The sequence below is a fragment of the Eucalyptus grandis genome, chromosome 2, assembly GCF_016545825.1.
Source record: "Eucalyptus grandis isolate ANBG69807.140 chromosome 2, ASM1654582v1, whole genome shotgun sequence".
Lineage (NCBI taxonomy): Eukaryota > Viridiplantae > Streptophyta > Magnoliopsida > Myrtales > Myrtaceae > Eucalyptus > Eucalyptus grandis.
In genome coordinates, this window is record NC_052613.1 from 7,481,612 (window position 1) to 7,551,075 (window position 69,464).

At 39.2% G+C, this 69,464-nt stretch overlaps 7 protein-coding genes, 6 non-coding genes and 1 pseudogene across 13 annotated transcripts in view; 10 read left to right on the plus strand and 4 right to left on the minus strand.

Annotated features, from left to right (window-relative positions):
- Positions 1–720: 720 nt before the first annotated feature.
- Positions 721–3,748, minus strand: LOC104420557 (glycine-rich RNA-binding protein 2). The gene is made up of 5 exons (XM_010032380.3): positions 3,651–3,748; positions 2,629–2,773; positions 2,476–2,544; positions 1,981–2,087; positions 721–1,445 (listed from the first exon to the last, which is right to left on the minus strand). Exons 2-5 carry the CDS (start codon positions 2,762–2,764, stop codon positions 918–920), a joined length of 840 nt encoding a protein of 279 aa, XP_010030682.2. The 5' UTR covers positions 2,765–2,773; positions 3,651–3,748; the 3' UTR covers positions 721–917.
- A 2,982-nt stretch (positions 3,749–6,730) lies between these two features.
- LOC104420568 (presenilin-like protein At2g29900) lies at positions 6,731–8,418 on the plus strand. The gene has a single exon (XM_010032386.3). The coding sequence runs from the start codon at positions 6,952–6,954 to the stop codon at positions 8,305–8,307; it is 1,356 nt and encodes a 451-aa protein (XP_010030688.2). The 5' UTR covers positions 6,731–6,951; the 3' UTR covers positions 8,308–8,418.
- Positions 8,419–17,153: 8,735 nt separating this feature from the next.
- Positions 17,154–20,617, minus strand: LOC104420579 (exocyst complex component EXO70E2). Its single transcript, XM_010032393.3, has 2 exons — positions 20,164–20,617; positions 17,154–20,132 (listed from the first exon to the last, which is right to left on the minus strand). Exon 2 carries the CDS (start codon positions 19,315–19,317, stop codon positions 17,383–17,385), a length of 1,935 nt encoding a protein of 644 aa, XP_010030695.2. The 5' UTR covers positions 19,318–20,132; positions 20,164–20,617; the 3' UTR covers positions 17,154–17,382.
- Positions 20,618–21,696: 1,079 nt separating this feature from the next.
- LOC120291039 lies at positions 21,697–21,807 on the plus strand (annotated as a pseudogene).
- Positions 21,808–24,972: 3,165 nt separating this feature from the next.
- On the plus strand, positions 24,973–25,075 carry LOC120291025. Its single transcript, XR_005548833.1, has one exon. It is a non-coding gene; the product is annotated as a U6 spliceosomal RNA (small nuclear RNA).
- A 1,632-nt stretch (positions 25,076–26,707) lies between these two features.
- Positions 26,708–26,810, plus strand: LOC120291021. Its single transcript, XR_005548829.1, has one exon. It is a non-coding gene; the product is annotated as a U6 spliceosomal RNA (small nuclear RNA).
- A 4,095-nt stretch (positions 26,811–30,905) lies between these two features.
- Positions 30,906–31,008, plus strand: LOC120291023. Its single transcript, XR_005548831.1, has one exon. It is a non-coding gene; the product is annotated as a U6 spliceosomal RNA (small nuclear RNA).
- Positions 31,009–32,427: 1,419 nt separating this feature from the next.
- On the plus strand, positions 32,428–32,530 carry LOC120291026. Its single transcript, XR_005548834.1, has one exon. It is a non-coding gene; the product is annotated as a U6 spliceosomal RNA (small nuclear RNA).
- Positions 32,531–34,434: 1,904 nt separating this feature from the next.
- LOC120291034 lies at positions 34,435–34,540 on the plus strand. The gene has a single exon (XR_005548841.1). It is a non-coding gene; the product is annotated as a U6 spliceosomal RNA (small nuclear RNA).
- Positions 34,541–36,558: 2,018 nt separating this feature from the next.
- Positions 36,559–36,661, plus strand: LOC120291024. The gene has a single exon (XR_005548832.1). It is a non-coding gene; the product is annotated as a U6 spliceosomal RNA (small nuclear RNA).
- Positions 36,662–40,346: 3,685 nt separating this feature from the next.
- Positions 40,347–42,059, plus strand: LOC120290165. Its single transcript, XM_039305877.1, has 2 exons — positions 40,347–41,211; positions 41,587–42,059. Exons 1-2 carry the CDS (start codon positions 40,370–40,372, stop codon positions 41,795–41,797), a joined length of 1,053 nt encoding a protein of 350 aa, XP_039161811.1. The 5' UTR covers positions 40,347–40,369; the 3' UTR covers positions 41,798–42,059.
- A 2,984-nt stretch (positions 42,060–45,043) lies between these two features.
- Positions 45,044–49,136, plus strand: LOC104420611 (replication protein A 70 kDa DNA-binding subunit B). The gene is made up of 13 exons (XM_039307313.1): positions 45,044–45,243; positions 45,946–46,092; positions 46,199–46,265; positions 46,334–46,479; positions 46,604–46,781; positions 46,903–47,173; positions 47,260–47,362; positions 47,439–47,563; positions 47,877–47,955; positions 48,045–48,189; positions 48,288–48,448; positions 48,581–48,701; positions 48,793–49,136. The coding sequence occupies exons 1-13, from the start codon at positions 45,110–45,112 to the stop codon at positions 48,991–48,993; spliced, it is 1,878 nt and encodes a 625-aa protein (XP_039163247.1). The 5' UTR covers positions 45,044–45,109; the 3' UTR covers positions 48,994–49,136.
- Positions 49,137–49,591: 455 nt separating this feature from the next.
- LOC104420589 (glycerophosphodiester phosphodiesterase GDPD6) lies at positions 49,592–54,152 on the minus strand. Its single transcript, XM_010032402.3, has 8 exons — positions 53,970–54,152; positions 52,999–53,177; positions 52,475–52,658; positions 52,316–52,390; positions 51,757–51,866; positions 51,090–51,308; positions 50,572–50,727; positions 49,592–50,218 (listed from the first exon to the last, which is right to left on the minus strand). Exons 1-8 carry the CDS (start codon positions 53,980–53,982, stop codon positions 49,979–49,981), a joined length of 1,176 nt encoding a protein of 391 aa, XP_010030704.2. The 5' UTR covers positions 53,983–54,152; the 3' UTR covers positions 49,592–49,978.
- A 15,054-nt stretch (positions 54,153–69,206) lies between these two features.
- LOC104434362 (wiskott-Aldrich syndrome protein homolog 1-like) overlaps positions 69,207–69,464 on the minus strand; it is a 2,167-nt gene continuing 1,909 nt past the window's right edge. The window contains exon 2 of the mRNA XM_010047299.2: positions 69,207–69,464. This exon is cut by the window's right edge and continues 200 nt beyond it. Within this exon, the coding sequence (XP_010045601.2) occupies positions 69,207–69,464 (258 nt within the window).

A 69,464-nucleotide genomic window follows, 5' to 3' on the forward strand; every position in this document is an offset into this window, starting at 1 on the left:
ACTTTATTTTGAGAAAAAAAAAGTCTTTACTTCATATCTTTATCTGAAATTTTTCCTAATTAATACGGATTCGTATCTTTATTTGAAATTTTCCCTAATTAATACGGATAGTGAAAGAAAGAATAGAGAAAGCAGAAGATTTTTTTCCAATTTTGATGATGTTTTTTCTATTTACGGAAAATGTTTTCCTTAATTAGCTCATAATCCGTAAAACAAACTAAAAAATTATTTTCTTAAATCGTAAAGCCTAAATACAAAATGATGCATATGTATAAGAGGTGTAAACTTTAAGCCGACGCAAATTTCCTTGGTCCTCAGAAAAATCATAATATACAGAAATATTTTCCATAAAAATCATTTTTCAATAAAAAAGGATTATGAAAAAGATTTTCTTATTGTCCAAAGAAAATTTCATTTTCCTAAATCTTGAAAAAACACTTTCCATAAAACAATTAATTTTCCTTCATCCAAATATGAAAAGTTCAAAAACAATTTTCCTTTAAACAAAAGAACCTTAAACCCGGACATTAAGATCGTAATTTACGATTTTAAAAAAGTATTCCATGAGCCCAACTCTTATATATTACCTCATGATTAAAGAAAAAGTGGCTCAAAAATCATAATTTACTCAAAGTGAGTCTCGTTCACGGAAAGAACAATCGAAGGTAGTTGAGGACGATGGGAGAAGCCCACCCACCCCATTTTTCTACGACAGAGAAATCTCACCAACGCCATGGGCTTGGACTCGAAAAATATTGGAAGTCCGGGCAGAGTCGATATGGTTTTACTTAACAACAATGATGTCAAAATCCAGAGAGATAAAAAGAGGTCGAATGGAGGTTCTTGAAACTACACAGCAACCAAGAGCTAAAATTATCAAAGAAAGCACAATCCGGTTTACTCCAACATCAGCGTACTCAGGCTCTTTTGGCGTAGTCATTGTCGGGTTCCTCGTCTTCGTCCCGGGAATTACCTTCCAAAGGAACATTATCACCAAAGTCTCCGGCTGTATTCTCCGTTCCATCGCCTTGGCTACTGTCGACTTGATCGCCGCCGCCAAATCCTCCTGCACCAGTCCCATATCCAGCACCAGGAAAGCTGCTTTGCCCGCCTGCGCCAAAATAGTTGTCACTGCTGCCGCCGCCGCCACCTGCAACCGAAGAATCACCACCACTACCATACGCTCCGCCACTCCCATATGCTCCACCGCCACCTCCACTCCCATAGCTACCACCACCATAACTGCCTCCTCCATAACCACCGCCACCGCTGCCACCGTAGCCACCGCCGCCGCCGCCACTGTAGCCACCACCGCCATAGCCGCCGCCACCGTAGCCGCCGCCACCATAGCCGCCACCCTCATTTCCTCCACCATAGCCAGAGCTATACCTTGGTGGCTGCCTATCAGCAGCATAATTCACCCTTATTCTTCGACCGTGGAGATCCTGGGGAAAAGGTACAAGATAAATATCAAAGGAAGTCTGCAGCAGAAGGCTTTTGACCAATGAACTATATGGTTTTTGTTTTTGGGGAGGATAAATCAACTATGTCTGATACAAAACTTCAGGATTGAAAAAGGAAGATGAGATTCCAACTTTGGGAGGGAAAAGGTATAACAAAACTAGTTTCAGTTGTGACCTCCGAATTTCAAGAGTATTTCCATCAAGATTAACCCTAACAATGTCACTTGAATATGGCACAATCATGCAGATGAGAAATTGAGGGGCAGCAGGACTTTTGACAAAGTGGAACCAAAGTGGAACCAAAGATGATGTTTTCTTATCATGGGGCTAGAGAGAAAACATAGATTATCCACTAAAAATGTATCTGTAGATAACATTATTGTACTCTCAGCGCTGTGCAATAATCTAACTCTTCCACAAACATCCAAATTCACCTATATATGCATGTGAAACCTATAAGATCCCGTTTCCGTGACAGAATAAGACATGATAAAAAGCAACAAATCAGCTATCATACCTGCCCATCCAAGGCCTGGATGGCACTAGAGGCCTCTTCAGATGAGGTAAAAGTGATAAAGCCAAATCCTCTTGACCTACCAGTTTCACGATCCATGATCACTCTTGCTGCAATGATGACCATCTTAATCAGTACAAACTATATTTTCCATCCGTAAGCACAGACATTCATATGTATCCAAAACTTAAACATGATACACCAACTTCCCTACAATTCCGTTACCAGGAAAATGATCTATTTTTTTCCCCAGGCCAGAGAAGATGATCTGGTTTCACTCTATATTAATGCTACTATCATTATTACAGCCCAGGCACCTGAGACATTTCCATTTCACAAGCTTCTAATGCAGAGTTTACTTCATGGAGCATACAGAGAATTTAACCAAGCTCTGCGTACACGCACCTCATGCTCAGAAAGCACATATAGTGCGCTCAGAAATGCAAATTTAAAGCCTGTGGCTCTATGTAACTTAACTAAAGTACAAAAATACGCTACCTTCAATGACTTCCCCATACTTCGCAAATGCTTCCGTCAAACCTTGCTGATCAGTTCCATATGACAGTCCTGCACATGAACACCCAAAAAACTCAATATTGAAGGGCAAAATCAATTCTGAAATTGTTAACTCGAAGAGAAGACGGGATCCACCTCCAACGAAAATCTTAGAAGATGACATGCATCTTATGGTCTGGTATATAAATGATTTTGTTGCAGAAAACTCTGTGTTTACTTGCTTGCTTGCAGACTGCCTAAGGATATTGCCGACTTTACCCAAGAAGGCCATGATGATGACCTGCAGTTAAGACAAAAAGGAGAGTTTCTGTCGTATGTAAAAGTGGTCATATGCAGATCCAAGCATCAAGATAATTGAGAATCTACTGCAAACTACCAAATAAAAACATGATTATCCAAGGGACAGCACACAAATAATCAACTCAGACGTCAGCTTGGCACATGTCGCCCATGCAAATTCAAACCAGTGAGCAGCAACATATAACAAACAGCTCAATTCTGCAGATATTTCCTTCGAGGACTCTCACAACAAAGAAAGGCAAAGAATAAGACAGTAAAGGAAACGAAATGAGGTAAAACGACAACAACTAACATATCTTTTAGAAAAGACTCATGTCAACAGCTCAAAACCATCAGGAAATCCCACCATCCAACGTGAAAAAACTATCAATCCGGACTCCGACCCTATATCTGACCATGTCCTGCATAACAGCTCGAGAGACGCGACACACGAAAGCAAGCACCGGCCGACGTGTATCGCTTCTCCCTCTAGGAAGACACCGGCGGTCCTTTCAACCACTCACTCGCACAAAAAAGCCATCGCACCCCCATCATTTCCACAGGAATCAATCGACAGACGCTCAAATCATTCGCACGCGACCAACACAGGAAGCAACTTTCACGCGCGCCGCCTCCTCGGCAGCGACAAATCGAGCTCAGAAATGGACGCTCATCGAACGCTCACAAAGCAAGACGCAGCAAACCATCACGCCAAATCGCGACGCAAACCAAAAACACAAACGAACGAACGAACGAACGGAAGCCGGCGCCGCCGATGCATCAGATCAAGCGCCGGCGCCGACGGAACAAGCCGGAACGAGAAGACTTGCCGGCGATCGGCCGGCGAAGCAATCGAAGCGAATCGAAGGGAGACGAACCTTTGCGAACGGCTTCCTCTGCTAAAACCCTATTTCGATTTCGGGAGGGGAAGGGTTTAAGGTGGAAATGATCTTCTCGGGGGCGTTTATATTGGGGAAGCAGGCGGGTTGCTCACCGTTGGATGGGCGTGCGGGCTCGCGAGAGGCGTCGGATGAGGGCGCGGCGGTGAGGGGAGCGGGTCCCGTGCCGGGTGGGTACGTGGTCGGTTTTGGTTGGCCTGTCGCCCTCGCTTCTGTGACCGGCAGTGTAGACCGGCTAAATATCTGTCGAATCTAGTAAAGGACTCCCTCTTGCCCTTTATTTATGCCTTTGGTTGACCTTTCAAGGATTTTTTTGCACCCCTCGACCCAAAATGTTTACAGAGGTCATCAAAAAAATAAAATAAAATAACTTTTTAAAATGTTTTCGTAAAAAAAAAAAAATTATAGATCATTCGTTGGGTGACTGCTATGTATTTTGCTTAAGAGCTTTTGGAAATAGAAAATACCACCTTAAAACCTAATTGTCGATACATATACATCAAATTGTCTTTCAATTTATAAAAACCCGAAACTCAAAACACTTCCGTCCAAATTGAGTATTAAACATCCAACGTGTAATCCATCGCACAAATGTAATTCTATGTCAGCAAAAATTTGGAATTTTTTTAAACACCCTCGATGTGTAAAGAGAAAACAATATTATTTCTTTCGTAATTTGGGTTAAAGGTTTAGAGAATATGTGGCCGCTTTTTCTTTTTTTTTTCAAATGGGAAAATGATTCATTTGAAGCAAATTCGGGGCAACCTAGGGTTTTTTTGGGACATGTGCTTTACAAATCCTAAAATTTATTATAAAAGTACAATTAAATAATAAAACTTTTATAAAATACAATCAAATCGAAAACTTATCAAATTTATGCAATCGAGCCCTTTATTAACAACATTAATTTGTTTGATGAAAAATGCTAACAAGACAATTTAAAATTAATTCCTCTCTCCTACGTGACATTTTTAATTTTCCTTCCAATCTTATTCAACAATTATTAAAAACTAAAATAATTAAAACAACAAAACAAAACTAGAAAAAAGAAAGGAAAAAAAGGACAAAAACCCCTGAGGGTGCTGCTACGTGTCGCCCATTGTTGGAAGGGCTGGCTGGGGTCACTGACCCTAGATGACAGTTGAGGGAGGGGGAAAGGGGCAGTGGTGGCCCTTGTCGCCCTGGGCAAGGTGTCACCCAAACTAGGTTGAGGGCGCTCAGGTCTAGGCAACATTGTCTCTCCTAAGGTGGGTGACCATCACTCGCCTTGGGCAAGGCCTCACTAGCCCCAAGCAAGGGCTGATTAGGCCTTGCCCAAGCCAACGACACTCACTAGGCTTGAGCAAGAGCTAGCACCACCCAAATCTAGGTGAGCCTTGCTAGGCTTAATGAGGTTTGTTGGCCCTCACCTAGGGACGATGATGAGTGACGGTGGTGGCCATCGGTCAATCCTTGTCATTTTCTTTTACTTTTTCTAGTTTTTTTTAAAATTATTTTAGCCTTTTTTTTTAGTTTTTTTAAAATTTATTTAAATAATATTTAAAGGAGCATTTAATTGAAAATACCACGTATGAGAGAGAAATTAATTTTAAAATGACATCATTATTTTTCATTAGATAGATTAAAGATGTTAATGAAATAACTCAATTGTATTAATTTAGTAAGTTTAAAAAATTGATTGCACTTTTTAAAAGTTTTAAGATCTATTTGTAATTTTACAACAAGTTTTAAGACGTTTTTTTTTTTTTTTGGGGTAAGGTAAGTATTATAATGATTTTCACCAACAAATATATAAAAAGGACAAGGCACCAAATACGGGTGGAAAGGTGCCCAAAAAAGGAGAAAAAACCTCCTCAAAGCTTACAGCAAAGAAAGCAGCAGCAAGGCAAACAGAGACAAAGAAAGAGACACAGCCCCGAGGGAGCAACAAGCCACTACATGACAAGCAAAAACGACAACCAAATACCAAGGTCAACGCAGGAAGGAGATTCAGGGTCCCAGGAACGAGCAGAAAATAAACTCAGAGAATAAAAAAATCTCCTCAAAGATTGAAGGGTGTAACAGCAAAGAAAGCAGCAGCAAGGCAAACCGCAAAGGCAACGAAAGAGACAACTTCTGTTTCTAGGAGTGTCTGGCACATGATGGAAGGTTAACGCTTTATCCTTAATGGCTTTATGAAGATAATTCTTCAATGCTGGAAGATAAAGAGATTAGTTGCGGAAGATAATGTTATTCATTTCTTTCCAAATGATATAACTAACGGCCCCAAAGGAAAAATGAGCCATTTCTTTTAAGACTTGTAATGCATATATCCCAACTTTTTTTAAAAGGAAAATCGAAGCTTTGCTAAATATCATCTTACAAGCTCATTAGGTTGGAGGTTATGCAATTTATGTTCGATTACCTCGATCAAAACCTCACATCGAATCTCATCAATACCTAAGTCATAAGTAAGAGTGTACAATCAAATATGTTCTACGTGGCAATCATACTAGACTGTCCGTAAAACAAGTTCAAGAATCCTTGGAATGGGTCAAAGAACAAGTTCTAAATTTTTATAACCAATTCGGGAGTAGGTTGAAAGTGAATATCCATCCAATAATTGAATCAGACTGCATTATTTTTGAAATGGTTTTAGAACCAGTTTTGTAAGCCAAAAGCCAAAATCTTAATTTCTTTCCCCTAAATTCAACCCTCAGCACTCCCTCATCTTTTATTCCTCTTTGGAACTCCTCGCCAATCTTTCCTAATCCCCTAAATTTTTATGCATGAATGGGAAATGGAGTTTTATAAATTATGTTTTACGTCGCGTATTTGAATTTTTTAACATTTATAATTGTAGGCAACTACATTTTTATCCTTATAGATTTTGGACATTTATCTTTTACTTTGAATTTTTTTGTTACTTATAGTCTCTTATAATTTTGCTATAAAAAAATAAACAAAAAATGAATTTTAATTAATTAATTATATTTAAAAAATTAAAAAAATTAATTTAAAAAAAAAAAAAAAAAAAAAAGTGTGGTTTTCGGGTAGAGGCAGCTTCGGTTTTGGCTTGGAGCTCGGCGACGACCACGACCCCGCAGCTTTTCTACAGCTGCAACAACGACGGGCGATGGCTCCGATGCCCCCCTCCTCAGTCCTCACCCGATAGTCAAACCCACCCGAAAAGGCCGACCCAATTTCCTCCTCCTTCCCAAAATCGCCGATCGAATCCCCGACCGACCATCGATCGGAGCGGCGCGAAAGGAGCGAAATTGATCGCAGTTTCGGGCACCCAATGGCCCAAACCTCCAGACCCACCAGCGTCCTCGATTCCCTGGGCGAGGAGATCGTCCGGATCATCACCCCCGTCTCGATTTGCATGTTCTTGGTGGTGATCTTGGTCTCCGTGCTGGACTCTTCTTCTTCATCGCCCACCTCGGTCTCCTCCATGGCCACCATCGCCTACTCCGAGGCCGACTCCGACTCCGACTGGGACAAGTTCGTGGGCGCGCTCTGGAACTCCCTCGCGTTCGTGGCCGTCGTGACGGCCGTGACCTTCGTGCTGGTGCTCTTGTTCTACCTGAGGTGCACCCGGTTCTTGAAGCTCTACATGGGTTTCTCGGCTTTCGTCGTGTTGGGGTTCTTGGGAGGTGAAATTTCTCTGTTCCTGATTCAAGATTTCAGCATCCCGATCGATTGCGTCACGTTTTTCGTGGTCTTGTTCAATTTTGCGGTCGTGGGTGTCTTGGCCGTGTTCGTGTCCAAGATGGCGATTTTCGTGACGCAGGGGTATTTGGTAGTTATTGGGATGTTGGTTGCTTATTGGTTTACCATGCTGCCCGAATGGACGACTTGGGTTCTGTTGGTTGCTATGGCGCTGTATGATCTTGCTGCTGTTCTGTTGCCCATGGGGCCGCTGAGGCTCCTGGTGGAGCTCGCGATATCGAGGGATGAGGATATCCCTGCTCTGGTTTACGAGGCGAGGCCGGTGACTCATGGCGATTCAGGTCATGAGGGTGGTGTAGTTCAGAGAAGAGTGTGGAGAGAGAGGCGTAATTCTGCTCACGATCCGACTGAGGTTCCTAATGTAAATTCGATGGTTAATCCTGCATTGCATGGAAATTCAAACAATGACCCAACCTCCTATGCCAATACCACGTCCGTTGCAAATGGAAACACTAGCCCTGGTAGTTTATCTGTTAATAGTGTCCATAATGTCACAAATTCAGTTGCAGCCCAAGAGAGGCTGTCACAAGACTCTGAAGAAAAAAGCCAGCTTTCTGCCCCACTGATTGATCATAGAATAAACGTTGGTTCTCAGGGGCATGGAGACACCATACCGAGTGAGAATTTGGTGCTAGAGGGTATGGGCCTTGGTTCTTCTGGTGCTATAAAGCTCGGTCTAGGTGACTTCATCTTCTACAGTGTTTTAGTGGGTAGAGCAGCAATGTATGATTTCATGACAGTGTATGCCTGTTATCTTGCCATTATAGCTGGACTAGGTATTACATTGATGCTGCTGGCATTTTATCAGAAGGCACTCCCGGCTCTTCCAGTGTCAGTATTGCTAGGGGTTGTGTTCTATATATTGACCAGGCTCTTACTTGAAATATTTGTTGTACAATTAGCCTCAAACCTCTTGATGTTCTAGAATTCAATTTATCCCCAATTGTGTATCATTGGTACCAAATTGGTTGACAAAAATGTGTACTTTGTAATGATTACGTACTAATGGGCAATTATAATGCATTCTATTCTCAAACATGTCTGTGCATATTTGTCTGGTCTAGTCTGCAACGAAACATGAGAACACAAATGTTTCGAAGTTACAAAATGATGTTTTCAAGTTGGCCTCAGCTCTTCCTCCTTTTTTAAGTGTTGCTGTGTTCGGGTGTGCTTATACTTTTAGGCTGTAGCAATTAATTTGTAAGATAAGAGGGCCTCCAAGTGAAAAGGTCTGCATGTTGTGAAAGATAAGCAGTTCACTAACAGAAACTAAAGACGAGTTTCAAGCAAATGGGCAGAGTAAGAAACCATGGCGCATGAGAATGAGCTACAGATCCAGCCAGCTGGGTTGTAGGTAAGTGCCCTTAAGAATCTTGCTTTTCTTACTTGCCTAGTGACACTCAGCAAATTCCCTCATAAGTTGGCTCAGCAGCTTTTACTTGTGGACAGTGGGGGTCTTTCTGAATCAGCTTATTAGTACATATAAGCAATAGTTACAACACCTTCGTTGGCACATTCTCTTTTGTCTTTACCTTTTCTTTTTTTTCCTTTCTCAGAGGCTCTCCAATATAGTTTGGTTTGTTATGATAGATTCTATACTTCTAATCACCTGCAAGGCTGATGAATGGACTGTGAGATTGTATCTTGTGATTATCTGATGTGATCTGATCACCCTCTTGCATGAAAACATGGTTAAGATATTCAAGAATGCTTAGAATCTAGAAAAAGTTGGACGACACTGTGGCTATCTGTCTTCTAGTAGTTTAATTGACATGTTCACTTTTCAGCAAATAAGTTGTTGTAACTCTAGTTATGGTTAGTTCTGAATTGGGCCAGAGAAGGAATTTGGGTGGACCAGAAAAAGTCTATTAGAAAAGAAAAAGGGAGAAAATAGAAAAAAGAGAGTTCTGCTTCTGGGATTCAGAGTAATTAAGAAATTCGGAGGAGAGTCTTCACACAGAAAAAGAATTTGCAGTTTAAGTAACACAGTGGATGCATGTGGATAGGTAGACACAAAAAAGTTTTTCGAACTTTTCAGTGACATTTTTAATGTTTCTACCAATGTTGTTAGATACTCAGGAGGCACATAGAAGTTGGCTTATACAAATGAGGAAAACTTTCGATTGAGCACCTTCGGATTTTGACAAGTACCTGGCTTGATTCATATTATTGCACAGGGACAAGAAAGTTTCATTGGTTGTTTCGCATCACGAGATTTTTTTCAGAGTTGTTTTGTTTCTGACAGACGTTGCACATAAAAATCGAGTGGAGTGAGGCCCTCTTGTTTGTTGCTGGTGGGTGGCATCTGATATCTCGTAGCATGCCACTTTTGCATTTACATTGTGTCATCTTTGGCTTCAGCTGCATCGTGAGAAAGCAGTGTATGATTCAAATAGAGAGCAAAGCGGGAGTTTCCGTATGGCTCTTTTTCATGAAGAATTTCTAGACCTCTGCCTTGCAGCATATGGACCCCCCCTGCCCTGTCCTATGTAATATCTTACTCCTGTCTACACGACAGTCTTGCCAGACGACTAGTTCGCTGAATGTTGAGGCATTTTAGGATTTTCCAGGTATTGAGGATCTTTGGAGTGTGAAACTTAGTGTTCAGGAAGAGAATGGCTGAAGCTCACATTAAGCTTAGCCAGCAGCAAGCAACAGAAAAGGAAATGTATCATCTGTACACTCGAGTCATTCTGTCTTGTTTTCCCTTTCCTTCTGCATCAGAAGCAGCTTCCTTTTTGTTTTTCTGCTCAGCTGCTAGGATTGCTTATCATCCTGTTCCATGAATGTGAGACGCGTGCCGAACTTCGAATCTGTCATTGGGTGGAATGTTATGCTGCCTGCTGTGTCGCCTATCGCCCGAAGCGACTTCCTTGTAACATCGACAATCTTGCATTAATTGCACTGCTATGCTGGAGGGACGGCATGGAAAAAAACATCTTGTAGAGCTCATCGGAGTTCAGGCCTGAACTGGGAAACTGTCGAAGGATTCGAAGATGGAAATTGCTTCACTGGAGGGCGATGTGTTCTGCCTCGGGCTCTCAGCTCAGCTTTTTTAAAGGCTTAAAGCCCATCCATTTTCAAGAACAATGTTCAAATAGCACTGAAATTTTGCATACGAGTTTTCTTGCTGAGGCAGCTTTGGCCTGGTGGCCTGTTGTATGCAGAGCCAAGCCTGTGCAAATGATCGGCATTGGGCAGGCCTAGTTAGCTTCGTGTTGCGGAAAATGTTTCCGTGGTAGGCCAGTTTTGAGACTATAATTTGGAACTTACTGGTTTCAAATTGAAACTGGGACCTGAATGGCGTATACTTGGAATTGGCTTGAAATCAAACCGATCAATTCTAGGTTGGTTCTCGATTTGGAAAGAGTGTTAATTTAGTTATAAGCTTTTTAATTGGATCAATTCAATCCTAACTTTTTTCACATTGGTACTAATTAGTCCATCAGCGGTCCAATGTGAACATTGGCAGTTACATTGGCAGTTATTCGTGGCACGGTTGTTGGTCAATGCTGATGTTAACATTTTTAATACTTAAACCAAAATAAAAGGTAAAAAAGGAAGAAAAATAATTATAAAATAAAATAAAATAATGAAAACATTATTAAAATTGTCCCTGTCAGTATTGACGTATGCTACAGAACTACTTGTGTTCATGTCAACAATTTTCAACCTAAATTGACGGATGGGCTAAATTGATATCAATGTAAAAATGTTTAAGACTAAATTAGTTTAATTGAAATATTTATGACTAAATTAGTATAGATGCAATTGCTTTAAAACTTTTATGGTACTTTTCCACTCTCGATTATATTTGAGATGTGGGTTCGTTTTGTAAAAATCACATAATTGATATTAGATGCTATTTTTTTGAGCTTATTAGTAAAGTCTTGTTAGTGGAGTGGTCGTGTACCTATTTCAAGCTAAAAGCTGCGAATTTAGTTGGATCTCATCGCATTTTATTTGAAATAAGATGTATAAGACTGGTTTGGTTTTGGAAAAATCCTGCCTAGTCAATTTCGTAATTAAACCGGCGGTTTTGATATGAGAATTGAGAATTGGATCGGCTTTCCCTGTGACCGACTTGGAATAGATCAAATATGGCCAGTTCAATCCAATTTCCGAATTTGAATTAGCTTGGGGGCTCACCCATAGGTGAAACAATCATTTTTAAATTTATTGCAAAGAATGTAATCGGATCTTAAACCTTTTAATTGGATCGATTTAGCCGTAAACCTCAAGTGCAATCAACCTTACAATCTTGCTCAGCTGATTCTATGGTCAAAGTAGCATTTTTGATATAAGAATTGAGAACTGGACTAGCTCTTCTGGAATCATCCGAAAATAGATCGATCGAGGCTGATTTAGCCCATTTCTTGAGTAGAACCCGCTTGAGTGCTTACTCCTAGGGAAAATTGCACAATCAATTCTCAATTTATTATATAAAATACAATTGAGTTCTAAATCTTTTAATTAAATCACTTTACTCATAAACGTCAAGTGCACTCGATTGCTTTCCACCAAGTCTCGCTTGATTTATCTCATATGACAATCCAGGCCACCGACCTTCCTAGTGTAAGGCAATGGCATGAGGTGGACTATTGTCCTTAATTTTTTACTAAACACAAGGAAAAAAGGTATAAAGTCTTCACCATGGAAATGTATAACTTTTATTGTGATCCCTCCAAAACTTGTTTTCTTTTTATAGTCTATTTGAATTGGTTCCATCGCATAATGTGTTGGTTGTCCCCCACTGAAAAGATTCCATATTTCCTATTGCCATAAAGTTGGCATGAACAATAAATCAGCATCGGTCCGTACTTTCCACGGTAGAAATTTAGTCCATCACGTACTGCTTGACCATGTGAGGGGGGAGATGAATTTGGAATAAGTAGCTATCAATATAATTCGCTATCACGGCCTCATGAGAGATGTTAAGAATGGGATAAAACATAAATTTTAATCTATATTTCAACAAATCTAAAATGTCTCTAAGGATGTGTTTGTTTCACCGAAAACGTAATGTTTTTAAAAATGTTTTTCGGGAAACCATTTTCCAGGAATACAGTTAGTTTTCCTTAGTTAGTTTTCCTTTGTTTGGTGATACATGACTGAAAATATTTTATGGTGTTTGGATTGCATTTAAAAAATGATTGAAAGTGTAGAAGATGTCAATGAAGAGGAAGAGGAGGGAGTGAAGCCAACAAGAGCGTAGGAGGGGCTAGGGTTGGAGGAGGCGGCGGTGGTGATGAAAGGGGGGGCGAAGGAGAAGGAGAGAGGGGAGGAGGAGTTAGGATTTACGTTCACAGGCAAAGAAAGAAAACAAGAAAAAGAAAGAAGAAAGAAAAGAAAAGATATAATAATAACAAATTCAAAATTTTTAATTATAAATTCTTTTTAATAATAATTTTTTTATTAAGCAAGGACCTTAAAACATTTTGAAAACGTTTTCCGGTTCTTTCAAAGGGAAATCGTTTTCCTGAATTTAAGCTTTTGAAGGAAAACATTTTCCGTTGACTAGGAAAACATATTCCGTTGACTCATTTTCCTAAATGAACCAAACGCTGAAAAATGAGGAAAACGTTTTCCTGGAAATTGTTTTTCGCAAAATAAACACGCCCTAAATGAAGGTTGATATTCATATTTGATGATAGCAGTATTATCAATCTTGTTTTCGTTTTTTGCACTATTATGTATTGATTGAGGTGTATGGAGAAAACTTTCTAGTGGATGAGGAACATGAGGGTGTTGGGGCTAGGGAAGATGTGGATGAGCAAGCTGAAGATGTTGGAACTGATGATGAGGGAATAATTGAGCACCAGGTGACACTGTGGCTGAGACTAGAGGGGATAGTTGATGACGAATGACTGTTGATGAAATTGGTTCAACTAATGAGGGATTAGTTCAGCGTGAGGATAGTCTAAATAATGATGATGTAGTTGATGAGCCATGAGGAGACAGCGGACGAAGTTGGTTTAGAGGGTGCTTGATTTATAATAGAAAATTTGGATTTAGGGGCATCTAAGTTAGAGTACATAACCGAAGACAATGACTTACGATGCAAGATTCTTGCATGACATTGGGGCAAAGAACACCTTAAATGCCACAACTTGACATTTGGGGACACATAAGTGTCAGAACTTTCAAAATGTACATTTAAGTGTCCTTTTTTTTTTTTTTTTTGGCTTTTTGAGTGTCAAAACTTCCAAAAGGTATATTTACGTGTCCTTTTTTTTGGCAAAAATTTAAGTGTTAAAACTTCCAAAAGGTACATTTAAGTGTCCTTTTTTTTTTTTTTTGGCTTTTTGAATTAGAATTTAAGTGTCAAAACTTCCAAAAGGTATATTTAAGTGTCCTTTTTTTTTTTTTTGGCTTTTTGAATTAGAATTTAAGTGTCAACTCTAATGAGGCTTGACGAAAATCCAACATCGCGTTATTTTATTAATAAAACCAATTTACGTGGTTCATCGGAATGTTCATTGAGCAATCCTTGTCTAAAACAATGCTGTCCTCTTTATTTCCCAATTTAAAAATCTTAAATCGGCCAAAATCCCCAATTGAAGGCCCTCGAACCCTAATTTTGGTTTGCCCTCAAACTGCACCACTGAATCTTGAAAATGGAGAGCAAATTTTCAGTAGCAACTCAAATTTTTCTCAACGAAGTGAAGAGGACAAAGCTAAGCAAGTGTTTCTATTACTGTGAGTTACGGAGTCCAAGAAGAACATTATGCTTCAATTGCCTTATTTTTGCTGGCCACAAGGAGAGTAGAGGACAAGCTGCAAGTGACCGTAGTGAATAACGAGCGATGACGGAGCCTCAGTGAGAATGGCGATCGAGCATGAAGGGCGAGCTAGAGAAGAAACAGTGAGGTGTGGACCATGCTTGATTGTGCGACGCCATTAGTGTCGTCTTGTGTAGTCTACATGGATAGCGCAATGTCGTTCGCTCGCCATCAATGACCAGCCATTGCCTGCCGCCACTGACCATAGCAGGCGGCGGGTGGTAGCGGCGACAGTCATCAGTGGTGGTTGTCAATGGCAGCAGTGGCAATGTCGGTGGGCGACGGGCAACAGTAGTCGGTAGTTGTCGATCGACGGCAAGTAGTGGGCGATGGCGGTTGGCTATCGTAAATCAACAATAGTAGCGGCATTTGGCCGGCGAGCAACAGTCGGCCGGTCGATTGGCGACAATCATCGGTTAGCCGACAGCAATGGTTGGCCAATAGTGGCAGTCGGCCAACCAACGGGCGGTAGCAGGGGGTGGTGGCTAGCAAATAAGAAGAAACAAAGAAAAGAAAAGGAAAAAAAAAAAGAACATTACTTATTTCTAGAAATTATTCCCGAGAACAATAAACTACTTTTTTCTACTTTTTGTTTTTGTTTCAAATCTATTCTCCGACCACTTTTCTATTTCAAGGAATAGAAAAATTAATTAATATTACCAAATAGGGCCTAAGTGTTCATTTCATTTCCGATTCTAGCATTTAAGTATATCTTTTCGAAGTTTTGGTACTTCTGTATTCTCTCGTGCCAAGTTGTGACATTTGGGGTATTCTTCTGCCAATGACGATGATTATGAGCGGAAGAAGACTGAAGAGTTCTCCGGGAGGGGCCACAAAGAATATGGTTACAAGTGAACCCTTAGTGGGAGAACAGTCTAATCCTTTTATTCCTAATCATTTCATTTGAATAATGAAGCTGTTGTTGAAAGTGGTTATTGGACAAAGTACTATTAAAAGTCATCGGTCTACTATAACCTTAAAATAATCCTCTTTTTCTTCCTGTAATTATGGTGTTTATCATTTGACTAATGGGACAACTTAGAAGTCAAGTGACACGCACAATCGTGCAACAGGGGTCGGTCCTTTTGCAGATTCTATTGTACTCTTCTTCTAATTTGATATGACTTCCCGGCCAAAGAAAACTAGGATTGAGGCCATCTATTCTTGTCTTAACAATTTCCACCATTTTCATGTCCATAACACATGAAATTCACTCAAAAATCTTTTTTTATTCCCAGTAGAAATGCCAATCTGATTCTCAATTCTAGCCGAACCAACTTTACTAGACCGATTTCAAGCTAATTCTGAAAAATCGGTCTAATTCTCAATTTCGAACCTTGAAACCAGCCTTTAACAGCTTGAATCCCAAAACCGTCGGTTCAACCCGAGTATCGACCAAGCAGGCTTGGTCGAGCAAGGCCAGTTCAGCCCGGGGCCAAGAACTGGACTGGTTATTTAATCCATTGCGTCACGTTGACTCGGTTTGGTTATCAAATTAAAGCTACTTGGTTGTTTAATCCTACTTAGAGCAGAGCCTACAAATTTCCTGATATGAACAATTCTGTGATATCCTACTTAACAAAAGTTTCCACATCAAGTGGGGAAAAAAAAATGGAGAAGAGAAGTTGGAGCAGGTTTCCTGCTGCTGTGGACATGACAATGGTGGAAGTTGTTAAGACAAGAATAGACGGCCCCAATGTCAGTTTCTTTGACCAGTAGGCAGTAACTCATATCAAATTAGAAGAAGCAAGCGAGAGACTTTGCTGCACAGCTGTGCATGTCTCTGGACTTGTAGGTTGTCCCCATAGTCAAACAATGAAAACAAATGGGTACAGTTTGACGGTTGACTCTTGACTTTAGCCATCCTTTTCCCGCAAGCGTCACGTGAAAAAGGCGCAGGATGCTGATCTTCTTCCCCCCACCAACATCCCCCCCTTGTGAAAATTGCAGATGCAGATGAGCAGGAACCCATCAACGGCCGGCAATGCTGATTAATTATTGTTTAAATGTTTCGAGGGTATCTTTCTAGATGTTGGAGACAAGTCTCCTTTCATGTGAATTTCCTACTTGCTCACGACCTGGTCTGGTACGCTGCATTCTGCCCTCGATGCGGTGATGGTCCAGCGCATTGTGCCGTGTACTTTGAAAACTCCCCCGTCGAACGTCTCCATCTTCTCTCTGTTCTAACCGTGCCGGTATTAATTGCCCATCAGCATCGTCGCCTTTTCGCTTTTAAACCAGAAGAGTAGGAGGAACAAGAAGGGTCAGCCCATTGATGAATCAAGACTTTGCTTGAATGAAAGGCTATAGTTTAGTGATCAAGTTGGTGGTGGATTCCAAGTTCAACACACTTGACTGGGATTTCAGCCGACCTTATCATATCTTATTCCATTCGGGTATGCGCGAGTTTTTTGACTTGAGCTTCGGTTTTATGGAACATGTCGTTTTCGGGGTAATTTTCGACGACTTTGTGCGCAAGCTGCTGTCCACTTCTTGATCTTATGTTTTCCAGCTAATTCCATTGAACGGAGTTTTGGCATCTTCTTTTGCAAAATTTTTATGGGTGTAAAATTCAGTAGAAGAGTGGAACAAAAGAAGGTTCAAGGCCCCACTTGGTTAGCATCAACAGATGTGATTATGAAAGATTTGATGCTGAAAAATGACTGATTTGGGATTTGTGGCTCGAATTCAACACTCAGTTCTTCCCTATCTAACGGATTGCGTGTTTTTCCGTATGCCGACAATTTGATCCGGTTTCAACCGTTCCTCTCGAGTTCACGTGAGTTTTATAATCTTGATGTCGAACTTTTCTGAGAACAAAGCCCAAGACTCTCAGCTCAAGGGAAGAATTGAAGAGTTTTCATTTACACAGAACACAGGAATCACGTAACCAAAGCAGAGGGCATGCTTTATGGTCTTCGACACGAGCGAATTGTCCTTTCAGTGAAGGAATAATGCCTTCGCCCCTGATGCGGTTCACTCTTACACAGAGAGGAACATGATTTATATACACAGAAAGCGAGAGTGTTACAACAATCAAGTTGTGCATATAAATTCCCAGTTGGACTATAATCACACGAGATACGACGTAGATGAGAAGTTCTCGTGAACAATCTACACCAGGACGTGTGAAATAATAAAAGGCATGTACATTGATTGCAATACGGTATAACAAAGACAAAAGGACAGGAATTGGAAGAGCTAACTGTAAAATGAATTCACTTCTTCCATGGATGGGGCAATGACTTTGGGGATCCTTCGAAAAGATCCAAAATGTAGTTCTCCATGTCATCAGCAGTGTACTTGATGTACTTCTCCCCGATAGAACCTAAATTCACACCGAGAAACGTCCGATACGCGTGGATCACTTTCTGTGTAGTTGCAATCTGCATATCCGACCGGAGCTGAGGATCCCGGATGATCCACCTTGTCTGGCACTTGTAGACTTCCTCGAAAGCAAGACAGAACGCCTTACACCGTTCTCTGAAAGTTGGCTTACAGAAGCTCAAAGCCTGGTTTCCACCATCCTTGAGCAAAGAAAGAGCAGAACTCCACGTGGCTCTTAGATAACTCGTCGCGTGCTGCTGGTATTTACCGATATGCTTCCTGATCCACTCGTCCCCAAAGTAACGCCTGAGGTCGGAGTCTTTTATCTTTTGAACCATGTAATGGATATTATTCATAAGAAATATATGCTGTATAGAAGTATCCTTGAATAGCTTGGACTTCTCGATAAGGTTCGACTCTAAAACAGACACCAGTGACCTCAAATGGACAGCCAATGCACATGAACTGTCTGCAGAGCATTCCTCCTCGTTATCGATTCCAAGACAAGGCTCCAGACATTTTACCTCTCGATCACAAAGAAGCAAATTAAGGGGGCCTCTATATGCAGAAAGGACCTTGATGTAGTTCATGGCATACTTGGTAAGAGGATGAATCCCACCTCCGCCAAAAGGCTTCTGAGACCTGTCTAGAGCAACGCGGTTCCTAAATTCAGCAAATGTGCCTCTTGCATAATCACCCACACTGGCCAGAAGATCATGAAACTCAATTCTGAAGGAAGCACCGGCATATTCTGAGTATAAAGCATCTACGTAATTACAGAGTTCAGCAAGGACCTCATACATGTCAAGCACGCGAAATAACTTCTCCGGTTGACGTGGTGACATTATTATGGCTTCACCAAAGTTCAAGAAAAGCAGCATCGAAGCCTTGGTGATTTCGACAAAGGTTTCCGAGTTAACGGAACCAAACTCTCCTAGAACCTCATTGCAAAGATGTTTTTCACTAGCAAGATAGACTCGTACGATGATCCTCATAGCCCACGCCCATTTCTTTATCTCATTGCTCATCTTATCCCAATCCATTCTCAGAGTATCTTCAATTGTCAACTGCTCCATTTTGAGAATGACCAAGTACTCATGCAGCGCTTCTTTCCGGATGCTAACATAAGCTTGGCAAAATTCCTGATCATACTTTGATGAAAACATCACCTGTGCAATTGACTTGAGAGCAGGGACCATATCGGGGCGGATCAGACTTACCCGACGTTCTGCTGATGCACTGCCCCCATCCTCCGCATGAGATGTTAACTCAGCTGCTTCATCCTCTATGGAAGCAAACGATTCATCATACACCACATCCTCCACAAAAGAGCGGCATGACATGTATCTGGGCTCATGGTACTCCTTATACAAGACAAGAATGTGCCTCAGCTCTTCCGTGAGCCTCGACATTGCTCTCTGCAAGATGTTTTGAGCACGAAGAAGAAGTTCCTTCTGCTTCCCATTCCTTATGGGAGAAACGCTTTCTAAATTCTCTACTAATTTTTGAATCTCAGCAGCAGCATTCATATACTCTGAGGTTTCCTCTGAGCTAGAGTCCCATATCAGTGACTGGTTAGCCTCCCATCTCATGATCACTATCTCACACTGTCTGAGCTGCTCTTCCATGTCCATCAACGGCCCGCCCCTGCTCTCAATAGGCGTGGACTTTGTGGAAAGACGAGCTTCAACATTGGAGAGGAAACTTCTCATGTCATCAATGTTCAGGTTTGTACTTGCTCTCAGTGCCATTATGAGGTGCTGAGCTGCTGCAACTATGTGATGCTCCATTTCATGGTTTACAAGGGTGGGTTCGCAATCCCCCATTTCGACAGAAACAATGGAATTGCTCAAAAAGTACCAAGAAAACACAAACTAGGAAACTCTGGATATGGCTCACACAGAAATCTTGGCTTAATTCAAGAACCTTTCCCCCTCATTTGGTAAACCAAGTTTACTCTCCGAAGGAAGTGTCGTGAAATCTCCATCGACTCCACTGTGCACCAACTTCTGCACAGCGACTATGGCACAGAAATGGATTGCTTCAGAAGAAGACTTTTTTGCTAGGAATTTCTCCCAGCTTTACAAGAGACAGCGCCTTGGCTTAAACTATCAATGACTCGAAATCAAAGAGAGGGGAGTTGAAAGTTCAAGAGTCCGAAGCAAAAAGTCGAAGGCGGGCGAGCAAGAAAGTACGGAGAAGTTCCCCGGGACTCTCAGCTAAGTTTCCAGAATTGAAAAGTAGAGGCGGCTACGAAGGGAACTCTAAGCACAAGAAACTGACATCCAAATTCCCAGATGACCCAACAAAGCAGAAGCTCCAAAAAACACCAACAGACAATCGGATTGAGGAAATGACAATTGACAATCCCGGGAAAATCCAGAACTGAGATAACAATCACACGGACTCACGACAGACCCCACGAGAGATATAGCTTCGGACCGTCCCTTCACCTTGCCAACGACCTGATCACCGCAAATCAGACAGAACAACGAATTCAACTGGACGAAACTCCCCAGCCCAGAAACAAGATCCCACATAAAACACGATCAGCCGCGACTAACGAAACGAAACCAGCTATAAACCCTCCCAAGAAAATCAAGAACCCAAGAAACTAACCCCTCTACAATCAGCTACGGACCTCCCAAGAAAATCAAGAACCCAATACGAACCTCCCAAGAAAATCAAGAACCGGACAGGGGTGTCAACTACTCGACCGACACAAGCGCTGGACCGAAACAGGAAAAGAAGAGAGAGAGAGAGCAGAGCGACTGACAAGGCCCAGGACTTGACGATCCTCGAGAGAAGTTCCGATCGCAGTCGATCAGCGAGCTGCTCGGTCTCCGAGGACGCCGGCCGCGTCGCCGCACGTACGGAAAGGATCGAGACAGAGAGGGGCAGAGAGAGAAGAGGAGCGCGAAATTCAATGGAAAGACGAGAGGGGAGGAGGGAGGGGAGAGAAGAAAGAGGTGGGCAGAGCTCGGCTTCGATTTTAATGGAGAAAGGAGAGAGCTTTTTTCATCCCCCTCTCTGGTCAGCTCTGTCCCTTTCTTGCCTACCCTGTGGAGCTGCTCTTCTTCTTCTTCTCCTCCTCCTCGCTCGCTCGCTCTCACTGGTCGCGGCCTGGCGAGCGTTGACCCGGATTCGCCGCGGAGCGCCCATCTTAACGGTCCTAGTCCACGCGCTTATCCTGATGCCGTTGCATGCGATCATTGCACCGGTCGGAATTTCCTCCCTTTTCTATCTTTTTTTTATTTATTTTTATTTATTTTTTTTTGGGATTTGTTTGGAATACGGCAATGAGAGTGGTGGTGGTGGTGGTGGTGGAGGAGTCGTCGATGTCCGTATACCGATCGTTGAAATCGAGGGCATAAACATGTCGGGACAAATTAAATTCAGTTTTTCGGGTTACAACAAAATAAAAGAGAATTTTTATTTTTGGGTAGAGAGAGCGAAAAAAATCTATTAGAGCGATGTCTTGTTACAATCAGCGTGGATTACCCGGCGAAATTCTCGTCCAATAAATCTTTCATTGTAAATTCGGAGCTATAAATTTGCCATTCTGAGTAACATGTGTTTTGACATCCTTCTTTACTCATTTGAGTCTCGGACTAGGACTCTAGGATTCGGTGTGGAGAATAGGCATAAATAAGTAAGAAAAGAATACTTCATTCTCCGGCCGTATGTAAAATCAATAGGAAATGATCACTAAGCTGAGCAGCCATAAACGCGTCTTTGGTTTTAGGTATTTTTTTAATTGTTCCATGATAACAATGTACTTTAGACGATTTTTAAGCGGGTAAAATTTTGAAGTTTTTTTTATGAAGATAAATGCTCGCGTGATTGACAGCACAAAAAGTTCACCAACACTTTTGTTTAAGGGGGGAAAGGTGAATGTCTTTTATTTTATTTTATTTTTCTGAGTGGAATATTCGTCGGGTTAAACCCAACTCAATGCCATAATTTGGCATTACTCTTGACTTTTATACTAAAAGTACTAAGCATATAATAAAAAAGCAAAAAGGGACAAAATGCCAAAGTTGCTTGGACCACATTTCCTAACTTATAAATTAATTGAGGTGGGCCTTACGTGAAAAAAAAATTCAACAATGAAAGCTTCAATGGCCAGGCTTTCTAATGAGGTGGAACCCAGGAGGGGTCCCACATCGATCATGAATACACAATCAAGACGGCGGAAGATGTCACTTTGGGGACATTTGATAAAATCATGATAAAATTGGAACAATAATACAAAGAAGATTAGTATGACCCCTGTGCAATGATGACACGCACAAATGGACCTTTTCAGTATTATTTCTTTTCACATGTTTAGAGTCTTTTTGCTTTTTCAAATTTGACAACATTTTTGTCTATGGTTCTCTTTAATCTATACCTTGTGGCACCAATTTCTCTTTTCTAATCCCGGCTTCATTTCAACTTCATCGATTAAGTTTTCCAAAAAATATTTTCTTCGCTCCTTGGTTTTGAATATTTAGTATCTATCTAGTAGTATTAATATTGGCTTCACACATTTACATTTTTTTCAATTATGAATGTAAACCACTGGGATTCGTTCCAGTGGTCACCCTTCCAACATGGAAGGGGGGGTGAGAGGTTCAAATCTCTATATTCTCAGGGGGATGGGGTAGGGACGCGTTCAAGAGTGGGTTTCGACTTTCACGCCCTGCAAAAGGCAGGACAAAAGTCTGAGAGTGAGTGTAGAGTAGGAATAGAATAGGACTGACAAAAAAAAATATGAATGTAGACTTGATCTCGATAAGTTAATTCATGCGGTCAAACTTCCAAAAAATTTCAGACAAAAAAGGAAAATTCCAAAAAAATAAAAATTACTAGTAGGAACAATACGATATTAAGTAGGGCGAACGGCTGAGGTAAGAAAAGGGAAAAGGAAACAAATAAAGTCAACAATATTATGTATATTTTACCAAAAGTTTAATTAGGTTTCTTACATCAACAAAAATGCTGATGTAATATGTGACTAGGAATATATGCCTAGTATATTTCTTTTTGTTTTCCTAGTGATGGATGGTGTCTTAATACGTACTTTTGATCTATTTTGTATCGAATAAAATCTAAATTTTAATGTTAGGTCCGTGTACATATCACGTGATGATTTTCGTTATTTACAATTCCATTGCAGTCATCTAACATTCTCCTTTTGAAAAATTTCATTGAAAATATCATCACTTCGCCAAGAACAAGGTCACTTACGTTTTTGACGTAGTATAATGTCAAAAGAAGCACCTTGATCATTAAATATGTAGTCTAAATAAAGTAAAGCATGGGGACCAAAGAGGTTGGTGGCATGGATGGAAACTGGAAAGGATGAGGGTGGGCCTTGCGTGGAAACAATAAATCATTCTTCAGGCCTTTCTTTAAAAAGCAAGAAATTCCACATTGAACATCAGCATATGCCACTTAAACGTCCAAAGGAAGTTGAACAATACCCAAAAAAAAAAAAGCGTGGACCCTCCGCAAGGATGACAACTGACAAGCACAAGTTAAAAAATTTGTCCAAATTTTTCAGTTGAACTTGTTTATTATATTTCTCATGCATGTTGCTCCTCATTTCGAGTACTTTTATATCTATTGATGTTGTGGTTGGCTCGATTATTTTTGAAGCATTTTCAAAGCTTTGCAAATATTTGACATTTGTTTACATTCACCATTTACAAAACAAAGATTGGGGAACAATTAAAGTGCACCCACATTTGGGAGTTTTTATATGTTTTTATTTATAATCCAGTACATGGAGGCTAATGAAACACTTTACAAGCTTCATTAACCGATTGAGTTCAAATTTTTCTTGTGCAATTGGCCTTGACCTATAGGAATTTGCATATGATGGATGATGGAGAATTGACCTCCGGTTTTGAACTAAAAATCCTCCAATACACTTGATCAACTATATCGGTCCTAAGGGTTGGTTTACAATTTTAGAGTGGTGCCTTATTTTAGGTTTAGATCTTTGCCAGTGCAATTGGCCTGGACCTATAGGAATTTGCATACGATGGACGATGGAGAATTGACCTCCGGTTTCAAACTAAAAATCCTCCAATACACCTAATCAACTCTATCAATCCCAAGGGTTGGTTTACCATTTTAGGGTGGTGCCTTATTTTAGGTTTAGATCTTTGCCTGTGCAATTGGCCTAGACCTATAGGAATTTGCATACGATGGACGATGGAGAATTGACCTCCGGTTTCGAACTAAAAATCCTCCAATACACCTGATCAACTCTATCAATCCCAAGGGTTGGTTTACCATTTTAGGGGGGTGCCTCATTTTAGGTTTAGATCTTTGCCTGTGCAATTGGCCTGGACCTATAGGAATTTGCATACAATGGATGATGGAGAATTGACCTCCGGTTTCGAACTAAAAATCCTCCAATACACCTAACTCTATCAATCCCAAGGGTTGGTTTACGATTTTTGGAATGGTGCCTTATTTTAGGTTTTGTAAGTTTGTCCAATGCTTTATGCTAATGCTTTATGTTTTTCTCGTGAGCGAACATTTCAATGGCTCTTACCATGTTGCTTAGCTACAACATAAATTATGTGGGACTTACTGAATATTAGCATCTTAGCAAGCCCATGGTTATAGGCTTAACCGCCTCAAATCTTTGAATCGCAATATTGCTCAGTCACACATTCCAATGGTAACTTCCAAAGAATATCTTTAACGTTGGTCGCCCCTTTCAATTAATTTATTTATAAAAAGGGAATATGTAATTATTAATCTATCTTTATTTTTGAGATTAGAACACCACAAGTGTCGTGATTTTTTGTTCGGTCACTTAAATACCATAACTTCTAAAAATACATTCACTCGGTTGCTATAGTGCCAAAAAATTTTAGAAATATTCACCTAAGTGCTGCAAATCTAACTCGACATAGCACTTGTGGTAAACTTTTTTAAAAAACCACAACATTCAAGTGATTGCGAAAAAAAATTAATAGTGCTTAAGTGATTGAAAAAAAATAATTACGACATTCATTTGAGCATGTGCAAAAGTCATAACGTTTGTGATGTCATTTTTCTTTACTTTTAGTTTTCACTTTTTCCAAAGAATGCGTCTCACATTGCTCTCTTTCCTTTATCATGGACAAGAATACTTTGTTAAGTCTTTTAAATTATTTCGCGTTAAAATGTAATCCAAGTGGATTGTTTGTTGGGCCAAGCCCAACCCAATGTCATTGTTTCACATTGCTCTTTAACTTGTAGTAAAGCAACCCCAACATAATTCAAGTGGATTGTTTGTTGGGCCAAGCCCAACCCAGTTCTTGGGCCACATGTCCTAACTTTGCCTATACTAATCTGGGCCTTACATGAATAAAAATTTTTAGCAATGAAAGCTTCAATGGCCAGGCTTTCAAATAGTAGAAGCTAGGACGAGTCCCACATTGACCAAGAGCACAGATGCACCTCAGTTTATATTGTCCAAGTGAGAAAAAGAGCTTGTCTCTTTGGAGACATCTGATAAAATTGGAACGATACAGAGAAGATTAGCATGGCCCCTGCGCAAGGATGACACCCACAAATCGAGAAATGGTTCAAATTTTTTTTTATAATTTTACTTGTATGTTTTGAGTTAGTCCAAACTTTATAACATTTATCTCTTTGCCATGACTTTCACCTTATTTGTATGTATTTGTAAACAAGTAAAAACTTTTCTATAATCTTAGCTTATTATACAATATGACAACAATTTCATGTTTTATTATCTACTTCATTTCTAACTTTACAAATTAAGTTCACCAAATATATTTTATTTGCTTCTTAATTTTATTTATTCTAAATTTTATAGCATTTAACTTTTTACAATTCCTTTCACCTTGTGCACATGTATTCAAAAAAAAAAAAAAAAAAAAACTCTATAACATATATTACCTTATTTGTATGTATTTGTAAACAAGTAAAAACTTTTCTATAATCTTAGCTTATTATACAATATGACAACAATTTCATGTTTTATTATCTACTTCATTTCTAACTTTACAAATTAAGTTCACCAAATATATTTTATTTGCTTCTTAATTTTATTTATTCTAAATTTTATAGCATTTAACTTTTTACAATTCCTTTCACCTTGTGCACATGTATTCATGAACAAAAAAAAACTTTATAACATATATTACCTTGTTTCCCAATATCACAAAATTTTATTTTTCAATTTGCGGCTCCATGTTAGCTTCACTAATTAAGTACGGCAAATATTTTTTTCTATATTTCTGTCACACATGTGCGGTTTTATGTTTATGCATGTATCCTTTCAATGTGGATAAGTTAATTATGCCAATTAATTTAACTTCCAAAAATTTTCTGGCCACAAAGAAAAATAAAACAAAAATTATTAGTAGGAACAATCCGGTATTAAGTAGGGAACAACTGAGAAAATGAAAAAATAAAAAAATATAGTCAACAATATCCTATGTATCTACCAAAAGTTTAATTAGTTTTCTTATTTCAATGAAATTGGTCATGTAATATATGGCAATTGGTGTATGCCTTGTATAATTCTTTTCTTTTTTCCTAATGATAAATGGTGAGTTAAATATATGGATTTGATTCTATATTTTGGTGTCATTACCTCTCAAAATTCGAATAAAATCTAAATAAAATGTCAGGTTCGCAAAATTCCTTTCTCGTGTCTACATAAAAATGGTTTTTGATCCTATTCGTCAATGATTACAAACCTCAGTTTATATTTATTTTTCAGATTTATCATAATCCTTTTTTTATATTTATTATGTCTACATATATAAAGCTGTGGACAAACACAAAATAGAGGGAATTTTTTGATAAAATATAACTTATTCTAATGAATTTAGAAAAAAATTCAACTACAAACCACATGATGATTGTTACTGCTCACAATCCCATTTCAATCATCTAACATTCTCCTCTTGAAAATTCATTGAAAATATAAGCACTTCACCAAGAATGAAGTCACTTACATTTTGCAATGTCAAGAGAATGCCTTTGGTTATTAAATATGTAATCTAGATAAAGTAAAGCAAAGAGACAAAAAGCTTGGTTGCGTGGACCCATGTAACTTTGGAAGGATATGGTTGGGCCCCTTATGGAAATACAACATCTTCTTTTAAGCCTTTCTTTAAGGAGAGAAGAGTCCCACATCGAACAAAACCACACATCCACTCTGCTTTATATGCACAAGCAAGACAAAGAAGAGTTGTCTCTTCGGAGACATCTGATAAAATTGGAACGATACAGAGAAGATTAGCATGGCCCCTGCGCAAGGATGACACGCACAAATCGAGAAATGGTCCAAATTTTTTTTCACCTTTTTAATCTAAGTTTTGAACCGGTATAAAATAATCTAAGTTTTGAACCGGTATAAAATATTTAAGCTCATCTATTATATTTCTCACAAATGTCACTCCTCATCTCGAGTACTTTTGTATCTATTGATATTATATTTGACATGTTCAAAAGTTTTGAACCGGTATAAAATAATCTAAGTTTTGAACCGGTATAAAATATTTAAGCTCATCTATTATATTTCTCACAAATGTCACTCCTCATCTCGAATACTTTTGTATCTATTGATATTATATTTGACATATCCAAGTTTTGAACAGGTATAAAATATTTAAGCTCATCTATTATATTTCTCAAGAATGTCACTTCTCATCTCGAGTATTTTTGTATTTATTGATATTATATTTGAGATATCGGATGTATACTTGCAATTATCATATATAAATTGAAGATTGGGAACAATTGAAGTGCATCTCAATTTGGATGACATTTCTTATGAATTTTACTCCTCACCTCAAGTTGGAGGAGTTTGCATATAATTCATGGAATTTGAATAATTGACCTCGAGTTCTGAAGTGGAAATCCTCCCCCATATAACTATACCAATCATGAGTATTAGTTTACCCTTTTGGGATAACACCTTGCTTCAAGTTTAATAACTTTTTCCCCAATGTCTTATGCTAATGTTTATTGTTCTTTCTACGAGCATATCTTTGAGCCATCTTTAATTGGCTTGTATTACATTATCTAGCTCTAATATGACTCGTGTAGGATTTCATGGCTACTAGCATCTTGATCAATATGTGGTGACTAGTTCATAAATCTCGAATATTTGAGTCGTGAGTGGTGTGAAGTAATTATAATTCAAATCTGAGTGAGGAGTATAAAACTCTTATTATATAAATTATTGTTGGACAACTAAACCGAATCGCAATTTAAAAGTTGTTGATTCTCTCTCTCTCCTTTAAAGTTCAGTAGCTACAAGTTTTTGTATAAAGTGTCTTTACCCTGAGAAGACAAATAATCATTCATGCAAAGGAAGAAGACGACATGTGTCTTACGAGTAGCTCAACAAAATTTAGTTAAAATAATTTATCTTGAAAGAAGAGCCCTTTTGTTTAGGCCAAGTCAATAATTGGCCATCATTAGCAATTCTTAAGTTAACCATATGTGGCCAAGAGCATATGAAATCATACGTGAACAAGAAAATCGGTGTCCGTTGTAGATAAGTTCGAAAAAATTTGAATCCACCGAAATTATGGATAAATCATACTGAATGCTAGCAAAGTGTCGATTTAGTGAACTTAAAACTTAATAATGATATATTCCAAATTTAATTTCAAGACATCGGACTTGGGACAATTACAATCGTGAAAAATCATCTTCTGCATTTTCCGCACAAGATTGACATTCCAACTAAGATTTTCTCCATGCCAACCCGATTTATAAGTCAAATCATACTTAGCTTTATACTCTAAATATTAATATTATTAGATAAGAAAAAGAGAAAAGGAAACAAATGTAGTCAACAATATTATGTATATTTTACCAAAAGTTTAATCAGGTTTTTCTTATATCAACGAAATTGTTGATGTAATATGTAACGAGGAATGTATGCCTAGTATATTTCTTTTTGTTTTTCCTAAAGATAGATGGTGTCTTAATATGTACTGTTGATCTATTTTTGGATAGAATCAAATCTAAATTTTAATGTTAGATTGATGTACATATTACGTAATGATTTTCATTATTTATAATCTTATTGCAGTCATCTAACATTTCCTCTTGAAAAATTTCATTGAAAATATCGTCACTTCGCCAAGAACAAGGTCACTTACGTTTTTGACGTAGTATAATGTCAAAAGAAGCACCTTGATTATTAAATATGTAGTCTAAATAAAGTAAAGCATGGGACCTCAAGGACAAATGATTGATTTACCCATTCAAAGCATACGCCACTTGGACTTACATACACAAGCGAGAGAAATGTCCTATTAAATTAGAACAATACAAATGAATTAAAAAAAAAAAAAACAAATTTAACGTGGACCCTCCGGAAAGATGACAGGCACGAGTTAAAAAAAAAAAAAGTTTGTTCAAATTTTTCAATTGAACTCGTTTATTATATTTCTCATGCATGTTGCTCCTCATTTCGAGTACTCTTATACCTATTGCCGTTGCGGTTGGCTCGATTATATTTAAAGCATTTTCAAAGCTTTGCAATATTTGACATTTGTTTACATTCACCATATACAAAACAAAGAGTGGGGAACCATTAAAGTGCACCTGCATTTGTGAGTTTTTATATGTTTTTTATTTATAATCCAGTACATGGAAGTTAATGAAACACTCTATAAGCTCCATTAATCGATTGAGTTCAGATTTTTACCTGTGCAATTGGCCTTGACCTATAGGAATTTGCATACGAAGGATGATGGAAAACTGACCTCCGATTTCAAACTAAAAATCCTCCAATAAACCCGATCAACTATGTCAATCCTAAGGGTCGGTTTATGATTTTTGGAGCGGTGCCTTATTTTAGGTTTTGTAACTTTGTCCCAACGCTTTACGCTAATGTTTTATGTTTTTCTCATGAGCAAACATCTCAATGGCTCTTATTATGTTGCTACATATTACGTGGGATTTACTGAATATTAGCATCTTAGCAAGCCCGTGGTTATGGGCTCGACCACCTCAAATCTTTGAATTGCAGCCGGTGCAAAGTAGCTACGGCTCAGTCGTACATTCCAATGATAACTTCCAAAGGATATTGTCAATGTCGATTGCCTCTTTCAATTAATTTATTTATAAAAAAAGGATATATAATTATTAATTTACCTTTATTTTTAAGATTAGAACACCACAAGTGTCATAATTTTTTAACTAATTTGAGTGCTATAACTTTTTATTTGACTACTTAAATGCCACAACTTCTAAAGAACATTCACTTGACTGCCGTAGTCCAAATTTTTTTAGAAATATGCACCTAAGTGCTAGGAATCCAACTCGGCATAGCACTCATGGTAAAATTTCTTAAAAAATTACAAAATTTAAGTGATAAATTGAAAATTTATATGACATTCAAGTGATTGGGAAAAAAGTTATAGTGTTTAAGTGATTGAAAAAAAAATTACAACATTTAAATGAGCATGTGTGAAAGTCATAACATTTGTAGTGACATTTTCCTTTATTTTTAGTTTTCACTTTTTCCAAAGAATATGTCTTGCATTGCTCTCTTTCCTTTATCATTAATAGGAGTACCTTGTTAATAGAGGTGATCGGTTTTTGGTCCAATTCGATTCCACCTAGGAATCGAGAACCAATTTTTGGGATCGGAGACTAGATGGGGAATAGATTGAACCGATTGGTTTTGTTTATTTTGGTTTGGTCCTATAGAATCGATCACTTAGCAAAAAAAAAAAAAAAAAATTAAAAAAATACGAGAATTTTTACTATTTTTAGGTTTTATGACTATTTTTTAGAAATTAAAAATATTTTTAATGAAAAAGAGTCGATCCGTTAGGTCCAGCTTCTCATCCGAAATCGAGAACCAAACCGACAATCACTTCAAGAATCAGACTAATCCCTACGGGAATTAAACCAAACAGGCCGGTCTGGTCTGGGCGGTTTTCGATTTGGGCAGTCTGACATGCTCACCCTTGCTTGTTAAGTCCTTTTAATTATTTCATGTTAAAATGTAATTCAAGTGGATTGTTTGTTGGGCCAAGCCCAACCCAATGTCACTATTTGACATTGCTCTTAACTTATTATAAAGCACTCCCCACATAATTCAAGTGGATTGTTTATTGGGCCAAGCCCAACCCAGTGCTTGGGCCACATGTCCTAACTATTTGACATTACTCTTAACTTGTTGTAAAGCACTCCCCACATAATTCAAGTGGATTGTTTACTGGGCCAAGCCCAACCCAGTGCTTGGGCCACATGTCCTAACTTTGCCTGTACTAATCTGGGCCTTACATGAATAAAAAAATTTAGCAATGAAACCTTCAATGGCAAGGCTTTCAAATAGTAGAAGGTAGGACGAGTCCCACATCGACCATGAACACAAATGCACCTCAGTTTATATTGTCCAAGTGAGATGAGAGAGATTGTCTCTTCGGAGACATCTGATAAAATTGGAACGATACAGAGAAGATTAGCATGGCCCCTGCGCAAGGATGACACGCACAAATCGAGAAATGGTCCAAATTTTTTCTTTCTTATTTTTGGAGTTATTCCAAATTTTATAATATTTATCTCTTTGCCATGACTTTCACCTTATTTGTATTTATCCGTAAACATGAAATTTTTTTCTATAATCTTACCTTATTATACAATATGATGACAAATTCATGTTTTGTTAGTTGCTTCATTTCTAACTTTACAATTGCTTCTTAATTTTCATTATTCTAAATTTTATAACATTTAACTTTTTATAGTTCCTTTCACCTTGTGCGTATGTATTCATGAACACAAAATAATAATAATAATAATAATAATAATAATAATAAATAAAAATTCTCTATATATATATATATATATATATATATATATATATAATATATATATATTACCTTGTTTCCCAAATATCACGAAATTTTTATTTTCCAATTCACGGTTCCATGTTAGCTTCACTAATTAAGTATGGCAAATATATTTTCTATATTTTGTCACACATGTGCGGTTTTATGATTATGAATGTATCCTTTCAATCTGGATAAGTTAATTCATGCCATTTAACTTCCAAAAATTTTCTAGCCACAAAGAGCAATCGAAAAAAATTATTAGTAGGAACAATACGGTATTAAGTAGGGAATAACTGAGCTGAGAAAAGGAAAAAGAAAAAAAATATGGTCAGCAATATCCTGTGCATCTACCAAAAGTTTAATTCGTTTTCTTATTTCAACGAAATTGGTCATGTAATATATGGCAATAGATGTAGCCTTGGATAGTTCTTTTCTTTTTTTCCTAATGATAAATGGTGTGTTAATATATGCATTTGATTCTATATTTTGGTGTCATTAACCTCTCAAAACTCAAATAAAATCTAAATAAAATGTCAGGTTCACAAAATTCCTTTATTGTGTCTACATAAAAATGATTTTTGATCATGTTCGTCAATGACTAGTAACCTTAATTTATATATTTTTTTCAGATTTATCATAATCCTTTTTTTTTTATAATTATTATGTATACAAATGTAAAGTTGTGAACAAACACAAAAAGAGGGAATTTTTTGATAAAATATAACTTATTCTAATGAACTTAGAAAAAAAATTCAACTACAAACCACATGATGATTTTTACTGCTCACAATCCCATTACAATCATCTAACATTCTCCTCTTGAAAATTCATTGAAAATATAAGCACTTCACCAAGAATGAAGTCACTTACATTTTGCAATGTCAAGAGAATGCCTTTAGTTATTAAATGTGTAATCTAAACAAAGTAAAGTAAAGAGACAAAAAGCTTGGTTGCGTAGACCCACGTAACTTTGGAATAATGTGGTTGGGCCCCTTATGGAAATACAATATCTTCTTTTAAGCCTTTCTTTAAGGAGAGAAGAGTCCCACATCGAACAAAAACATACATTGACTCTGCTTTATATGCACAAGCGAGCCAATTGAGGTTGTCTCTTCGGAGACATCTGATAAAATTGGAACGATACAGAGAAGATTAGAATGGCCCCTGCGCAAGGATGACACGCACAAATCGAGAAATGGTCCAATTTTTTTTTTTCCATCTTTTTATCCCATTTTTTAACAAGTATAAAATATTTATAAAATGGTCTATTATATTTCTCAAGAATGTCACTCCTCATCTCAAATACTTTAATATCTACTCATATTACTTTTGCGATATTGGATGTATGCTTGCAATTACTCATAAATAAATAGAAGTTTGGAACAATCAAATTGCATCTCAATTCAAATGATATTTCTCACAAATTTTACTCATCACTATAAGTACTTTTTTTTTATATCTATCAACATAATAGGTGACTCGAACTTTTCTAAAACTTTATGATATTGAACTAAGGCTTGCAATCACCATATACAAAATTGAGATTATGAACAAATTAAATTGCATTTCAATTTATGAGTTTTTGCTCTCTCTTTAAAAAAATAAAAATCAGCAGCTGGAAGTTTTTGGAACATTCTATAAGCTTCGTGAATTCATTAACTCTGGACCTTTGGCTTCTTGTATAGGTGACTTTAACTTAGAGGAGTCTGCATATGATTCATAGAATCTAAATAATAGACCTTGAGTTCCCAAGTGGAAATCCTCCAAGCCCCCAGTCAACTATAGCAATCATGAGCATTGGTTTTCCTTTTTTGGAATTACGCCTCGTTTCAAGTTTAATAACTTTTTTTCCAATGTCTTATGCTGATGTTCAATGTTCTTTTTGTAAGCATATTTTTGAATGGCTCATACTATATAGCCTAACTCTGATGTGACTAGTGTAGGAATTCATGACTGCTAGTATCTTGGTCAATATGTGGTGATTGGCTCACAAATCTCGAATATTCGAGTTGTGGGTGGTGAGAAGTAATTATAACTCAAATTAAATGTTGAATAGAGAGTGTAAGCCTCTTATTATAACATTTAGAGGGCATTGTCAGTACTAGTAATCTCTCCCTACCTTTTTATTTATTGAAAAAAGATATGAATTTGTTAATTGATCCTCATTTATAGATTTTGTTTTTTTTCCAAATAATGTGGCTCGTCTGACTCTTCTTTTCTTTATCGTTGATAGAAACCCCTAGCTAAGTTTTTTAAAATTGTTTTGCAATAAATCATCATTCAAGCAATCCTTAAACGCATAGATTTCGGTCTTTCGATAAAGATAATTGCTTCATGGTCCGTATACAATCCATGTCTCATAATTGTGAGCAAAAAAAAGGTCACATTTTTCGGAGGGAAAAAAGGTAAACCACCTTTGCAAGTGGATTACACGTTGGGCCAAGGCCAAACCAATGCCATCATTTGGCATTACTGTTCAATTACAGGAAGGCATTTGATATATAATAAAGGGCTAATGCACCAAAAACTACTAGTTGATACGCTCATGTCGCATTTATTTCAAACTAGTTTGCATCCCAAAAAAACCCCGAGTTAGCCCATGCCATATTTAGCTCAAATTTATTATTGTGTTGTAAAAATCCCCAAATTGATATATTTATGTCACATTTACCCTAAATTGCTACAATTATGCCACATTTACTTTAAATTGCGATAAAACTGGAATTTTCTGAGTAAATGTGGTACATATATACTAACTTAGGGTAACTATGGCACATACATACTAATTTGAGATTTTTGTGACATGAAAATTAATTTAGAGTAAATGTAACACGAATACACCAATTCGGAATAAATTTATCATTGATGAACCGGTTTGAGAATTTTTATGACATAAAAATTAGTTTAGATAAATGCAACATAAGTAGTAGTTTGAAGTTTTTTGTGGTGTCAACCCTATAATAAAAACAAAAGAACAAAATGCCAAAGTTGTTCTTCAAATGTCCGCTAACTTTGGATTTGGTAACGTGGTTCTATATTAATAATATATATATAAGGCTTTTAATAAGTAAAAGCGAGGACATGTAGCTCAGTTGTTATTGTCAAAGCGAGATGGAGAAAGTCATCTCTTATCTCATAAAATTGGAATAATAGAGAGAAAAATAACATGATCCCTGCGCAAGAATGACACGCACAAATCCATAAATGATTCCAAATTTTTAATATTTACCTCTTTGGTTCTCTTTTATCTATTTTAACTCATTTCATCATATCACAAGAATTTCCTTTTTCTATTCCCACCTTCATTTCAGCTTCACTAATTTGTTTGCAAAAAATACTTTTTTAACTCCATAATTTGTATCTTTTTGTATGTAGCTACTGAGTATATTTCTTTGGGATAAGTACTAGAAAGTCTAAAACTTGTTAAGAAAGTGCAATCAAATCATAAAATTTAAAAAAATTCGTAATTAATTTATAAATCAAATTCTAAAACTTTCAAAAAATATAATCGACGGAATACTTGATTGCACATTGGACCAAAAAGTTCAAGCACCAATTGTGCCATTCTCTCCAGACCAATTGAACATATATGAACGAGGGAGAGAGTGAGAAAAAAAAAAGATAAAATGGAAAAAGAAAAACGGAAAAAGCAAAAGTCAGCGGGACAGCTTGGATAGGGAAAGTCCACTCAGCAAAGCCCCAACACCAGGACGACGTCGTCTCCCGGCATTTTTGGAAGAGAAATTTTTGTAATAGGTTCACAAAATTCCTTTCTTGTGTCTATATAAAAATGGTTTATGATCCTGTTCGTAAATGATTACTAACCTTTTATATTTTTTTTCCAGATTTATCATAATCCCTTTTTTTTTATATTTATTGTGTACACATATATAAAGTTGTGAACAAATGCAAAATAGAGGGAATTTTTTTGATAAAATATAACTTATTCTAATGATCTTAGAAAAAAATTCAACTACAAACCACATGATGATTTTTACTGCTAACAATCCCATTATAATCATCTAACATTCTCCTCTTGAAAATTCATTGAAAATATAAGCACTTTGCCAAGAATGAAGTCACTTACATTTTGCAATGTCAAGAGAATGCCTTTGGTTATTAAGCATGAGAAAATGTCATAAATGGTCCATGAACTTTAATTTAATAGTCAATTTCATCTCTGAGTTTTCGATTTGCTCAATTTGATCCCTGAACTTTCATCTAATGTTCCATCTAGTCCTAACTATTTGAAAATTGACCAATTTATCTTTCTTTTTAATACCAAACTGTTTTTTATAAAAAAATATATATATCAAATTGGGTTTTTTTCGTCGAAAAAATACTACATTTATACAAAGTAATAAAGGTCAATATTTTTTCCTTTCTCCATATTAAAAACCAATGAAAAACTGGACAATAATAATAAACAAAGGTGAATCTTGCATTTTGATTTCTTTTTGTAAATGCAAATTACTTGAATAATGTACAAAAGCCCATCAATCGATTTTTCTTATGGACTTCACGGAAAGGGAAAATCGATTGATGGGCTTTTGTAAATTATTCAATTAATTTGCATATACAAAAAAAGAAATCAAAATGCAAGATTCACCTTTTGTTTATTATTAGTGTCCCTTTTTCCATTTGTTTTTAATATGGAGAAAGGAAATAAATATTGACCTTTATTATTTTGCATAAATGTGGTATTTTTTCGACAAAAAAAACCAGTTTAGTATTTTTTATTTATAAAAAAATAGTTTGGTATTAAAAAAAAAAGAAATTTGTCAATTTTCAAATAGTTAGAAACTAGATGGAACATTAGATGAAAGTTCAATGACCAAATTGAGTAAATCGAAACCTTATGGATAAAATTGAACATTATATGAAAATTTATGTACTAAATTGAGCAAATCAAAAGCTTAGGGATGAAATTGAACATTAGATGAAAGTTTAGAGACCAAATTGAGCAAATCGAAAGCTCAGGGATGAATTGAATATTAGATAAAAGTTCAGGGATCATTTGTGACATTTTCCCTTAAACATGTAATTTAAATAAAGAAAAAGCAAGGAGACAAAAAACTTGGTTGAGTGGACCCACGTAAGTTTGGAAGGATGCGGTTGGGCTCTTCATGGAAATACAATATCTTCTTTTATGTGTTACTTTAAGGAGAGAAGAGTCCCACATCGAACAAAACCACACATGCACTCTGCTTTATATGCAAAAGCTAGACAAGAAAGGTTGTCTCTTCGGAGACATCCGATAAAATTGGAACGATACAGAGAAGATTAGCATGGCCCCTGCGCAAGGATGACACGCACAAATCGAGAAATGGTCCAAATTTTTTTGCACTTTTTTAACCCGAGTTTTGAACAAGTGTAAAATATTTTTAAAATGGTCTATTACATATCCAAACGAATGCCACTCCTTGTCTTTGATACTTTTTTTAACCCGAGTTTTGAACAAGTGTAAAATATTTTTAAGATGGTCTATTACATATCCAAATGAATGCCACTCCTTGTCTTTGATACTTTTGTATTTATTGATATTATGGTTGCGATATGGTACGTATGCTTGCAATTACCATAAATAAACTGAAATTTAGGAACAATTAAACTGCATCTTAATGTAGATGACATTTCTCACGAATTTTACTCCTCACCTCGAGTGCTTTTATATTTATTCATATAATGGCTCGAAAATTTCTATAACTTTATGATATTGAACTAATGCTTGCAATCACCATATACAAAACAAAAATTGTGGGACAATTAAATTTCATCTCAATTTATAAGTTTTTGCTCTCTCTTTTTGTGAAAAAAAAATTTCAATAACTGGAGGTTTTTGGAACATTCTACAAGCTCCGTGGATTGATTTAATTCCAAACCTCTGGCTACATTTACAGGTGATATTGACTTAGAGGAGTTTGTCTTTAATTCATGGAATTTGAGCAATTGAACTCAGAGTCCCGAAGTGGAAATCCTCCGAGCCCCCAATCAACAATACCAACCATGAGCATTATGTTTAATGTTGAGTATAACTTCAAACGACTCGTACTACATTGTCTAGCTCTGATATAATTCATGTGGGACTTCATAGTTGCTAGCATCTTGGTCAATATGTGGTGATTGGCTTGCATATCTCGAATCGAGTTGCGGGGTGCAAGGTAATTATAACTCAAATTAAGTGTTGAGTATATAGTGTAAAACTCTTATCATAATATTATAGAGGGCATCGTTAGTACTAGTCATCTCTCCCTACCTTTTTCATTTATGAAACAAAAAGATATTAATTCGTTAGCCGATCCTTATTTTTAGATTTTGCTTCTTCCAAATAATGCCGCTCGTCTGACTCTTCTTTTCTTTATCATTGATAGAAACCCGTAGTTAAGTTTTTAAAAATTATTTTGCGATAAAACATCATTCAAGCAATCTGCAAACGCAAAAATTTCGGTCTTTCGATGAAGATAATTGCTTCCTAATCCATATATAATTCATGTCTTGTAATTGTGAGAAAAAAAAAAGGTCAAATTTTTTAGAGTGAAAAAAGGTAAACCACCTTTTCAAGTGGATTATGCATTGGGCTAAGGCCAACCCAACGTCATTATTTGGCATTACTCTTCACTTACAAGAAAGCACTAGATGTATAATTAAGGCCAATGCACTGAAAACTCTCAATTAATACACTAGTGCCGCACAAAAACCTCCATATTTGTACACCCAGGACATATTTAGCTCAAACTTATAATTTTTTCATAAAAATCCCCAGATTGATATAGCAACACCAATGCCACATTTACTCCAAATTGTGATAAATTTAGGATTTTTTTTTTTTTTTTTGCGTAAATGTGGCACATTTGTATTAGTTTAGGGTAATTATGGTATGGACGTACTAATTTGAGGTTTTTGTAACGTGAAAATTAGTTTGGAGTAAATGCAACACGAATCTACTGGTTTAGAGTAAATTTGTCAAAGATATATCAATTTGAGTGTTTTTATGACACAAAAATTAGGTTAGATAAACGTGGCATTAGTGTAATAGTTTGGAGTTTTCGGTGGTATCAATCTTATAATAGAAGCAAAGGAATACAATACCAAACTTATTCTTTTTCATATGTCCAAGGTTCATGGATCACTTGTTAGGTTGGTAACGTGGGCCTTATATATATGCATAGAGAGAGAGAGAGAGAGAGAGAGAGAGAGAGAGAGAGAGAGTGAGAGCAATGAAAGCTTCAATGTATGCACAAATCCAGAAAATGATTCGAAATTTTATAACATTTACCTTTTCGGTTCTCTTTAATATTTTTTAACTCATTTCACCGTGTTACAAAAATTTCCCTTTTTTATTCCCTACTTCATTTCAGCTTTACAAATTAGTTCGCCAAAAATATTTTTTGCAGTACTAATTTTTTTATTTCTTAGTATGTATTTACAGGCTATTTCTTTTTTTCTTTTTTGTGGAATAAGTGCACTAGAAAACTTAAAACTCGATACGAAAGTGTAATCAAATTTTAAGATTATAAAAAATTGCAAAGTCACAAAAGTGTAATTAAACGGAATAACTTGATTGCACATTTGACCAAATTGTTCGAGGAGTATTGGTGCCGTTCTCCCCACTCCAATCGAACAAATATGAACGAGGGGGATAGGAAAAAAAAGGTAAAATTGGAAAAAAAAAAAAGAAGAAGAAATAAAAACAAAAACAAAAGTCAGCGGGACAGCTTGGAAGCGGAAAGTCCACTCAGCAAAAGCAAGCCACAACACGACGACGACGTCGTCTGCTGCCATTTTTGGAAGAGATAAAAAGTTGCGTTAATGGCGCGCACGCCCCCGTCACTCTGCCCCTTCGGAAGAGCTCCTTCGATTTTAAGCTCGAAACTCATGCCGATCCCCACGCATCGCCCCCCTCCTCTGTCCCTCTCGTATTTCCCTGTCCTAACATCACTTTCTCTCTCCACCTGATCTTCGCGTCCCCATCGTCTTCTGCCCCTCCGTCGTTCGATCCAGTGTTCTCCACGGACTCGCCGGAATCCCACGCCGAGACAAGCGTCGCCGGTCGCGGTCGCGGTCCCTCTCTGTTTCTGCGGAAACCCGATATCCCCGTCGCCGCGCGCGGAGTCTTGATGTGAGTCCCGCGCTTGAATTTTTCTCGTTCATCGATCGAACGGCATGTGATGTGGTTGATCTTCCCGAGAGTTGCGGCTCTTGTTTGGTATCTTTTCGCTACTCTGAGGTTTTCCCCTGTTTTAGAGGAATTGGTCTGAATAGTTTGTGGGATCGATGGATCGACGTTTCGAGCGATTGCAATGCTCAGAGGGTATTTCCTGCGCTTGATTTTTTGTTCGTTCATGGATCAAGCAGCACGTCATTTGGTTGGTTTTCAGAGAATTACGGCTCTTGTTTGGTAGTTTCCCCTGTTTTGGAGGGATCGATCCGAATAGCCCGTGGGATCGATGGATCGACTGCGCGATGTTTTGAGCGATTGCAATGTACTTATGAATAACATAGCCATGCATATATGGATGGAACTGTAATTTTGATCTTTCGCCCACTATGTAAAAAGCCGTCAACAAGAAAATGCATTAACACGCCCCGGGCTTCGAGTCAATTCTTGTTCTAATTTTTCTCGTTCATCGCTCCAGTGGCATGTGAATTGGATGAATTTTCAGAGGATTGCGGCATTTGAGATTTTTGGGTTTGTAGAGATTCCCCTGTTTTAGAGGAATTGATTGGAATAGTTTGTGGGATCGATGGATCTCAACGTTTCGAGCGAGTGCGGTCTGATGTCTGCCTTGTCAGAATTCGCACGGCTCAGAGGGCATTTCGATGCTGTACTTACGAATGATTTGCCCCCATGCATTCGTGATTGGGGTTGTAATTTCATGGAAGCTGTTCGTCATTTAGAATCAACAAGAACATGCATTAACATGCCCCTGGCTTCGATTTGATTCTTGTGCTAATCTATCGCCGTGTATCTGGTAGGTCTATGGATGAGTTGAGTTTTCTGGTCTGCCTATGCGTAGCCTGATCGACTGAAACTGGAGTATTGTTAGATATGGAAGCTGGGCCTGCGAGGGGTAATGGTGATGCCGATTTAAGGGAGCATCCTCCTTCCGCTCCAGGCGGAGATGATCATGCATTTCAAATCAAGCGGCTACATTCGTCGTCGTCGTCGTCGTCATCCGGGTCGTCATTGTCGTCTGGAGAGTCCTTTGAATTAGAGGTGAAGGAGACTAGCACTTCCGATGCAGGCGTGTGTGGCCACCTCATCCACAACGACAAAGACCGTAAATTGGTTCCAAGACGAACAGAAGAAGACATTCCGGTCAGCTCGATGCCCAAGACCGAATCGTCCGAGGATGGTTCGTCGCGGCACTCGAGGTCCGACAACTGGTCGGCGAAGCAACTCCCTCCGGTTCAGGTGATGGAACGAACGGGCGACGTCGCGGGGAGCCCTTCTCCGTACAGGATCCCTTCTTCCGTGTTCGCCAGAACCAAATCGACTGCCCCGATGGAATGGAGCGTCACTTCCAACGAATCATTGTTCAGCATCCAGATGGGAAATTCGAGTTTTACTAGAGACCAGGTATGTTGGATTGGCAAATCTCAAGAGCTCGGCACGTCCAGCGCACCACCTATTCCTCCTCCGGTGACGGTGGATCGTGCCAACCCAACTCCAGCCAATAAATCGCCGGAAATTGACTCAAGAATCACGAATATAGGCGAGCATCAATGCGCACCCGCCCCGGCTGCTCAACCACCGAAGGATTCAAAGCGAAGCGCGGGTCATAGTAAAGAAATTTTCCCTTGGTCAGAGATAGCTTCCTTCCATTCCACCAGTCCGTCGCACAATTCTGATGCGAGCGGAAACAGCGTTAAATCCTTCGCCTTTCCAATGTAAGCTATATCACTTCAGCTCATCTTTTACTGCGGAAATATGCGTCGATTCTGCTTGTGCTCTGAAGATGATTTGCGCGCTGTAGAAGCCTATCTGATAGAGGGAGGGAATGAGAGTGAGTAAGCTGATATCAATGGGTAATGATAAAGTAGGTTAATGCTCTACTTCCTTCTGTAGCAATATGAAGTTCAAATTCTTCATGTACATGATAAAACAAGAGAAACTAGGTTAACGAATTAGTATAGAGCAAAGCACGAAGGTCTGAGCCAAGAACTTTAAATCTGGTCTAAATGCCACAGAGCATGTAACTTTAAGGATTCCATTGGTGTGTTTAGCAAAACTCGGAGATAACTCAGTGTTTTGGCTGTATGAAGATTGTCCAAAGATGTGGCCATGAGCGGCTCGCTGGGGGTCGGTCCGAACGGCATGAAGCCAGTGATGTCCTTCTCGCAAGCGCAGTCGGAACCGCAGTCTCCGAAGCCCCCGCAGCCCCCTAAATCAGCAGCAGTAGCAGCAGCATCAGGCACGGGTCAGGCCAGATGGTTCGCTTGCTTTCCTTGTTGCTCGACCTGTTCCTCGAGCTGACGATTCGGGGCCAGTCTTCTCAGGCGCCTTCGTTCGGCGTTAGGTTGCAGGAATACACAGTCCGTGGCCTGCGGAGTTTTGTTCTGTCCTTTCATTTTTGGATCATTCAGATTCACCGGTGACTGATCTTGCGCCGTCGGTCCATCGGTGGAAATGGATGATGATAGGGTCCTTGTTTCAGATGTTCATAGACGATCTTGTAGTTTGGTTGAAGGGATTTTTCTTTCGCCGGTACTCGCAGCAGCAAAAAGTGCTGCTTGATCTTACCAGCCAAAGATGCAGTTTTATATCGAAATGTACAGGTTTTCTCATGCTCCTGTGTTGCAATATATTAACATGGATTTGCAGCTATGGTTTCTACATGTCCTGTAATATTTTTTACCATTGTTGTGGAATGGTATGCCTGCACCAAACTTTTGCTCGAGTTTTAAGTTTTGCATTAACATCATATATTCTCCATTATAGGTCAATGTCTGATAATCCTTTCGTTCCTTTAGAGTTATCCAGATTGATTAATCGAATTCATCTACTTATATTTGACTAATGCCGTAAATGACCTAAAGTGGTACACACGTGACACGTTTATCCAAAATTAATTTTTATGTCACGAACAAATTAAAATCGAGACGCTCGTGTCACATGTATCCCAAGTTATTATCCCATCAAAGAAAATATGAAATCAGTACTTCAACTAGTTTTTATGTTATGAAAAAATCCAAATCCTCAGATTTGGGAATATGCTAAAATACGTTAATTGTGCCTCAAGAGCTCCCTCAAGTTTAGAAAATCTACCAAATTCCACGGGATAAATGTGCTGCGAATATATATCAATTTTGGATTTTCTACGGTACAAAAACTAGTCCGAGGTTAAATATCATATTAGCATAGCAATTTGGGGTTTTATGTGATGTGATGAGATTTCATGATCTAAAATCTCGGTGATTAGGGATTTCTTTATAATCGGAAAATTAGTTAGTAATAAAATGTGGTACTAGTTTTGTCTCTTTCATGGCATCAACATATATTAATTATTGAACTTTCTCTCTTTTCTTAACATAACCCACTCACCCTCTGTCTCCTCTGTCTCCTCTATTTATAATGTCCTGATGAAGTCAATATTTAACTTCCTCTATAAGTTAGTCTTTTATAGGGGTGTGCAAAATACCCGGAAACCGCCCGGACCACTTGAAACTGGACTAGAACCGCCCAGAACCGGCGGTTCTTGAGGGAACCGGTCCGGTTCCCGGTTCCATGGTCGAATCCGCCCACCCACCCGGACCGGACCGGACCGGAACCTTTTAATGTTAAAAAAAAAATTATTAAAAGAAATCCTATATCTCGTCTCACTCCTTTCGTCTTCAGCTCCTAATCCTATCACGATTTCGTTGCGTTTACTTCTCCCGCCATCCGCATCTCCACGTACTTAAATTTATTTTTCTTTCTTTAGCTTGCTTTGATGTCACGTAGTCGTTCTATGTTGAAAACCAAAATTGTTTCGTATCAAGATCGGTTCCATGGATCCACCTGGTAACCGAATCGGATCAACGGTCCGGTTCTCGGGTAGATCCATGCAACAAACGGGTGGATCTCGATTCTAATTTTTCGGAACCGGTCCTTAGCGGACGGTTCCCAGTTCTAGGTTGGGAACCGCCTGCCCGGACCATGCACACCCCTAGTCTTTTACCTCTCAAATAAGTTATTAACTACTTTTTCCAAAAGCTGGTCTTTAACTTTTCAAACAAGTTAGCGCGTTTGGTTGTGTTTGTTTAAAAATTGTTCCGGGGAACGAAATAGAAAAAAGTATTTCTGTTCCGGGGAACAATTTTTGAACAAAAATACGCGTTTGGTAAACTTGTTCGGGAATAAAAATAAACAAAAACATGTTTGGTAAATTTGGATAATTTTTTTATTTCTTTTATTTTTTCTATTTTTTTCTTATTTTTCCTTTTTTTCTTTTTCATTTTTTTCTTCTTTTGGCCGGTTGCGCCAAGGCCGGGCGAGGGCCGAGCTCGCCTAGCGGTGGTGAGGCGGCGCGGCCGCCGCCGGGCGAGGCCGAGGCTCGCCGGCCACCGCCGGGCGAGGCCGAGGCTCGGCCACCGGGCGAGCTCGGCCCGCGGCCCGGGTGAGCTCGAGGCGGATCCGGGCGAGAGCTCGCCCAGCCGGCGCGAGGTCGGCTCGCCTCGGGCGAGCTCGAGCTCGCCCGGATCCGGCGAGGCCGACCCGCCCCCGGCCGGCGAGCCTCGGCCTTGCCGGATCCGGGGGGGCGAGCTCGAGCTTGCCCGGCCATGGCGAGGCCGACCTCGCCTAGCTACGGTGAGCCTCGGCCTCGCCGGGGGACGGCGAGCGTCGGCCTCGCCGGGGCCGGCGAGCTCGCCGTGGCTGGGCGAGGCCGCCGGCCCTCGTCGGCCGGTCGCCGGCCATGGTCGAGGCCGGCGACCGGCCAAAAGAAAGAAGAACAAAAAATAAGAGAAAAAAAAAAAAAATGTTTTTGATTTGTGTTCTGTAAACGGAAACACAAAATTTGTGTTTCTCGTTTTGTTTCTTTTTTGTTCTTGGGAACAAAAAGAAAAAAACAGAAAAATTGTTTAAAAACAAAAAAAAGAATACAACCAAACGGGGCCTTATTGACCACTTCCTCCATAAGCTAGTCTATAACTTATCAATTAAGTTATTGAGTAAGACTTATACTAACACATTAATACTTTCAAGAGAATTGATTGTCCAAATCAATCTCTAGATCCTACAAGCCATAACTTTTTTTGACATGGAAATTTTATTTGGGATATGACATGAATGTATTAATTTTGAATTTTCCTTAATAATAAAATTAGTCCGAGCGTAAATGCAATTTGGGGTTTTCCGTCACGCGAGCAGATCCCCCAGTCAAAGATCTTGGTGATTCAATATATATATATATATATATATTTTAATGATCGGAAAATTAATTTGTGGAGACGGGCCGAAGAGCCGGAGCCGGGCACGCAAGTTAGCGAGGGACAAGGAAGTAAATTCCGGAGCCGGCGGCTCGCGTTTTTGGCGCCAAGGAAGAGCCGCCCGAAACCGGTTCGTTTTCGAAAACCTTTGCCGCGAAACGTCTCGCGAAAAATTGGAAACGGAAAGAAAAAATGGAGAATGGCGCGTGAAAAACGCCAGTCGAAAAAACCTCAAAATTTTTGGCGCTCAACGGCCGGGCAGCCGGGCAGGCAGGCCATTACAAGAAGAGCTCGCTTCTCTCCCCGCTTCCGCCCTCTCTCATCCCCAGCACCTGAAGCTCGTGTAGAGAGAGAAAGTAGAGAGATAAAGTAGAGAGAGATGGCGAAGACGGTGACGCCGGGCGCGATCTCCATCATGCGGTCGACGCCGTCGCCGGACTCCTCCGGCGATGTGCCCGCCATCGTCGTCCAGGTGCTCGACCTCAAGTCCACCGGCAGCCGCAACCGCTTCATGTCAGTCCCTTCTCTTTCTCTCTCTATCTCTCTCTATCTGATCTCTCGTTTGTCCGTTCGATCTCTGCTTCGGCCGCCGGTCGGTTGAGGTTTGACGTGGGATTCCCCGAGCTCGCGGCGAGAGCGAGCGGTTTTCTCAAGCCGACGGATCTTGGTGGTTTGGGTTCTCGGTTTCATTGCGTTTTACCGACGATGGCGCTAGGCATTTTCCTGTCCGTAGGATGTATGTCGACGGCAAATGCGATTAAGGGAGGGAAAAAACGGATCTTGGTGGTTTGGGTTCTCGATTTCGTCGCGTTTTGCCGACGACGGCGCTCGGCATTTTCCCCGTCCTAAGATGTGTGTCGGCTGCTGCGGCGGCGGCGGCGGCGTTGCCGGGTTGATTACGCGGCCCGTCGTCTGGTGTTTCCTGGGCCGCGGGTCGTTAGTTTGTGATGGGTGGTGGACGTTTTCGGGTTTCTGTGGGGGAGGAGGCTTGGGAAGCCGAAACCCACCAGGGATCTGCGGTGCTTATTGAAATTAATGCAAAGCGTGGGGATAGATTTACCCATTGTCTTGCTGCATCTGCTTGTTTTCTTGTTCTCTTTTGTATCGTTGCTGGCCCGTTATGCTTTTTGAATTGGTTGGAAATATGAGGAACATCAGTTGAGATGGCAATTGGTCCTGTCTCTAAGGTTGTCTCTTTTGGCTTTTTGAGCGCAGGTTCACGGCTAATGATGGGAAGATGAAGTTGAAAGGGATCCTGCCTTCGAATGTGGAGTCTGAGATTCTTTCCGGGAGTATTCAGAATCTGGGCCTGATCCGGATACTTCATTACACCCTCAACGACATTCCGAACAAGTCGGACAAGTAAGCGCAGCTTATGCGATGGACATTTACCTGTAGTCGTGCTTACTGAGATTAGTGTCCGACACATTGACTCTTTTTATTTTCCCTTGTGATTCTGTTGTTTCAGGTATCTGGTTGTCAACAAGTGCGAAGCGGTTTCTCCAGCACTCGAAATGGAAATTGGGAGCGATGCGGTGATTTGGACTCTGGCATTATGTTGAAGAAGCTGAAGCAAGAAAATGAAGCTAATTCTGATGGCAAGATCGAGGAAAGCGGAATTCTTTTGAAGCCGAAGCAAGAATTTGAAGTAGAAAATCAAGCGAAAACAGGAGCTGGAGTACTTTTGAAGCCGAAGCAAGAGATGGTTGCGAAGTCGGCTGCCCAAATTGTTCACGAACAAAGCAGGAAGTGAGTTTCTGTTTTGTCTTCTCTTTTGAGTTCGTTCATAAGTAAATTGTACGTGGAAGACTTTTGTAGTAATTTCCTGCAAGATCGATTGATGTATTGATCCCTGTTCTTTCTGTCTTCCTAGTATGGCTCCCGCTGCACGTCTAGCCATGACTAGAAGGGTTCATCCTCTCGTATCACTGAATCCTTACCAAGGCAGTTGGACCATAAAAGTCCGAGTGACGAGCAAAGGGAACATGCGCACTTACAGGAATGCTAGAGGTGAAGGTTGTGTCTTCAACGTGGAGTTAACAGATGAAGATGTAAGTGGGATACTGCTTTTTAATTCTAAACTTCCGGTGATATATTTTAAGAAGCATATTCAGCTCTCAGATATATGACCACTGCATAGCAACTGAATGATTTAGTCGGCTCGTTGTGCAGGGTACACAAATACAAGCAACAATGTTCAAGGACGCTGCCAGGAAATTCTATGACAAGCTTGAAATGGGGAAGGTGTATTACATATCAAGAGGAACACTGAAGGTTGCTAATAAACAGTTCAAGACAGTGCAAAATGACTATGAGATGACCTTGAATGAGAATTCTGAAGTGGAAGAGGCCAGTAGTGAAGCTTCTTTTGTCCCCGAAACAAAATTTAATTTTGTCCCAATCGATATGTTAGGTCCCCATGTCAACGGGAAAGAGCTCATTGGTAAGAATACAAGTATCCACTCCAATGTTCACTTCGGCGTGTTGTAATTTGATGCATGCGCCCTAATTCTCTCTTTATTGATTCAGATGTTATTGGCGTGGTTCAAAGTGTTTCTCCTACCATGAGCATCCGAAGGAAAAGCAACAATGACATTATCCCTAAGCGTGATATAACTATTGCTGATGAGACGTAAGTTTTTCCCACCATTTTGGAGCCTCTCTTGTTTGTCGTCGTCTAATGCCTAACACAAGTGTATGAAAATCAGGAAGAAGACCGTTGTGGTTTCTCTGTGGAATGATCTCGCGACCACTGTAGGTCAGGAATTGCTTGACTCTTCTGACCAATCGCCTATTGTTGCTATAAAGTCCTTGAGAGTCGGGGATTTCCAAGGTAATTGCTATCTTGAAACAAAATATTGTTGTATACTTGGCTCAAAGAGTTCTGTTCTTGTTTGGATTTAGTACAGTGGATTGATTTATTTGATGAAATTTTTTTACTTTTGCCAAACTTGAATAAAATAAGTTCCTAGTTCATATTCGAAAAGTTTTATGTACTAACATATATCTCGAGAGTGCAATTTATCCAATTAATATAATAAGGTATTTTCCATATTATAAATTAATGTTGTGGTGATAATATATGCTTTTAGTTGTCTTCAACTTTAAGAGTGGATGAATTACGTTACTGTGGTATCCTCTTTCAGGTGTATCTTTGTCTACAATAAGCCGAAGCGTAGTAAAAGTAAATCCAGAGACACCGGAAGCAGAGAAGCTGAGATCCTGGTGAGTTTGTGTGGGCAAGCAACTATGACCATTCTGTTCTTTCTGCGCTTTTGAATAGTTCTTTAAGTTCTGAACCCTTTTTTTGATAGGTTTGACTCTGAAGGTAAAGGCAGCTCAATGGACTCTGTTGGTTCAGGCATTACTGCCTCATCAAGAAATGGATCAAGGTCCATGTATTCTGACAGGGTGTTCCTTTCTCATTTTACTAGCAATCCTTCTTTGGGTGATGACAAGGTAAACATACAGCATTTAGCTGACTCCAAGCTAACCCACCATTTTTGTGGTATGGGTCTGTTTCTCTGGTTTTAACTTGATCGATTCGTTTGGCACAGCCTGCATTTTTCAGCGTTAGAGCCTACGTGAGTTTCATTAGGTCTGATCAAACGATGTGGTATCGTGCATGCAAAACATGTAACAAGAAAGTGACAGAAGCCATTGGATCTGGATATTGGTGCGAAGGGTGTCAGAAAAATGATGAAGGATGCAGTTTGAGGTGAGAACCTTCGCATTTATGAAATTCTTTACAGATATAGTGGGCGTGAAGGCAATAATTGGGCGCATACTGTATTTTCGTGCAATTAAATGATAATTTGTTCTTTTTGTTTTCTCCGTTTTAATGCTACAGATACATAATGGTAGTGAAGGTTTCAGACCCAAGTGGTGAAGCATGGTTTTCTACATTCAATGAAGAAGCAGAGCATATCATTGGGTGCCCAGCTGATGAGCTCAATCAACTGAGATCACAGGTAAGCCAAGAACAAACATGTAAAGGTTAATTAATCAGTGGGTGCCCAGCTGATGTGCTAATGTTGATATCAATTCTCGACGTTGTTTCAGGAGAACGAGGAGAACCCATATCAGCTAATGCTGAAACAAGCAACTTGGGTTCCTCATCTTTTCCGGGTCAGCGTTGCTCAGCATGAGTACATGGGTGAAAAGAGGCAAAGGCTAACAGTGAGAGGAATTGCTCCTGTTGATTTCGCTGCAGAGTCTAGATTTTTGCTGGAAGAAATATCGAAAGAGAAGGCTTCTCAGTAGGGTTTGGATGGGTTTTGTTGTCTCTAACTATATGTTGGTTAATCTCTCCTTGTCGAGTGGGGACTCCATTTGGGATCCTCTTCTTTTGCTTGTATATGGCTTTCAGGGTTTAGTAGAAACAGGCGGCTTGCTGCATCTCTAGACTTGCTTTAATAGTTACATGTTTATGTCCATAATCTCACTTTGCCATCGAAATTCAATTTGCGAAATCTGTGATTGAAGTTAGTAATTCTTCAATTTCCTGACATGAGATTTTAATGAAGCTTGGTGACTAACCAAAACAGAACTATGGGATGTATTGGCTCGATCAGCACTGATTTATGAATCGGCCACAAAATAATTATTGTACCTCAAACTCAAAGAGGCTAGAGCTAAGTCAACATCTGATCTTCCTGGTAGTATAATGTTTAGAAATAAGTAGAAAGTTTTTGAACTATTTTGCAATTTCATGACAAATATTAGGACTTGTAATGCACATATCTATAATGTTTAACAATAGATTGCCAAGTCAGGGATTTGTGAGCTCATGTATTTCTGGACGATAATATGCTCTCCTTCGCCCTTTTGATACCCTCATCTTCAGTGTCGCGTTATTCTCTTTTTGAAGCCAGAAAGAAAATTTTATTTGCACTGAGATCAACATTTCTTTACAGAGAAAACAAGTCTAAAATGGTCCGAAACTTAGCAAGAGAAGGCATAGACTGCAACAAAATGACGTAGAGCTACTCCGGACACTCAGCAGCTCATTGGAACTCACAATAAAACTACAAGAGAAGTTTCCAAATGATGACCATAAGCCGGCGGAACGAGGGCTAAAGTTTTATTCTTGGCATACGATGACCATGTATAGTCGTCCTCGCCGCTTCTGCCCCCGCTAATTCACTGGCTAAACTTTCATTCCACGCAGAAGCACATTTTACTCATCTAACAAATGAAAAAAAAAAAAAATGGTGCATCACGTTGATGACTACCTACGACATATATTTCATACCCTCTCATAGGAAGAGACCATCACAGCAATTTTGTGCAATAGGGAAGTCTCGTTAGAGTCTTTTGAACTGAGAGGAGAGGTCCACTCCTGGTAATTGTGTAGACTCCCTGTGAAATCCGTGAAGAGCCCATCAACTCCCATCTTGTGAATCCAGAACTCGTATTCCTCATAAGGATCTTGATTGAAGTTGAAGTGGAGAAACATGTTCTCGTTCCTATAGGTGTAAGGGTGCACCTGAATTAAGCATCGCCAAGATCAGATATCGAGATTATCGGTCACAATGATGAAGTAAGCATTGACCGGATGAACATTATCATAAGCAACATCTAAGTTGAGTGAATTTGAAAGGACAATATGTATCGACCAGAGAATACTCTTTGCATGTTTGATATCTGATGAGAGTCGGAAATAGAAAAACATTCAGTATATCCAATTACTTGTGAAAGTTGAAATACAATATGTCTTACTCAACTGGTTGGTTTCGGAAACTTCCTTAGCACACCAAAAATATGAAATCATTCAGAAATTCAGACTGGGGAATTCTATTGCAATCTAGCATTCAATTATCATACACAGTAAATAATCACCTCTAAATTGTGTGCATGTGCTCGGGCAACAAGATCAGTCGGCGGTTGCAGATAATTGTTCACAACAGGAACCACAGTATCTTTCCAGGGTCCAATGCCCACTACATAGTTCTTAATAAAATCAAAGTATCCATCTGAAGTAATCTCCCAGTATGACTGCAGATTGTCAAAGGGCCATTCAGACAATTAGCAAACGCAAGTAGAAGTCAAATATGCTTCCATCTCACCAAAGAAAGGAAAAAAAAACAAATAAAAAGAAGAAGAAGAAGCTTCAGAACTAATTATTTGAGTAGAGGCCCCATCAGTAAACTCAATGCTGCACCAGATGAATTATGCATGCAGAGGTCCCTCAGTTAAATAAAGATGTGTTTGATTCAATTCGATCTAAACCAAAATGACTTCAATAAGAAAAATGTTATCTTAATTTTGAAAAAGGACAAAAAAAAAAATAAAATATTGAGGAATTGGTGACAGCAATGGCAAACACCTCTCCAAGATTGAAAAGGCAGCAAACTTACCTGGTTAGTGTCCTGAGTAGGAACGGTAATGTCATCAATCAAGAAGATTTTGGGCAAATCTGTCAGATTTGATGCATACACAAGGGAAGTAGGAGCAAAAGACTGGATAAATGCAGGTTGCTTCTTCCATTCATCCGACAGATATGAACCCTTATATCCATACTTCTTAAGTGTCTCCACAAACATATCCTCAAATTTCTTCCCATTTGGCCACTTCACCTGTACCATCAGAGGAAGAGAAACTGTGTCATCTACAACAGCTGAACGACTTACTAGGTTGCTGATGTAAAATAATTGGTTATACCCACCTCAAAAATAGAATTTTTTTTAAAGGTACTGAAATTGTTATTAATTATTTGCATGCAATTTCGCAAGTGCATGTTAAAAACTAGTAATAAAGTGCAATATGTAGGCAATAGCTCAATGTTAAGAGGTTCTGCATCTGTGGTGCCCTGCAACATTAAATTCTCATTCTTTTTTGAACCAAGGAAATGGAAAAGATAACATCTCAGTGATAATCAACCAAATATCTATTTTCTAGCTCTCAATGTTGATGAGGCCAAATCAAAAGTGGTAAAAGTGGACTCAATTGCATCTTTACACTGTAGGAGATAGAGACTACGATGTCCTATCATTCAAGTGACAGCTTACAAGAGAATCCACTCACATGTTCATTGATGAACACAGGGTTCTTAATCTCAGGGTATATGCCGACAACTCTGGTTGCATCCAGTGCGATTGCAATGTACTCTTCAAAAGTAATAATTTGAAATTTCCCTGAGCATGAGGAAGGTAAGAGTCATTCATTCCACCAGTTGAGAAGGATATGGAAGTAGTCTTAATACTGCTAAAAGAATATTAGAATTAGAAAGTTCGACTGATTTAGATAGCATGTTTGCTGTAAAAGGTTTTAAAAATTTTCCATGTCTAAAACTCAGACCTGATACATGCAACAATCTAAAAGTTGAAAAGAAAGGTATAGAAAATCTGCAGTTTGGACAACGTGATTATCATCTTTTTCTAAGCACACTAAAATGATATCCATCAAAGGGGATTCAGTTGCAAATAATGGTAGAGGCAAGCAAACTATGGCCATGAGTACATTCAGCAGCAATCGAAGGATGACCTTAAAGATAACACTGTTCATTCAGAAAGCTAAAGAAAAGAATATAGTTTGGTCATCACATACACAACATGAAATCTAATCGAAGTAACGAGTAACCAACCATTATATTGCTGATCCCGGTATGGGAACCTCTGTCTCGCCCTCAATGACTTTAGTTCTTTCAATGTGAAATCAACTGCATGTCAAGACGGTAGTATAAGCAGAACATAGCAAAAGGGAGAAAATTCCTGTGAATACACAGTCGAGGAGAAATCATTACCAGTGAAGAAGCCGGTAGTGTTAGCGTCTTGGACTACATAGGTTCTTTTACGGTTAGCAAATTCCTTGTGTTGAGCAACATCGGTTGTATCATCAAGAGTCACATCATGGAAGCATATAAGAACACCATCTTTTGAGGATAAAATGTCTGTTTCAATGAAGTCTGCACCCTCTTTAATTGCTCTCTGCAATCATCAGGTGACCCAGAGTTAGCAGGAATAGTTTTCACCTGATTGCAAAATCTATACGTATATCTGCAATGTTAAACTCAGGTAGATCAACAGACTAATGTAGAACCTCCATGGAAACTGAAAATATGTACTCATCACATGGACCGAGCCTTAGACATAGGAGTGCTTTCACTTTGACAACTTTACAATGTCTATCAGCATAGATCTAGAAGAATACTAGTCAGATCCAGAGTCAAATTCTTAATGTGTATCATTTGAGAACATAGCCTCGTCCATCTCTCTGCCAAATAGTCAGCACATTTGATAAATGAAAGGTTAAACTCTGCATCATCACCATATAAGCAGCAGCAGTTTCTTCAGGAAGCTCTCCATTTGAACCTCGATGGGCTATATTATAAGGACGAGAGGTCTGTAGCGGTCGTCTTTCTCCTTCTGCCACTTTGCTGGGGAGAGGGTAGAAAGGCCTTGCAGCACTCTCCACAATGAGACATGAAAGGGCAAAGAGAATGAGACCTGCAAATATTTTCCAGCATCACTGACAGCAAATAGAGATTACCCAAAGACAAAATCAACATGACAGACAACAAATGCTCGTGTGCGTTTCATTTATTTCTTGATCAGAGTCATGCAATACTCGAGCATACATACAATTAAAATAGTTCATCTGAGTGTTATCTGACTATGGCTGAGTTCCCCATATCAGAGGTTGTAGAATAGAACAGGGAAAGCTTAATAAAAAGCAGCAACAGCAGCCCAGGAAAAAAAAAAAAAAAAAAAAAATCCTCGAGTCAAGAGGATTGAACACATTAGAACAGGGATGCCAATTTGCTTGAGCATGGAATGCGGATTTAAATTCATTCCATTAGCTCTTCAAGTTGTGTTCTTGCCTTCTCCTCCTCTTTCGAAAACCAAAGATTCCTCTGGCATTAACACTAGCACATTCCTCCATTCAGTGCCCCCCCGAGTTCACGAATCATTTGACTCAACCGTCAACAAATGCATACAGTTATCGATCCGAATTCTCAAATCATCATAATCATAATTTTCCACGATTCCAGCACAGCTCACCCAAGCCAATGCGATAAAACAAGAAAACAGACACGTGACCATCATCCTCCGGCAGAGAGAAATCAGCATCCCAAGCGAAACGAAAGAGAACCCATTCCTCACACGAATAAATAAAACCGACCCGATGCCAGTGCGCACCGATACGCTCGAGACTAAAGAAGGACAGAGAGCAACGGCAAGAACGAAACAAGGAGACAAAAAACAAGAATCGATCAAAGCTTCAACATTCCAACTTACAGGCAGAACCCATGATTCTTGTCTCGACCCTGCCTTCTCTCTCTCACCCAGAACCCTCTCTGCACCTCCCTCTCGTCCCCCTCCGTGTCGACTGGTTTCGCTTTCTTGCACTCCTTTTCCTGGGTGCCGTTCTTGCCTTATATACCGTCGACAGTCCCCATTTTTTTTTTTTGGGTTTCTTCTCGGTCCGGTCGTCTTTTAATAGGATTCCAGGATTGGGTTGGAGGACTTTTCGCCGTGGATCTACACGCGAGCTCCCGAAGCATATTCCCATAATCAGTAGGGGGCACCCCAAGTCATCCATTCTTTTTCCCCACCCGGGACGGCTCCTCGTCTTTCTCAAGGATTGACCGACTAATCTTGGAAGAGTAGCTAAGCTCTCACGGTCAACGGTTCGGGCAATGCCTCGCCACGTGTGGAGCAACGGGCTGTGCTCGGTCTTGTCCGTATATGCTCGCAGCATCGGAATTCTTGGTTCGGGTCAACGCATTGCGTCCAGTTTTGGACTACTTTACATCAATCGTGAACTATAATGGCAGTTGATTCATTGAATTGGGGAGGGAGAATTTTGGGGTGATTATATGTCATATTCCCACGGAAAGGTCGGCTGCTTTTATTTGCAAATTAATCAAATTCAATCTTGCATTTAGTCAAAATTGAGCATGATTCTAAAATATTAAACTATTGCGAATGGACCTGTTTATAAAATGTGAGAGTTTATTTCAGCAATTTGTTTGTGGTGACCTATTTGGCCAAAGGGTTTGCTACGTATATTGATAGCAACCTCCTTATTACATGGGCCACATGTGTACTAGAGGTAAGATGACCATAGCTCCATTGGTCAGAATTTATTATATCACGCGTTTTTCGACATTGATTCGGATGGAAAAAGAGATATGACATACCAAGAACATTAACAAATTCACCACATTGTACTGTTTGACATTAACTTTTCAAAGCATAAATCTCCGTTTTTAAGGCTCTTTTCACAGCAGAAATCACATTATGCTATTCGGTCGCTTCCGTTTGAAGTTGCAAAGCCACTCTTTTGAGTTTTCCACTTGATTAAGTGATAGAAACAATCTGACAAAAAAAAAAGTGATAGAAACAACATCGTGCAGACAATATTCGAGCATGCATTACGTTGGCAAGCAAAATAAATGATTTAATAAAGCCAGAATAAGTCATCAGAGTGGTCAGATTCAACTCATTCTTCTCGGCTCCAACCCCACGCTCAAGTAATGGAAGAAAATCCTGTCCCTACTCTTATTCATTTGATTTCGGTGTAATTTGGAAAGGAAGGCGACAGCGACAGCATCGAGCAAGAGCATTTATTCCACTTGCCGTCGCGGATACGCGCATTTTCTCTCGCTAACGCGTGAACATCTCTTTCGACATCGATTTAAGCAAAATAGATATGATATACCAAAAAACATCACCAAATTCAGCACATTATGCTGTTTGACATTAATGAAAAACACAAATATGACATGGTTGAGAGTTCTACTCAAGACTCTTTCCACAGCATAAACCAAAGCAACACAAGAGCTAGGGTTGCAAGAACACCCAACAGGGGTTTTATTACATAGAGACAGTATAAGATAACGGCATGCGGGAATCGAAATTAAATGAGTCTTTCCACATATATATGGATATAAGTTATGTACCCTATTAGACGGGCAGGCGGCGAACTGACAGTGATGTGCTTCATGGGGTTGGACCAATCGGTGTGGTTGGCGTGCTTGACGAAGTCGGTCGGGCTGAGGAACACGCCGTGGCAGAGGCACACGATGAAGATGTCGCCGCCCTTCCCGACCTTGTAGAGGAACCCGTCCACCTTCTTGCCATCTGGCCCATCTCCTGTAGTGGTCACAGTAAGCAACTGCTTCATTCCTCTCACTCCATCGTCGTTGCTGTTCTTCTGATGAGCATTGTTGCTTTGAACAGCATTTGGAAGCCTAGGTCTCTTGATCTGCTCATCCGGAGAGGTGTCCTCAATCACGACGGCCGACTTCCCATTAGTCACCTTTGCAGCACTGGCTTTGGCATCTGAGTTTGGTTGGCGAGATGTCCATGGCTGCTGAGAGCTGGAAGAGCCTGTGCCTCGGGCCTGAGTGCTTGCTCCTATGCAAAAATGTTATAAGTAACAGAAGAAACAATAAGTTTTTCTAAGCTAGCTATTGTATGTATTTAATCGAGTGCGGTTGATAGAGGTGAAGGAGGGATAAAAATGCATGAGTTGTTAGTAACAAACAAGAAAAAGAGAACAGCTATTGATTACAACCTCAACTGCATTAATCCACTAGAAGGGATTAAACGCTTCAAGTTTATGAACAGTGGGATCAACTTGGCTTTGATTATGTCGATATCCTTATAATTAAGAATTACTAGCATATCCAATCTAAATGCATCGAGTTAGTCTGTCTATCCTTTATTTCATTTGTCGACGTGTGAATTGATTAACAATGAGTTTAATCTAAGACATAAATTGATATGAGTACTAGTTGCCATGAAATCTAAGACATAAATCGATATGAGTACTAGTTGTCATGACACGATACTCTAACACCAAACTTCATGGGACATTAATTGTTGCACTATATATGTTCTCACATGGTTGGGCTGCTACAAATTTACCGTAACTTTACCTAGCAGGTAATATTACCTAGTGGCGACTCGAGACTGCGTGATTAACCTAATATTCAAAATTTGCAACCTTAAACACTGAAGCATCCAATAATCATTAGGGAAAATCACAAGTACTAATAGCCTCTTCTCAATTCCAAACTTCAAAGCTAAACACACTGAATACATTGAAGCAGATTAGGATATAAATCAGCTTTACAAATGCATGCAAGTGAAAAGTTAAATTCGATAATGAGCAGCATCTTCTTTGCAAAATATATCAGGATCTATACAGTTAATTCATGCAAGCAAAATCTATCGAAAACCTTCCATTTTTCTCTGGAATAGTAAAGGGCTAAAAACACAATGTGTACCTTCTAGTATTTTTTTCCGATAGGACTCTTCAAGGGCATTCATCTTCCCCACAGCCCAACAAAGCTTGCGGTTCTCAAAATCCGAAGCTGCCCCTCCTGGCAGCACGATTGGCTTCGGCAGTGGACCTTGAGGCGGCTGTGCTGCTGCTGCCAGAAAATGAGCCTGGGGGATGCAGCAGCCGCTGCTCTTGGCACCGCCATTGACTTCAGCAGTGGACCTTGAGGCGGCTGTGCTGCTGCTGCCAGAAAATGAGCCCGGGGGGATGCAGCAGCCGCCGCTCTTGGCAGTGCCATTGACTTTGGCAGTGGACCTTGAGGCGGCTGTGCTGCTGCTGCCAGAGGAGGAGGAGGAGGAGCCGGGGGGATGAAGCAGCCACTGCTCTTTGCAGCACGATCGACTTCTGTGGTGGACGTTGTGGCGGCTGCATTGCCGCTGCCACTGCAAGAGGAGGAGCCGGCGGGGATGCAGCAGCAGCTGCTTTCTTCTTCGCCTCGGTACGTTCACGGGCCCTCTTCCTCAGGATGAACCTCCTGGAGGCCTCTAGCCGCCTCTTCTTTCGCTCCTCCACATCTGACCTGATTTCGTCCAAGTTATTATCGTCTGTGTTATCGTACGGAGGCAATGGTGGCTGCTGCGGCTGCAGCGGTGGCGGCTGAATGCCATTGTTTTCTGAGCACCCGTTATTGGTGGGTTCACATTATTGACAGCAGTTGCTCCTGTTGCAGTCGATGAGGGCGCGTTAGGGTCTGGGCTCTCCTTGATCTCTTCGAAGAGTTCGTCAAAAGAGAGTCCAATGTTCAGGTCGAGCGGCTCTTCGGCCGGAGGGGCCATTTCAGAAATTCGGATTTCCTTAGGGGGCTCTTGAGAGATCCTCTGCATCAGATTTTGTGGGGCCCCATTACTCATCACTGAGGTGGTGTCGTTGACTTGATCGTCATGAGAACAGTTCCCAGCATGTTGATTTTCCCCCTCCATGACGTCGCGCTGTAAAAGAAAGGATCTTGGAATCATTAGATTTCGAATTATGCAGAGAAAGATTCTTCACTGTCAATCAAGATTTCATAGATTCAGATCTTGAGACCCTTTCGAGCTTAGAACTGTTAAGAACCGATGCATGAGAAACACAAAACCACGTAAAACAAGCGCAATATCTTACGTACCAATAGGAGAGATGAAGGTGGATTATCTTGCGCTGCGACTGCCGGAGAAGCAGGCTTGAGATGGCCTATCAGGCGAGCTCTCGCCCGGAGGAACCCGAAAACCAGCCTTGAAGAGAACGCTAGCCGACCAGATAAGATAGGGATTCTCGTACGAAAGCAACAGCAGGTGCTGAAAAATGGCAAATGAGTGTTTTTAAGGAAGCTTGTGGCGGGTTGAGCGTGTTTCCTTTGGAGGCGACAACACAGACCCTCCTGGACGACATGTGGCGGGCGGTGGACCTTGGAATTCCAACAGTGGATGAGCTTTTGAATTACACCTCATGTACCAGTTGTGGCGCTTACTTGGTTAAGCAAAGTATTCAATTACTTTCCACAAATTCCAACCGCTCTTGGCAGAGCCATCGACTTCGGCAGTGGACCTTGAGGAGGCTGTGCTGCTGCTGCCAGAAAATGAGCCCCGGGGGATGCAGCAGCCGCCGCTCTTGGCAGTGCCATCGACTTCGGCAGTGGACCTCGAGGCGGCTGTGCTGGTGCTATCCGACATGTGGCGGGCTGTGTTTCTTCATTGCCGGATAGCGATTTGAATTACACCTCATGTACTAGTTGTGGCGCTTACTTTCCACAAATTCCGACCAACTTCCCTTTCGAATGGTCCGAAAACTGTCGTAGCTCGCCGCATCTCAGGTGTCGGTGTGGCATGTTGAGTAGCAGAGACGCGTGCATTGCATTTTGCCTAAAGAAGAGAAAGATGATCGAGAAATTACCGTATGGACGACGTCACGAACATGAAAATCCAATATGGAAAATGGAAGTAGAAACAAGCGACTCGCATTCAACACTTGATATTGCGGATCGGGATTTGACACACACAGCATTATCCTCATCATAATGATGCTACCCTGATTTCTGAGCCATCTTTTCCCTTGACTAACCAAATGAAGCAAGAGAGAAGATGGTAAGATGACTAAAGAGGTTTTTTAGAGCGCTGTTGCTTAGGACGGTGGAGCTAAGTTGGGGGTTCCGGATGCAAGACGAGAGAAACACGAGGCACTCAACAGCAAAGGGACAGCAAGCAGTTACCAAGCTCGGAGAGGTGTAGGTTGTCTCTTTGGTGGCTCGTTGACAATTGTCGAAGTTTGCAGCGACTCCATAACGATGTCTACGTGAAGCTTTGACCTTTGCAACGTTACATCATCTCCCAGCAGTCAGCACCGGACAAGGTGGGGACATCGGTGGAATTGAAAAGGGAAAGCCTCTAGTGGTATGCACTGAAGAAAGAGGGGGTTGTCCCAACGGCATCAAGCATTTCCAATTAGGAACAGTTTTAAATTTCCGAATTGTTTGAGCAAACATTATGCAAAAAATTTACAGGATTCTTTTCTTTTTTTATTACCTAAGTCCCTGGGTAAAAAGAATCGTCTAATATCGCCACGTACACTTGTCAAGGACGAGGAAATCCGGACCGTTGTGAATGATGACATGATGCTTTCGGAGCACCGAAACAGACTTTTAATGCTTGCATGTGTACACATTTACGAACTTTCCCTCGATTTAAGTTCCGAGAGGCGGTTTCGCAAGAGTCATGGCTGGCTCCTCCCATGCTATGACATGAACTAAAACAATCATTAGAAAACTTTTTTTTTGTGGTCAATCTGATCACTCCTATGTTTGTGCAAAGATTTGATGCAGCAATAGGTTTGGAAAACATATTTTTAAAGATGATCATTGTATCACATTCATTTGCAGATTAGTCATTGGATTAGTTAGATTCAACGTTGCATCTAGCTAGGGCTGAGCATGATCTAGAGCGGCAAATTATTTCAAATGGACTGCTTATAAAATGCAAGGGTTTACTTTTATAATTTGTTGATGGCAACCTTTTCGGTCAAAGAGTTCGTCACATATGTTTCGGCGGGTGAAGCCAAATATTGTTAAGGGTTTTTTTGTCTTTTCAATTAATTTTGCTTTTAGGATAAAAGGTACACTTTATATGAGCTATAGTTAGACCCTATCCATCAAGGGGCTGAAAAAAAAAAAAAAAAAAAAGAGAAGAAAATGTGAGTGTTTCTTGGGAGGTTCTCAATTTTTTTGTGCCATGATCTTGAGAGAAACTTATCATTGTATTCCTACTTGTTTCAAAGTTTAGTGGATTTATAGAGTGCCTCTGCATAGAGACATAGCTCAAGTTTGGGTGATCTTCAATAATACTTTTTCTAATATGCTCTTTCGATTATGTTATTTCATTATTGTATTTTGCCTTGGTGGATTGTTTGCTTGCATTATTTTTTTGAAATGGTGGGCAATTCCTAACAATTAGCATAATCAAGAACATTGAGGATTTTTTTGGTGACGTGATTGAAAGCAAACAATATGGTAGAAGATCAAATCATAATCAATTAGTTTAATGGGCAGGATTTCGGATGGTGTAAACTCCAAATCGAAGACTATCTTTATCAGAAAGATCTCTATGCACCACTTGAAGGTTGGAAACCCGAAATTGTGGAAGTGGATCCAACATCAGAACTGATATGGAAAATTCTTGATTGAAAGCATTAGGTGTGATTCGTCTAGGGCTAGCAAAAAAAATGATGCCACATTGTGAAAGCAAAAACTGTAAAAGAAACTATGGACATTATAATGAATATATGTTAGAAGCCATTCATATCATATCAATTTTTTTTTTTTTTTTTGAGAAAGCTGGTTTATATGAAGTTATTTGATAAAGGTTCCATGGCATAGCATATTAATAGTTTCACACAAATCATAGGTCGGTTAGAATTTGCAAGCATAAATTTGGATATGGAGGTCCGAGCTTTATTATTTTTATGTTCCCTTTCAAAAAGCTATAGCATCGTAATGCAAGGAATTTCAAACACCATGAAGGATGGTTTGACTTTAGATGAGTAGCATCATGGATGAAAAGATGTGAATGAAAGTTTCAGGTGGAGAAAATTTGTTGGCATGTATATTTTCAACGGTACTAGTAGTGAAAACCATGGGAGAATTCAGAGGAAAATTTAGCGAGTGTGATAGGTCACAATCAAGGGGGAAGAGACAGGTTGCGAAATAAGCGTTGGTTTTTTCACCGGATCTAACATTAGAGGTTTTAATGTGAAGCCTACAAAAAGAAGTAATAGGATGAGAATCAAGAAACTGATGTGGTGAGCGACGAACCTTTAGAGAACTTGTATTTGTCTGTGAAGTTTGACTTGATGATAGATAAGTGCTTTATTTACTTCGGCACTTCTTTCATTGCATCTTGCAAAGAGACATTTGTTGATTATACTAGTGGAAATTACAGGCTAGTGGTTGTAGGAAATGACCACATGTATCCGATTGTTGGAAAATGAATTGTAATTGAGAATATCTAAGGTGGCAGACGTCTCATTTTGCGTGAAACCATGCATATTCTAGAGTTGAGGAAAAATTTGATCTAAACTATTTAACCAAAAATGTTTGTTAATAACCTTTGGATGTGTAGAGTAGAAAATAACCTCAAGGTTAGAGTAACAAAGGGAAAGTGTATGGTACACTTTATCTTCTCTAAGGAGATAATATCAGTGATTGGAAGAAGAATGATAGTAGTATCATAACTTTCATACAAAGCTCACTTGAGTGCCATTTTTTTTTTTTTCGCTCACTAGAGTGTTATATTAGAGTAAAATCAATTACTTAAGTGCCAATTCTAGCAAATCATCATACATGGATTATTTTAATAATTTCCCATCCAATGTGGATTTTTCTATTTTTTTAATTATTTGAATTTTTATTTTGTTTTTATTTTCTATTTTTTAAGGGTTGGAGAGGGTCCCTAGCGATGCTCGCCCAATTGGGAGAGGAATGCCTCGCCCCTTTGTGGCCTCTTCGACTAGGGGCGAGGTTGTCACGACCTCGTTGGTCGGGGGCGAGTTTGTGAATCATCAGATTTGGGCGAGGTGGCTGTGCCCGCAGCTGGTAAGGGCTTTGTGGCCAAGGTCGTGATGCCCTCACCTAGGGCCTTTGCGGCCACACTAGGTGAGGTCCACCTTGCCCTTGGTTGTGAAGGCCCTTGCCAGATCTGGCGGTTGTGAGGGAGGTTGCCTCATCTAAATATGGCTATTCGTGGCCTCCCCTAGCTGGTGAGGCCGCGATAGCCGCACTCAAGGCCTTTGTGGCCAAAGGCAAGGCGGGCCTAGCCTAGGGCGAGGGCTTTACGGGAAAAAAAGGAAAAAAAAAAATAAAAAATAGTAATTAAAAAATTTAAAATATTTGAAAAATTGTCAATGTTAGCACTAGCGAAGCCATGTAAGACAACTGGCTACCACATTGGATTTTCGGGCTAGGCAAATCGCCGATGACACTCAAGTGATTGCTTTTTCAAATTTGTGACATTTAAGTAGGTGGAGAAAAAAAGTTTTTGCACTTAAGTGAGTGTGGTATGAAGGTTATGATACTCCTACTATTCTTACCCCATCAGCATGATTGCAACTCTAGTGGCTACAAGTAGTTTGTCTATTATTTGGTATTATCATTTGGGATCTCTTGGTAGGGTGTGAAGTAGTTACATTCAAGAAAGTTGCTGAATTTTTGTGAGAGTTGTGTTTATGAAAAACAAAAAGTAGTTAGCTTTCAATTGAATGGTAATAGAATAATGGTTGGAAGCTAGAATTGGTTCATATTGATGTGAGGGGACCATCATAGGAACTCTTTTATAGTGGTTAGAGATATTTTATCACCTCATTGATGATGTGACAAGTAAGACTTGGGTCTTTGCTTTCAGAAAAAAAAATCAGAAATATTCGAGATGTTAAAAATGTGAAAGACAAGGTAGAAAAAGAGATAGATGATCAAATTAAAGCTCTAAAGTCTAATAATTGTGGTGAATAGATAAGCAAGGAAATTATAGAAAACTTGAGCCTTGTAAGGAATACACGGATTTAAAACTATTCCTAAAACTCCTCAAGAGAACAATGTAGCTAATAGGATGAACAAGACCATTCTAGAACGTGTGAGATAAGGGTGTGCAACGGGAACCGCATGAACCGGGAACCAGCCGGACCGGACCGAACCGGCCGGTTTTGGGCGGTTCCCACGGTCGGCGGTCCAGTTCCCGGTTCCTAATCTTGGAATCGGTGGCTGGTCGGTCCGGTTCCCAGTTTCAAGGTGGGGATCGGACCAAACCAGACCGAACCAATTTTTTTAATATATAATTTTTATACATAGAATTAATAAAATATATAAACATGATAACTTATTGCAACCAAAATTGCAATTTGAGGTAGGAACCTCTTATGTGGCCAAGAGACCATTAAAACCATTTTTGTTACTCTTTTATTTGTAGAAAAAATCTCATTCTCGACTAAACATTTAAAAAGCAGAAGAGAGATTATTTATAAAATTTAAGCCAAGCCCAACCTTTAGCCAAATTGTTCATGGCCTTCATGGTTAAAGTTAAGTGTGAAACACAAAGTGTGAATCACACAAGTGAAGTTTGAATATTTTGCAAGTGGGAACATGTGTGATTAGTTTTGTTGAATCGTTCGAGAACCGAATTGGATTGATCGGTTCGGAGTGCGGTCACTCTTTAGTACAAAAGTAGAGCCGATTTTGTTGGACCGGATCGGACCGGACCGGAACCGATGGTCCGGTCCAGTTCGGTCCTAGGACCAAACGATCTGGTCCACGGTTTGCAATTATAGGAACCGGTGCTCCCGGTCCGGTTCCCGGTTCCAAGGTGGAACCGGATCGAACCGGGATCCGATCACCCCTAGTGTGAGATGCATGAGGCTACATGAGGGTCCTGCGAACTTATAGGTTGTCACAATTGATGCAGCTGTCTAATCAACAACAATGTATCTAGTACGCTGGATGAAGAAATACTGCAAGAACAATGGTTAGGTAAAAATGTTAATTATTCACATATAAAAGTTTTTGGTTGTATTGCACATGCTTTGATTGACATGAAGGATAGAAAGAAACTTCATGCTTAATCCCAAAAAATCGCCCCTTTATTGGATATGGTGGCGATGAGTATGGCTAAAGGCTTTAGAATTATAAGAATAACAAAGTCATTCGCAATAAGAATATGGTATTCCATGAAGAAAAAATGTACAAGAATCGTCAGACAAAACATGAGAATGCAGTAGAGTAGAAATATGGTGAGTTGGACACATTGTCTATGAAGATAGTTCCAACAGATCAAAGTGCACCGAAAGGGGAGATTAGAGATGAACCTATTATCTAGGTTGCACCAACACGGACACGCGACACGCGACACGACACGACACGACACCAACACGTCATTTCTCAAAAGTAGAGAATTTTGACACGTTCCGACACGTTATATATTAAATAAATATTTTAATATATAAATGCGTAAATAACAAAATAATAATAATAAAAAAGCCTAGAATTAATCTATACTAAAAACATTAATCCTACATTTGTTAATATCATTCATTGTTTTAATTTGACAAATTCAACTACATTTCATTGTAATAATCCATGAAACTTGGAGGATAAAACAAATAATCCATGTTCCATTATTAAATTTAAAATTAACAATAAGAAAAAAAAACAATCAATATTCCATCATCAAATATAACAAAAAGTCATTCATCCATATTATTCACTTCTTCTGAAAAAAAAAAAAGACTCCATCTTCGACTCATCAAGTGAAAAATTTGCAACTTCAAGCACCCCAACATCTTCAAACGAGTATTGGAAATTTGTTTTAGCTTTTATTATTATTTTAATTTTTTTTTCATATATTTATATTTAGACCCCAAAAGTTTTGGAAATTTGTAAAAATAACCCTATGCGTGTCGGAATTTCTGACTCGCGTGTCGGAGCGTGTCGAAGGCAGTTGACCGGGTGTTGGATTTTTTGACACGCATTGACCACGTGTCGGACACTTGTCGGAGTGTCGGACACGACACGAAGGATTCCAAGAGTGTCCGTGCAACCTAGCCTATTATCAGTGAGGAGGCATTTCAAGAGTAAGGCAATGATCTGAAAATGTCTACCGACCTTGAAGTATCTATCTTGAGGAGGTCTACATGTGTAAATGAGGCAAACGTAATTTTTGATCTATCAATATATACTGTTTTGAACCATGTCTTATATACATGTATGGGAGCTAGAGACTTATGATGAGCCAAAGAAAGACAAATCTCACATATAGTGGGAGCATGCTATGGAAGATGAGATAGGCTCATTATTTTAGAACAAAACTTGGGAGTTACCAAGCTGTCTACTGGTAAAAAAACTTTGTTAAACAAGTGGCTATATATGATAAAAAAAAAAGTAGATGGAAATCTATTGGATACAAGGTGAGATTTGTGGTCTAGATTTTTCTCAAATAAAAAAAAAATCGACTACTTCGACATATTTTCACCAGTAATGAAAATGATAACAATCAGAGTCATACCGAGTGTAGTTACTGTGGAGGATCTTCATCTTGGACCAGTTGTATGAAAATGACATTTTTGTAGAGTGACCTAGACAGAGAGTTATACATGGCACAATCTAAAGGTTTTGAGATCAAAGGTAAAGAGCACATGCTATGTTGCTTAAAGAAAAACTTATATGGTTTGAAGCAGCTCCATGGCAATGGTATTAAAAAATTTGATGGTTACATGTAAGAAAAAGGATTTGCACACAGTGAAGCTAATTATTGTGTTTATTTTGGCAAGTGTGACAATGGGCTATTGAGTATCTCTCTTTATATGTGGATGGCATGCTTGTGGCGAACTTTAATATGAAGAGACTTTGCAAAAGTGAAGAAGATGTTGGCATCGCAATTTATTTTGAAAGACTTGGAAGAGGCTATGAATATCTTAGCATGAAAATCATTATAGATAGGATAAATAAAAATTATTGCTGTCGCCGGAAGATTATGTGAACAAGATATTAAAGAGATTCAACATATATAAGGCAAAATTGGTTGCAACTCATCTAGAGAGTCACTTTAAACTTTTTCAACAATATGTGCCCAAGTACTCAGGTTTTGAAAGATGAAATGTCAATAGTCCCAGATGCATCGGCAATAGGATGTTTGACATATGCCATGGTAAGTATGAGGCTAGACATTGCACAAGCAATAGGAGTTGTAAATCAATATTTGCAAAACTCAGGCAAAGAGCATTGAAATGCTATAAAATGGATATTAAGATATTTAATAGGTAGATCAAATTACTCCATTTGTTATGGTCGTACATCTCTAGAGTTACTAAGGTTATCTAGATGTAGATCACTCAAGGATCGAGATAGTGATGAGAGTACCATTGAATATGTCTTTACAGTTATAGGTATATCAATGAGTTAATTATTTCAATTACAGAATGTAGTGGCTCTATCAACGACAAAAGTGGAGTACATGGTAATCACGGAAGCCACTAAGAAATCATGTGGTTACAAAATTACATGGAGGAGCTAAATCAAAAGCAAACAGTGAGCACACTGTAAAGGGATAGTCAAAGTGTAGTTCACTAAGCAAAGAACTCAGCTTGTCACTTAATGACTAAACATATCAAGAAGTGTTATCATTTCATTAAGTCAGCATTGAAAGATAATAAGTTAAAGTTACAAAAGATTGATAGGTTGAAGAATCCAGACGATATGTTCACCAAGGTAGTGAACACAGAGAATCATATTTTCTGTATCACTATCGTTGGTGTTACTCCATGTTAATTGATGAGGAGTATTACAGAGGCTTCATTAGTAGCTTTTAAAGGAGATGGATGCAAAGTTATTTGGTGTGTCGGGCATACTTGGCTTTAGATGGGAGATTGTTGGTAAATGAAGCCAAATTTTATCAAGGGCTTTTTGTCATTTCTATTAATTTGAATTTTAGATTAAAAGCTACATTTATATTAGTTATAGTTAGATGCTAGTCGTTAAGGGTCTGAAAAAAAAAACGGAGAAGAAAAAGTGTGTTTTTGTTCTTCATCTCTTTGTGATATAATCTTAAGAAAAGATCATCATTGTATTTATGCTTTCTTGAAAATTTAATGGATTTGAAGAGGGCCTTTGCGTAGAGACGTAACTAAGGTTTGGGTGAACTTTGATGACAAATTTTTTGCTATGTTCTTCTAATTCTATTCCTTTATCATGATATTTTGCCTAGATGAATTGTTTGCTTGTATTATTTCTTTGAAATCAGCGTGCGATTCCTAACAATATGTACTTGAGGCGAAATAACCATAATCTCGTGAGTCAAATTTATTATATCACGTGTCTTTAGACGTTGATCTAAGCAGGAGAGATGTAATATGCCAAGAGCATTAACAAATTGACCACATTTAGCTATTTGACATTAATGAAACACAAGCATATATAACACATTTGAGAGTCCTACTTAAGACTCCTTTCATAGCAGAAACCACATTATGCTATTTGTTCGCTTTCGTTTGAAGTTAGGGAAAAGTATTGAAAAAGTTCTAAATTTATTTCATAGCATAAGCCACATTCTGCTATTTGTTCGCTTTCGTTTGAAGTTAGGGAAAAGTATCGAAAAAGTTCTAAATTTATTGCATTTCTACCAATTTAGTCATAAATCTTTTAAAAGTGCCAATTTAGTCCTAAACATTTGAAGTTGGTAACAATTTAATTTTAAACCTTTTAATGGTGTCAATTTATTCTTAAATCTTTTGAACAAGTGCCAATTAAGTCCTAAATGTTTTAACTTGATGCCAATTCAACCATTTTGGATAATTTTGGCCGATTATTGCTGACGTGGACGTCGGATGGCTTATGTGGCACCGTCGACGACGCTGATGTGGACAATTTTTAATAATATTTTAGTATTTTAATATTTTTTAATTTTTAATTTTAATATTTTTTGATTTTTTAATCTTTTTTCCCCTCTTTTCTTCTTCTTCCTCCTTTTGCCAATGAATGGCCACCAGCCATAGGTGATGGCTGGCCACTGGCCAAGACCGAGTGGGCTGGCCTTGCTTGGCCATGGTGAGGCCAAGCCTTGATGAGGGCTCCCCTCACCGAGTGTTGCCTGCCAGCCTTGCGGGTCAAATTTGGCTAGCCTGACCCTCGTTGGGGCTTGGCTAGCCATGGCCCAATGAGGCCAGCCTGCCCGAGATGGTCAATGGTTGGTTATTGACAAAAGGAAGAAGAAGAAGAAAGGAGAGGAAATAAACAAAGAAAAAAAAGAAAACAAAATAATTTAAAAATTGAAAAATTATCTAACTATTATTAAAATTGTCAACGTTATTGCCAATGGTATCAAGTAAGTCGGTCGGCCTTCACGTTAGTAAAATCTGGCCAAAATTTGTTGGAAGGAATGAATTGGCACCAAGTCATAAAGTTTAGGATCAAAATGGCACTAGTTCAAAATATTTAAGACTAAATTGGCACTATTGAAAAGTTTATGATTGAATTGGCATAGACTCAAAAGGTTTAGGACTAAATTGATATCAATACAATAATTTTATGACTTTTTCGACACTTTTCTCTTTAAAGTTATAAAGCCACCGTTCTCCACTTGATTAATTGATAGAGATAACATCATGCACACATTATTCAAGCATGTATTATGTTGGGAAGTGTAAATGATTTAATAAAACTAGTCTAAGTCATCATATTAGTCAGATTCAATACATTCTCTCTGGCTTCAATCCCACTCTCAAGTAGTGGACGACAATTTAGTCCCTACTCTTATCCATTTGATTTGGGTGTAATTAGGAAAGAAAGGCAAAAGTGAAAGCATCGAGCAAGCGTATTTATTCCATTAGCCGTCGCAGAAACGCGCTTTTTCTCTTGCTAATGTATGAACGTGTCTTTCGACATTGATTTAAGAAAAAGAGATATTATAAGATAACGACATTGATATACCAAAAAACATTAACAAATTCAGCACATTATGCTGTTTGACATTAACGAAAAACACACAAATATGACATAGTTGAGAGTTCTACTTAAAAGTCTTTCCGCAGCATAAACCAAAGCAACACACAAGCTAGGGTTGCAAGAACACCCAACAAGGACTTTATTACACAGACTTGAGATAGTATAAGATAACGACATGCTGGAGCCTAAATTAAATGAGTTTTTCCATATATATGGATATAGATTAGTTACCCTATTACAGAGGCGGCAGCGGCGGCGAATTGAACACAATGTGCTTCATGGGGTTGGTCCAATCAGTGTGGTTGGCGTGCTTGACGAAGTCGGTTGGGCTGAGGAACACGCCGTGGCAGAGGCACACGATGAGGATGTCGCCGCCCTTGCCGTCCTTGTAGAGGAACCCGTCCACCTTCTTGCCCTCTGGCCCATCTCCTGTGGTGGTCACAGTCAGCAACTGCTTCATTCCTCTCACTCCATTGTCTTTCCTATTCTTCTG

What these genes read in the sequence shown, in the direction of transcription:
- LOC104420579 (XM_010032393.3), bottom strand. Translation starts at nt 19,317, where the DNA reads ATGGGGGATTGCGAACCCACCCTTGTAAACCATGAAATGGAGCATCAC.
- LOC104420557 (XM_010032380.3), bottom strand. Translation starts at nt 2,764, where the DNA reads ATGGCCTTCTTGGGTAAAGTCGGCAATATCCTTAGGCAGTCTGCAAGC. An exon ending in TTCTAAGATTTTCGTTGGAG is followed by an intron (nt 2,545 to 2,628) that starts GTGGATCCCGTC and finishes GTTCATGTGCAG; the next exon opens with GACTGTCATATGGAACTGAT. An exon ending in GTATGGGGAAGTCATTGAAG is followed by an intron (nt 2,088 to 2,475) that starts GTAGCGTATTTT and finishes TCATCATTGCAG; the next exon opens with CAAGAGTGATCATGGATCGT.
- LOC104420589 (XM_010032402.3), bottom strand. An exon ending in AAACTGCTGCTGCTTATATG is followed by an intron (nt 52,659 to 52,998) that starts GTGATGATGCAG and finishes TGATGATTGCAG; the next exon opens with AGAGCAATTAAAGAGGGTGC. An exon ending in CCGGGATCAGCAATATAATG is followed by an intron (nt 51,867 to 52,315) that starts GTTGGTTACTCG and finishes CCTCATGCTCAG; the next exon opens with GGAAATTTCAAATTATTACT.
- LOC104420568 (XM_010032386.3), top strand. Translation starts at nt 6,952, where the DNA reads ATGGCCCAAACCTCCAGACCCACCAGCGTCCTCGATTCCCTGGGCGAG.
- LOC120290165 (XM_039305877.1), top strand. Translation starts at nt 40,370, where the DNA reads ATGGAAGCTGGGCCTGCGAGGGGTAATGGTGATGCCGATTTAAGGGAG. An exon ending in AAATCCTTCGCCTTTCCAAT is followed by an intron (nt 41,212 to 41,586) that starts GTAAGCTATATC and finishes GGCTGTATGAAG; the next exon opens with ATTGTCCAAAGATGTGGCCA.
- LOC104420611 (XM_039307313.1), top strand. Translation starts at nt 45,110, where the DNA reads ATGGCGAAGACGGTGACGCCGGGCGCGATCTCCATCATGCGGTCGACG. An exon ending in TGGAAATTGGGAGCGATGCG is followed by an intron (nt 46,266 to 46,333) that starts GTGATTTGGACT and finishes TCTGATGGCAAG; the next exon opens with ATCGAGGAAAGCGGAATTCT. An exon ending in GCAGAGAAGCTGAGATCCTG is followed by an intron (nt 47,956 to 48,044) that starts GTGAGTTTGTGT and finishes TTTTTTTGATAG; the next exon opens with GTTTGACTCTGAAGGTAAAG.